Raw genomic sequence first — 72,089 nt, 5'->3', positions numbered from 1 at the left:
TAGTATGTCCACTAGACATACCACCTGCTTCCCTGGCAGGGTGGCTCCAACGGGGTGAGCAAATTAAATGTACATTTCTCTAGATGGCAAGCTCCTTGTGGGCAGGGAACATAATAATAATTATTATTAAGGTACTTTTTAAGCACTTACTATGTGCCAAGCACTGTTCTAAGTGCCAGGGTAGATACAAGTTAATCAGGTTGGACACGGTCCCTGTTCCACATGGGGCTCACACTCTAAGTAGGAGGGAGGTTAGGTTAGGTGTTCGTTCATTCATTCAATGGTATTTATTGAGCACTTACTGTGTGCAGAGCACTGTACTAAGGGTTTGGAAAGTACAATTCGGCAACAAATAGAGACAATCCCTACCCAATAATGGGCTCACAGTCTAGAAGCGGGAGACAGACAACAAAACAAAACAAGTAGACGGATGTCAATACCATCAAAATAAATAGAATAATAATAATAATGGTATTTGTTAAGTGCTTACTATGTGCCAAGCACTGTTCTAAGCGCTGGGGTAGATGCAAGGTAATCAGGCTGTCCCACGTGGGGCTCACAGTCTTAATCCCCGTTATACAGATGAGGTAACCGACGCCCAGAGAAGTTAAGTGACTTGCCCAAAGTCACACAGCAAACAAGTGGCGGAGCCAGAATTAGAACCCCCTACTTCTGACTCCCAAGCCTGGGCTCTTTCCACTAGGCCACGCTGCTTCTCTAACGTTACTGAATCCCCATTTTACAGATGAAGAAACTAAGGCACAGAGCAGTGAAGCAACTTGATGAAGGTCACAAAGCCGATAAATGGCAGAGCTGGAATTAAACCACTGGCCATGTGACTCTGGGATCTTTCCACTAGATCCACTAGATATCTATTGTATTTATTTTATTTTGTTAATGTTTTGTTTTGTTGTCTGTCTCCCCTTTCTAGACTGTGAGCCCACTGTTAGGTAGGGACTGTCTCTATATGTTGCCAACTTGTACTTCCCGAGTGCTTAGTACAGTGCTCTGCACACAGTAAGAGCTCAATAAATATGATTGATTGATTGATAGATCAGGCAGTGAGATGAGGAGAACCTTGTGGTATAAATTTCTCAGCTCCTCAGACTATTTGGCTAGCAAGGTTGTAAGCCTCAGGGCCAAAGAGTGAAGGAATAAAATCAGATGGGTTGCCCCAAGCCGCAGAGCTATATCAATTAATTGTATTTATTTAGCACTTGCTCTTTAAATTCTTACCATTTTCAGTGCAATATAACAGAGTTGGTAGACATGTTCCAACATGTTCTGAGAAGCAGCATGACCTAATGGATACAGCATGAGCCTGGGAATCAGAAGGACCTGGGTTCTAATTTTGTTTCCGGCACACGTCTGTGTGACCTTGGGCAAGTCACTTCCCTCCGCTGTGCCTCAGTTACCTCATCTGTAAAACGGGGATTAAAATTGGGAGCCCTACATGGGACAAGGATTGGGTCCAACCTGATTAGCTTGTACCCGGCACTTAGTACAGTGCCTGGAACATAGTAAGTGCTTATTAAATACCATTTAAAAAATCCCTCCATCCAGCGGGTGTAATTTACACTACTTAGGATACATTTGAGCCCTTCCTATCAAGGTAAAAATGAGGATGGTAAAGATAGGATGTTTGTAGCCTTCCTGTAGACCTGTATATCAAGTCTCCCTTGGTGTTGTTTTTTTTATGGCATTTATTAAGCGCTTACTATGTGCAAAGCACTGTTCTAAGCGCTGGTGAGGTTACAAGGTGATCAGGTTGTCCCCCATGGGGCTCACAGTCAATCCCCATTTTACAGATGAGGTAACTGAGGCACAGAGAAGTTAAGTGACTTGCCCAAGGTCACACAGCTGACAATTAGTGGAGGCGGGATTCGAACCCAGGACCTTGGACTCCAAAGCCCGGGCCCATTCCACTGAGCCACGCCGTTGTTGTGTTCTCTCCCAAGTGATTAGTACAATGCTCCACTCACTGCAGGTGCCCGCTATTTGACTGAGCATGAGGAGTCTTCGAAGGGACATGTTGAGCATCTTGGGCAGACTAGTGAGGTGGTCTGTTCATTAGATTAATAATAATAATAATAATAATGGCATTTGTTAAGCACTTACTATGTGCGAAGCACTGTTCTAAACGCTGGGGGATACAAGGTGATCAGGGTGTCCTGCGTGGGGCTCACAGTCTTAATCCCCATTTTTACAGATGAGGTAACTGAGGCCCAGGGAAGTTAAATGACTTGCCCAAAGTCACACAGCTGACAAGCGGCAAGAGCCAGGATTAGATTAGATTTTTAGACTGTGAGCCCACTGTTGGGTAGGGACTGTCTCTATATGTTGCCGTCTTGTACTTCCCAAGTGCTTAGTACAGTGCTCTGCACATAGTAAGCGCTCAATAAATACGATTGATTGATTGATTGATTAGATTAGATTAGATTAGCCGACAATCTTCCCTTTAACATTCTTCCTTTTTACAAGTCCAAATCTGAACTCATCTTCTCTCTCAAACCTTCTCCTGCCCTCAACTTTCCCATCACTTTGGGCAACACCATCATCTCCCCTGTCTCCCAGGCCAACAGCTTTGGCATTCTCCTTGTCTCATCTGTCTCCTGAGTTCTAATCCCAATTTTGCCACTTACCTGCTGTGTGACCTGGGGAAATCATTTAACTTCTCTGTGCCTCATTCCCCTCATCTTCAAAATGGGGCTTTAATGCCTGTTCTCCCTCCTACTTAGACTGTGAGCCCCATGGGCAACCTAATAATAATAATAATAATTATGGTACCTGTTAATTGCTTACTATGTGCCAAGCACTATTCTAAGCCCTGGGGAAGATACAAGTTAATTAGGTTGGATACAGTCCCCATCCCATGTGAGGCTCACAAGCTTAATCCCCATTTTACAAATGAGTTAACTGAGGCACAGAGAAGTTAAGTGACTTGCCCAAGGTCACACAGCAGACAAGTGGCAGAGCTGGAATTAGAATTTATATCCTTCTCTCAGGCCTGAGCTGTATCCACTAAGCCACACTGATCTGATAATTGGGTATCTATCCCAGCGTTTAGTACAGTGCTTGACACATAGTAAAGACATAAAAAAAAACCACAATTATTATGTATCTTCAGCTCGCCACACTGTTAGCTTGTTGTGGGCAGGGAATGTATCCATCAACTCTGTTGTACTCTTCCAAGTGCTTAGTACAGTGCTCTGCGCACAATAAGCATCATTGATTGATTGATTCAAAGGCTTTCCAAAATAATTTCTCTTCCAAAAAGCCTTCCTTGATGAGTATCTCATCTCCTCACCCTATTTTCCTTCCCAACTACATCACCTATGCACCTGAGTCTCTACTCACTAAGCCCTTAGGTAGTCAATTCACCCCAATCACACCTATATATATTCCCTCCTACTCAGTTGCTTTCCCTAACTGTAATTTCTTTTAATGTCTGTCTCCTTTGATGGATTATAAGCTCCTAGGCAAGGATCTGTCTATTATGCTCTCCCAAGTACTTTGTACATCTCTGTGCAATCAGCAATCAATAAGTGCTCAATAAATATCACTGATTGATTCCTTCATCCCCTTAACAGTAATTTAAAAGACTGGTAATAATGATAATGGTATTTGTTAGGTGCTTACTATGTGCCAGGCACTGTTCTAAGTACTGGGATAGATACAGGTAATCGGGTTGTCCCATGTGGGGCTCACATTTTTTATCCTCATTTTGCAGATGAGGTAACTGAGGCACAAAGAAGTTAAGTGTCTTGCCCAAGGTCACACAGCAGACAAGTGGCTGAGTTGGGATTAGAACCCAAGTCCTCTGACTCCCAAGCCAGTGCTCTTTCCACTAAGCCATGCTGCTTCTCTATCACTAGGTTTCCAGGGGCTGTATACCCCCACTTGCGCCCTTTCAAGTAGATCAATTTGTTGAGCACTTACTATGTGCAGAACACTGTACTGAGCACTTGAGAGAGAACACTACAACAGAGGTACTAGTTACTGAGAAGCAGCGTGGCTCAGTGGAAAGAGCACGGGCTTGGGAGCCAGAGGTCATGGGCTCTAATCCCGGCTCCGCCACTTGTCAGCTGGGTGACTTTGGGCAAGTCACTTAACTTTTCTGGGCCTCAGTTACCTCATCTGGAAAATGGGGATTAAAACTGTGAGCCCCACGTGGGAAAACCTGATCACCTTGTATAACCCCACCAGCGCTTAGAACAGTTCTTTGCACATAGTAAGCACTTAACAAATGCCATCATTATTATTAGTTAGCAAACCTTTCCTTGTCCACAGTGAACTTACTGTTTGGGGAGATAGACATTAACATAAATAAGCAATTTTAAAATATATAGTTTAAAGATATGTACATAAGTGTTGGATGGGGTGAATATTAAATGCCAAAGGTTACAGATCCAAGTGCATAAACGATGCAGAAGGGAGAGGGAGCCGGGGAAAAGAGGGCTTAAAGAGGGAAGGCCTCCTTGGAGGAGATGTGACCTTAATAATGCTTTGAAAGTGGGGAGAGTGGTGATCTGGTATATAAGGAAGGGGAGGGAGTTCCAGGCTAAGAGTAGGATGTAAGAAAACGGTCATCAGCAAGAAAGATGGGATCGGGGTACAGTGATTAAGTTGGCACTAGAGAATTGTGAAGATTGGGCTTTAGTTGATCAGTATAGTGAGGTAGGAGGGGGTGAGCTAATTGAGTGCTTTAGGGATGATGGTAAGGAGTTTCCGTGTTTGATGTGGAAGAGGATGGGCAGCCATTGGAGGTTCTTGAGGAGTGGGGAAAACATGGACTGAATATTTTTTTAGAAAAATGATCCAAGCAACAGAGTATGAAGTATGGACTGAAGTGGGGAAAGACAAGAGGCAGAGAGGTCACCAAGGAGGCAGATTACATTCATTTAATCAATCAGTCAATCAATCGTATTTATTGAGCGCTTACTGTGTGCAGAGTACTGTACTAAGCGCTTGGGAAGTACAAGTTGGCAACATATAGGGACAGTCCCTACCCAACAGTGGGCTCACAGTCTAAAAGGGGGTGGGGGGGGGTAGTCAGAGTTCAATTAATGATTGAGGTCCTATATTCCACTGAAACCCACTCCACATAGTCCTTCTTTGGTCTAACAGGTGTCTGTAAAAATGTTAGTTCTAATGATACAGCCATCATTGCCAAGCAAGTCATGCCTCTTAAAGTTAACTCAACTCTTAAAGTTACTAACTAATCTGCACCTCCCATTTCCCCAGCATGAGCTGAATGAATAAGAGGCCTGGAAACCATACCCGGAACTATAAATGGCACTCAACATTTGTCTAAATGATCCGAGGACTGTTCCAATATATTAATTTCTAGCCAATACCTGCTAATTTGCCCTGCTGTCGGCCAAACTCCTGCCACTATATTCTCATCCTTCCTAGGGTCTGGATAAGATTTATGGTTTTATCATTTGACTCCTCTCAATCAATCATTGATACTTAAAGAGCATGAGCTAGTGGAAAGTGCACAGGATTGGGAGTCAGGACACCTGGTTCTAATCCCGGCTCCATCTTTCGTCTGCTGGGGGGACCTTGAAGCAGCATGGGCAGAAAGTCATAGGTCTTAACCTCCGCTGTGCCACAAATCTGCTGCCTGACCTTGGGCAAGTCACTTTATTTCTCTGGGCCTCAGTTACCTCATCTGTAAAATGGGGATTAAGAGTGTGAGCCCTGTGTGGGACAGGGACTATGTCCAAATCTAACTCGAATCTACTTCAGAGCTTAGAACAATGCTTGGCACATTGTAAGCACTTAACAGGTACCATAATTACTATTATTATTATTAAAGGCACTTAACTTCTCCATGCCTCAGTAAGTCAATAGTATTTATTGAGTGCTTACTGTGTGCAAAGCGCTGGGGAGAATGCAACGACATAAAGGACACATTCAGTTCCCTCATCTGTAAATGGGGATTTAATCCCTGCTCTCCCTCCCTCTTATATTGTGAGGCCCATGTGGATGGGAGCTTGTGTCTGATCTGATTGTACTGACTCCATCCCAGAACTTTATACAGTGCTTGACACATATTAAGAACTTAATTAAGAACTTAAGAACTTTTAGACTGTGAGCCCACTGTTGGGTAGGGACTGTCTCTATATGTTGCCAACTTGTACTTCCCAAGCGCTTAGTACAGTGCTCTGCACACAGTAAGCGCTCAATAAATACGATTGATTGATTAATCGTAAGCTCCTTGTGGGCAGGGATCAGATCTACCAACTCTGTCTTAGTGTACTTTCCCAAGCACTTAGCACACAATTTTGAGTGCTCAATAAATCCCACTGATTGACTAACAAACGCCACAATTATTATCAGAGCACAGTATACAAAGCACCTGGGAGAAAACAATAAAGTAGACATTATTCCCGCCTTCAAGTCTCTTACAAACTGTGGAGGAGATAGACATTAAAATAAGTCACTGGTAGAAGTGATGGAGTATAAGAGCATGTCCATACGCACCGTGGGGGTGGGTTGGATATCCAAGTGCTTAGAGGTTTCAGACTCAAATATGAAGGTGACACAGCAGGGAGGGAAAATGGGGTGGGGAAGATAAGCAGTTAGTCATGGAAGCTTTCCTAGAGGAGATATGATTTTAATAGGGCTTTGAAGGTGGGGACAGTAGTGGTCTGTCAGATACGGGCGTGTGTGAGCGCGTGGGGAAGGGGGGCCTCCTGGCATGAGGGAAGGCATGAACAAGGAGTTGGTGACAGAGATGAGGCAAAATGGGTAGGTTGGTATTAGTAGAAAAGGCAAGGTTGAAGAGAGAGAGTAGCAAGAATAGCTAGGGAGGAGATAGCTCTTCATTTCTCATTCAGTTAGAAAATGTAGGTAAGAAATTCCTAACATTTCATTTAAAGACCTTAATAAAATTGAGTATCCACTGAGAGTTATACAATCACAGGAATTTTATTTTTTTTCTAGTCTGTGAGCTAGACTGTGAGTAGGGAATGTTTCTGTTATACTGTACTTTTCAAGGTACTTAGAACTGGGCTCTGCATACAGTAAGCATTCAAGTAATACAATTGATCGAATGATCAATTAGAAGAAGCAATTCTTCTAATACAATTCTTAGAAGAAGCAGCGTGGCTCAGTGGAAGGAGCCCGGGCTTTGGAGTCAGAGGTCATGTGTTCAAATCCCGGCTCTGCCAATTGTCAGCTGTGTGACTTTGGGCAAGTCACTTTACTTCTCTTTTCAAGGCCCTACTGAGAGCTCACCTACTCCAGCAGGCCTTCCCAGACTGAGCCCCTTCCTTCCTCTCCCTCTCATCCCCCTCTCCACCCCCCCGCCTTACCTCCTTCCCTTCCCCACAGCACCCGTATATATGTATATATGTTTGTACATATTTGTTACTCTATTTATTTATTTTACTTGTACATATCTATTCTATTCATTTTATTTTGTTAGTATGTTTGGTTTTGTTCTCTGTCTCCCCCTTTTAGACTGTGAGCCCACTGTTGGGTAGGGACTGTCTCTATATGTTGCCAACTTGTACTTCCCAAGCGCTTAGTACAGTGCTCTGCACACAGTAAGCGTTCAATAAATACGATTGATGATGAATGACATTTCTTTGTTATTGCATTTGTGAAGCACCGACAATGTCCCAGGCACTGTACTAAGCCCTGGAGTAGACACAAGCTAATCACGTTAGACACAGTCCCTTTCCCACATAGGGTTCAGTCTTAATCCTCATTTTACAGATGAAGTAACTGAGGCACAGAGAAGTTAAGTGACTTGTCCAAGGTCACACAGCAGTCAAGTGACAGAGCTGGAATTCATTCATTCATTCAATCATATTTATTGAGCGCTTACTGTGTGCAGAGCACTGTGGCTCAGTGGCAAGAGCACGGGCTTTGAAGTCAGAGGTCATGGGTTTGAATCCCGACTCCGCCACATGTCTGCTGTGTGACCTTGGGCAAGTCACTTAACTTCTCTGAGCTTCAGTTACCTCATCTGTAAAATTGGGATTAAGACTGTGAACCCCACATGGGACAATCTGATCACTTTGTATCCCCCCCAGCGCTTCGAACAGTGCTTTGCACATAGTAAGTGCTTAACAAATGCCAACATTATTATTATTACTAAGCACTTGGGAAGTACAAGTTGGCAACATATAGAGACGGTCCCTACCCAACAGCGGGCTCACAGTCTAGAAGGGGGAGGCAGACAACAAAACAAAACATATTAACAAAATAAAATAGAATAAATATGTGCAAATAAAATAGAGTAATAAATATGTACAAACATATATACGTATATACGGGACATATATACATATATACAGGCCCCTATACATAATTAGAACCCAGGTCCTCTAACTGACAGATCCAAGCCCTTTCCACTAGGCCATGCTGCTTCTATGTTTTTCAACTGTTTTACTTGTACAATTACGTACTACCCAATGAATACAATTGCGAGACACAAAGAGAGCTATTCCTCAACTACTTACTGTCAGCTCATAATGGGCAGGGAACGTGTCCACTAATTCAATTGTACTGTACTTTTCTAAGCACTTAGTACAGTGCTTTGTACATATAAAGCACTCAATAAATACCATTAATAGATTGATTACTTACATTTGAAAAAACATGCAAACAAAAAACTATTTGAAAAACTTTTAGGCCTTGACTATTAACTAATAGATGATATCTCTGACCTGTTAGGCTTCTTGAAATTCTCCAAATTTTGGACACCATTTAAAAAGGTCAAGGAAGAGAAGAACATTTTCCATTTATAGGTTTTTATTGATTTAGAGATGCAGCATGGCCTAGTGGAAACAGCACAGGCCCAGGAGTCGGAGCAAGTACATTCTGATCCCTGCTCTGACACTAGCCTGCTGGGTGACCTTAATCAAATCCCTTAAATTGTCTGTTCTTAAGTTTCCTTACTTGTAAAATGGGGACAAAATACCTATTTTCTTTCCCCCATACTGTGCAACCCACATGCTTAAGTATCACAACTATTATTATTTTGATAGCATTCCTATGTCCATATGAACAGAGATATGCTGCAGAGAAGCAGCATGGTTTAGTGGCTAGGGCACGGGTTTGGGAGTCAAAAGGACCTGGGTTCTAATCATCATCATCATCATCATCAATCGTATTTATTGAGCGCTTACTATGTGCAGAGCACTGTACTAAGCGCTTGGGAAGTACAAATTGGCAACATATAGAGACAGTTCCTACCCAACAGTGGGATCACAGTCTAAAAGGGGGAGACAGAGAACAAAACCAAACATACTAACAAAATAAAATAGACTAGATATGTACAAGTAAAATAAATAAATAAATAAATAGAGTAATAAATATGTACAAACATATATACATATATACAGGTGCTGTGGGGAAGGGAAGGAGGTAAGATGGGGGGGATGGGACGGGGACGAGGGGGAGAGGAAGGAAGGGGCTCAGTCTGGGAAGGCCTCCTGGAGGAGGTGAGCTCTCAGCAGGGCCTTGAAGGGAGGAAGAGAGCTAGCTTGGCGGATGGGCAGAGGGAGGGCATTTCAGGGCCGGGGGATGACGTGGGCTGGGGGTCGATGGCAGGACAGGCGAGAACGAGGTACGGTGAGGTACGGTTCTAATCCCAGCTCTGCTGCCTATCTAATAATAATAATAATGGCATTTATTAAGCACTTACTATGTGCAAAGCACTGTTCTAAGTACTGGGGAGGTTACAAGATGATCAGGTTGTCCTGGGAGGGCTCACAGTCTTCATCCCCATTTTACAGATGAGGGAGCTGAGGCCCAGAGAAGTGAAGTGACTTGCCCAAAGTCACACAGCTGACAAGTGGCGGAGCCGGCATTTGAACCCATGACCTCTGACTCCAAAGCCCAGGCTCTTTCCACTGAGCCATGCATGCTATCTGTTATGTGACCCTGTGCAAGTCACTTCACTTCTCTGGGACTCAGTTTCCTCATCTGGAAAATAGGGATTAAGACTGTGAGCAGCATGTGGGACAGGGACTGTGTCCAACCCAATTACCTTGTATACACCCCAGTGCTTAAAACGGCACATAGTATAAGAGCTTAACAAATACCCACAATTATCATCATTATTATAAGTTGTAACCACAGGTAGTAGATGTAGAATCAGCTGGATGTATCTGTGAAGAGTCCAGGAGCATTGCTTCCCAGAAGGCTGAACAGCAGTCCAGCACTAGGGAACTTTAGCTTGGGTCTGGAGCCTAAACTCTGTCTTCAAAAGGCTGTACTTATTTTTCCTTTGGAGATTATCTATTTCCTTGCATGTCACTGAAACACTGATTAGTGTCCCGCCTACGCAACAAAATCAGGTGATAGGATTTTGCTTTGTGTTGCCACTTGGTTCTAGCCACAGAGTTTAAAGATTCACTTCAATGTATTTTAGTGTCTTCTGTGCTAGACTCAAAGCTCCTTGAGGGTAGGGATCAAGTCTACTAACTCTATCATACCTTCCCAAGCATTTAGCACAGTGCTATAAACATAGTAAGCACTTAATAAATGCCGCTGATAGGCTGATCACTTGCTCAGCATCTAATTCTAAAACTGGAATCTCAGCAATACTGGAAGGTACATGGGCTATTGTAACACTAGAGACAGAGGGAAGCCAAATTTCTTAGCACATAATGAAACACAGAATCCTTTGTAAAACTGGAAACCTAAATAAAATATTTTAAGACAGAGTTAGGATGACAGCGACAGTAGGATGCCTTGGAAGCTCAGAGGGGCTCAAAAACTGTTGAACTTTTTTGTCGTGTGACAGTATATGAGTCTTGTTTGGACAGTGAGTTTGCCAGTGTGAAGTGCTACAACAGGAAGCATGAGAGCAGCCTAAGCAGAAGAAAGTAGCCTCAGAGACACTCATCATCATTATACTGAGTACTAGATACTAGCACACTTAAGGAACAAACAGGAGAAGCAGACATGAACCTGAACAAAAAAGAAAACTAAAATTAAATTGGAGAATAAGTCACATTTAGAGAGAGAAAATTGTTAGCAGATGGTGAATTGGTCATAACAAAAGAGAGTTGCTTCTAAACACTCCAATTCCAAAATGCAAGGGTGAATTACAAAATGTATTATGCATGTACTTATACTCTGTATCTGTAGATCATTTCGTAGACAGGGAATTTTACCTATGGGTAAAATACGATGAAGAGATTAATGTGGAAATGATAGCCTTAGCGGCACAATATACACCCAAATATTGTCACTTGATATGCTGTCATGTTACATTCGAATGTTCAACTTGACTGGAAGTTTCATTACCAACACCGTTCAAAAAATAAGATTTAAAATCTTTATTTCACAAAGGTACAATAGTGCTGGCAGGAATAGCATCAGAGTTTGACAAGTTAAAATCAGTGATTAAAAGAGCATTACCACTAAAGTCCTTGGATTCTAATAGATAAACCAAAATCTCATTAGAGGCTTCAAAACAAAGCCTCAGGGGACTAGTCATGCAGAAATAGGCACTACATCTAGGCGAAAGATGATGAAAAGGGTTTATGTTTAAATTGCCTTTGAATGCAAAAATTTGAGATTATGTGACACACCCTTTTCAGAAACTGACTGCAAAACGAACATAGACTGGCGAACAACTTAGGGACTGTTATCACCTTCAAGAACTAAGCAGCATCTCATTTATTTTCAACATTCTTTTGCATTTATGATATGCTGATAGAGTCTAAAGCCAGGCAAGTTCTATGGGCAGGAATTATTGGCTGAATTACTTTTACTACGAAATTATATTTCTGTCTTGGTTAAATAAATTAGTCATTTATTCATCATCATAGGAAGGTGCAAAACAATTTTAATATATTTTATTCAAATTGGCAAGGAGCTGCAAATAAAAGAGCTAAAAAAAAGCCACATATAGGGTTTTTTTCTTATTTGTTGTGTGAGTCAGGAAGTAATAACTGAGTATATATTTTAGAGAGTTGCTTAGGTTACATTTTGAAATAAAATGTGCTATACAAAACGTCCAGGAACACTTCCTACCGGCTTAGTCTCTTTTCCATGGATCGTTGCAGAACAGAATTTTGATTCTAGAGTCCCATCCAATACCACAAGAGTATAGTCTCTAGACTGCAAGCTCACTGTGGGCAGGGAATGTGTCTACCAACTCCACTGGATTGTCTCCCAAGTGCTTAGTACAATGCTCTGAACACAGTAATCACTCAATAATTACCATTGACGATGATGCTAACACTACACACTATGAAGCAGCACGGCTCAGTGGAAAGAGCCCGGGCTTGGGAGTCAGAGGTCATGGGTTCGAATCCCGGCTCTGCCACATGTCTGCTGTGTGACCTTGGGCAACTCACTTAAGTTCTCTGAGCCTCAGTTATCTCATCTGTAAAATGGGGATTATGATTGTGAGCCCCACGTGGGGCAACCTGATCACCTTGTATTCCCCCAGCGCTTAGAACAGTGCTTTGCACATAGCAAGTGCTTAACAAACGCCATCATTATTATTATTATTATTATTACACACAAGAGATGAGAGACAGGGTGGAGTCTTCAGGTTAGTGCTATTTGGGGGGCCATGAGGAACTCTCTAAGAGTGAACAGCAACTTCATTTTCTGTCTCCATACTGTAGACAAAATACAAAGGAGAGTGCTTTGTACATTATCAGTGATTAATATTACAACTGATTATTGATGTAATTTGCTCTTTACAATACTGTTCAATATACCCTGCCCTATATCTCTAGGCTTGGGACAAAAAGCTATCAGAATAGTCTCTATTCCTCTCACCTAAATGGTCCTAATGAAAGTTTTAGTAAGTTATCTTGGTGTGATAGAGTTTGGAGTAAATATAGATATATGTACCTACATACAAATGTAATGCATATATTCATTCATATTTTTTGAGCGCTACTGTGTGCAAAGCACTGTACCAAGTGCTTGGAAAGTACAATTCAGCAACAAATAGAGACAATCCCTGCCCAACAATGGGCTCACAGTCTAGAAGGGGGGAGACAGACAACAAAACGAGTGAACAGGCAGGCGTGTGTGTGTGTGTGAGAGAGAGATATATATTCTATACCATTGTCCATTGAGCTTGAAGAAGATGCCACTGATGGTGAAATTGTGTGTGTGTGTGTGTGTGAGAGAGAGAGAGAGAGAAACAGAGAGAGAGAGAGAGAGAGAGGCAAGATCCACAGTCACAACTACACTGTCATTATGTTGCCAACTTGTACTTCCCAAGCGCTTAGTACAGTGCTCTGCACACAGTAAGTGCTCAATAAATACGATTGATTGATTGATTGATTTGTTGTGCTGGTGTGGAAGTTGTTGACAGCATGCAACCCCTTATATGTGTTTTTGCTTCCTTGACTCATGACACTTTCCAAGGTTATGCTCAAAAATTATTGCTCTTTTATTGACTGCAGTGCACCAGGCTGATCTATCTATAACTACTCCCAGTTTTCAGATGAGATGAGCATTATTTGAGGTTTTGTTTTAATGTGTCCTTATATCTCTTCCTCCTTTCTTCTGGTTTTCAATTTTGCAACTTCAACTTACCGTGAAGCAACTGCTTTGGCACCCTTTAATCAGCCAGTCTCCTTATGTAGCCCACCCAACAGTCATGAAGAAGTGAGCAAAGCTCTGATGTGAGGAGACTAACTTCATTCCAGGACTTCGTTGTTTGTGATTCTGTCTTGCTATTTGATGTTGACTAGTTTGTAAGTTAGGCAGGTGGAACTGCCCCATGCTGCCCAAGGATTGAAGCAGTGAGACCTAATGGAAGGAACACTTCCTTATGTTGCCTTATGTTGCCAGCTTGTACTTCCCAAGCGCTTAATACAGTGCTTTGCACACAGTAAGTGCTCAATAAATACGATTGATTGATTGATTGATTGATTGATTGAACACAGGCCCGAGAGTCAGAGAACCTGGGTTCTAATCCTGGTTTTGCCACTTGTCTGCTGTGTGACCTTGGTCAAGTCCCTTAAATTCTCTGTGCCTCAATTCCCTCATCTGTAAATTGGGGATTAAGATTGTGAGCCTAATGTGGGACAGGGACTGTGTCCTAAACGATTATTTTGTATATTCCCCGGTGCTTACTACAGTGCCTAGCACATAGTAAGTGCTTAACAAATACCATAAAAAGCAAAGGAGTCAGATATGGTGTTACAGGTTCTGTTCCGGGTCCGGGCCTCACACTGAAGAGAGGCTTGTTAGCACTATAGGTCTATTCATTCATTCAATCGTATTTATTGAGAGCTTACTATGTGCAGAGCACTGTACTAAGCCCTTGGGAATCAATCAATCGTATTTATTGAGCGCTTACTGTGTGCAGAGCACTGTACTAATCAATCGATCAATCAATCATATTTATTGAGCGCTTACTGTGTGCAGAGCACTGTACTAAGCACTTGGGAAGTACAAGTTGGCCACATATAGAGACGGTCCCTACCCAACAGTGGGCTCACAGTCTAGAAGGGGGAGACAGAGAACAAAACCAAACATACTAACAAAATAAAATAAATATAATAGATATGTACAAGTAAGATAAATAGAGTAATAAATATGTACAAACATATACACAGGTGCTGTGGGGAAGGGAAGGAGGTAAGGCAGGGGAATGGAGAGAGGGAGGAGGGGGAGAGGAAGGAGGGGGCTCAGTCTGGGAAGGCCTCCTGGAGGAGATGAGCTCTCAGTAGGGCCGTACAAGTAAAAGTTGGCAACATAGAGAGACTGTCCCTACCCAACAACGGGCTCACAGTCTAGAAGGGGGAGACAGACAACAAAACAAAACATGTGGTCAGGTGTCAAGTCATCAGAATAAATAGAAATAAAGCTAGATGCACATCACTGACAAAATAAATAGAATAGTAAATATGTACAAGTAAAATAAATATAGAGTAATAAATCTGTACAAACATATATGCAGGTGCTGTGGGGAGGGGAAGGAGGTAGGGCAGCGGGGAAGGGGAGAGGAAAAATGGGGGCTCAGTCTGGGGACATGAGGTCTGATCTGGAGTCATGTTGCTGACTTGTACTTCCCAAACGCTTAGTACAGTGCTCTGCACACAGTAAGCATTCAATAAATACAATTGAATGAATGAATGAATTAATTAATTAATTAATGAACAGAGATTATGTGATCCTAAGAACTGATGCTGAATAATATTTTAGTAGCTGATCTAGGACAACTCTGAGTAGATTGTAAGTTCTTTGAAGGCAGGGATCATGTCTATCACCTTAATTAGAGTGAAATCGCCCAGTCAATCAATGGGATATATTGAGCACTTACTTGTTTAAAGTGTTGTAGAAGCAGCGTGGCTCAGTGGACAGAGCATGGGCTTTGGAGTAAGAGGTCATGGGTTCAAATCCCAGCTCTGCCAATTGTCAGCTGTGTGACCTTGGGCACTTAACTTCTCTGTGCCTCAGTTAACTCATCTGTAAAATGGGGATTAAGACTCTGAGCCCCACGTGGGACAACCCGATCACCTTGTTACCTCCCCAGTGCTTAGAACAGTGCTTTGCACATAGTAAGCTCTTAATAAATGCCATCATTATTATTATTATTACTGTATTAAGTCCCTGGAACAGGACAATACAATCAAGTTGGTAGACATAATCCCTATCCACAAGGAGTTTATGACCTAGAAGGGGAGACAGACATTAAAATGTTACAGATAGTGGAAATGGGAGAGCACAGGGATACGCTCCTAAATTCCGTAGAGCTGGTGTGCATAAGGGATACAGATCTAAGTGAATAAAATACCACTTATGGGTGGATTGATTTGCTAAGATCTTGCGAACAATAGAGAGTACCCACATGCCTTGGTTGTTGCCATGCTTTTATCTTTCACCTTTCTTCTTGAAGATGGCCGTGCTGGTGGCATCACCTGACTGATTCGTAAATTGAGGAACAGCTTGTGTAATTGTCATGGGTTCAAATCCTGGCTCTGCCAATTAATAATAATAATGATGGCATTTGTTAAGTGCTTACTATGTGCAAAGCACTGTTCTAAGCGCTGTGTGACTTTGGGCAGGTCAAAACTTCTCTGTGCCTCAGTTCTCTCATCTGTAAAATGGGGATTAAGACTGAACCCCATGTGGGACAACCTAATTACCTTGTATCCCCTCCAGCACTTAGAACAGTGCTTTGCACATAGTAGGTGCTTAACAAATGTTATTATTGTTATTATTATTATTATTATTATTATTAAAGCACGGTGTCACTTTCTTGCCTGTAGAGCTCAGTGGGTAGCTTCTCTGATCCTGGTCCTTTCTCCAACTGCCAGGTGACTTCTTTAACAATGGGGATAAGATAAGAGACAAATTTGGGTTTTGAAGAGCCTCTCTTGAGGGTTCCCTCCTTGTCTGTAATGAGGCTGAAATGGTCTTCACTCTTAAGAGATGCTGTGATAAAGCAGACCAGTCTATACAACTTTCCTACTGATGTGTGGAAATCCTTGGTTTGGTGGCAGTTCATTAATTTATTCAATCGTATTTATTGAGCGCTTAGTGTGTGCACAGCACTGTACAAAGCAATTAATTTAGCCTTAGTTATCTTTCTCGTTTGCCGTCCACCACCTGCTTCATGTATTCATAACTTCTTTTGCATTTTCAGCCTACGTTTCCATAAGCCCCAATTTCATTTGAATCATGTGATATTGCATGATGCTCTTAGGTTTTTAATGGCATTTTTAAGTGCTTATTATGTGGCCAGGCACTGTACTAAGCACTGGGGTAGATACAAACAAGCTAATAAGGTTGGACGTAGTCCATGTCTCACATGGGGCTCACAACCTTAATTTTCCATTTTACAGATGAGGTACCTGAGGCACAGAAAAGTGAAATGACCTGCACAAAGTCACACAGCAGACAAGTGACAGAGCTGGGGTTAAAACCTAGGTTCTTCTGGCTTTCAGTTCTGCGTGGCTCAGTGGAAAGAGCCTGGGCTTTGGAGTCAAAGGTCATGGTTTCAAATCCCGGCTCCGCCAATTGCCAGCTGGGTGACTTTGGGCAAGTCACTTAACTTCTCTGGGCCTCAGTTACCTGTAAAATGGGGATTAAGACTGTGAGCCCCCGTGGGACAACCTGATCACCGTGTAACCTCCCCAGTGCTTAGTACAGTGCTTTGCACATAGTAAGTGCTTAATAAATGCTATCATTATTATTATTACTATTATTATTACTCTATCCATTAGGCCACACTGCATCTCAAGTGCAGTAAACCTGTGAACCCTTTGTTGGGTAGGGACCATCTGTATATGTTGCCAACTTGTACTTCCCAAGCGATTAGTACAGTGCTCTGCACACAGTAAGCGCTCAATAAATGCCATTGAATGAATGATTGAATGTTTGTACATATTTATTACTCTATTTATTTATTTTACTTGTACATATCTATTCTATTTATTTTGTTTTGTTAATATGTTTTGTTTTGTTCTCTATCTCCCCCTTCAAGACTGTGAGCCCACTGTTGGGTGGGGACCGTCTCTATATGTTGCCAATTTGTACTCCCCAAGCGCTTAGTACAGTGCTCTGCACACAGTAAGCGCTCAATAAATATGATTGATTAATTGATTGATTGATTAAAGGCATTACCCATGATACAACTGGGTTACATCCTTTGAAAACACGGTTATATTATGAATGGGCGCATTACGGGATCATTTTTCTCCTCGCCTTACAGAGCTAGAGTTAGGCTGCATCCCAGAATCAGTCCCAAATGATGGCCAAGTACTACAAGTCGAAATAGTATTTATTAAGCACTTGCAATGTGCCGACCAAGCAATCAATCACTGGGAAAAAATATACAGATGGGAATTAAATGAGTTCCCGATCCCTCGGGGATCTCCTCATTTAAGAAGCAAACATAACACTATGTCTCCTCCCTGATCTCTCTTTCCCTCACCTATTACTTCTCTGCACTCCGGTGTCCGTGGCGGAGATAGTCGCAGAAAGTTGGATGAGGACCACTCTTCACTTCTGGTCTGGTTAGTCCCTGATCCCATCCCTGAAGTGGCCATGAAGTAACATGGCACAGTGGATAGAGAACAGGCCTGGGGGCCAGAAGGCTCTAATCCCAGCTCTGCCACTTGTCTGCTCTGTGACTTTGGGCAAGTCACTTCACTTCTCTGTGCCTCAGTTACCTCATCTGTACAATGGGGATCGAGACAGGGAGCCCCATATGGAACAGGGACTGTGTCCAACCCGGTTTGCTTGTATTCACCCCAGTGTACAGTACAGTGCCCGGCACACGGTAAGCGCTTAATGCCGCAATTATTATTATTATTACTGCTATTACCCCTGCGGCTTTGGCCAGGGTGGGGAAACAGAACTGCAGCCAACAGACAGGAAGATGAGGAAAGCGGTGGCAATAGGGAAGAGAAGCAACTTGGCCTAGTAGAAAGAGCACTGGACTGAGAGTCATATGCCCTGGCTCTAATCCCACCTCCACCACCTGAGTGTTGTGTGACCTTAGGCAAGTCACTAACTTCTCCACGTCTCAGTTTTCTCATCTGTAAAATGAGGATTCGATATCTGTTCTCCCTCTCCCTTAAAATGTAAGCCCCATGTGGGACAGAGACTGCTTCTGATCTGCTTATCTTGTGTTTTTTGTTGTTGTTGTTGTTGTTTTGATGGTATTTATTAAGCGCTTACTATGTGCAAAGCACCGTTCTAAGCACTATGGAGGTTACAAGGTGATCAGGTTGTCCCACGGGGGGCTCACAGTCTTAATCCCCATTTTACAGATGAGGTAACTGAGGCCCAGAAAAGTGAAGTGACTTGCCCAAAGTCACACAGCTGACAATTGGCAGAGCTGGGATTTGAACACATGACCTCTGACTCCAAAGCCCGTGCTCGTTTCCACTGAGCCACGCTGCTTCTCCAGCATGTTCTTCTTCTTCTTGTGTTCAGTGCTTAGTGTTTGGTACATTATAAATTCTTAACAAATACCACAATTATTATTATAATAGTGATCTCTACAGCAGCTGTCACTATTGCACATTAAAACAAAGGAAAATAATACTGAAGGGCAGAGTGGAGGGTGAGTTTGGGGTGAGAGGATGGGAAAGAGGCAGAGAGGCCAATTGATGTGCCTGGAGCAACTGGAGGTAATGACAACAAATAAAAAATTAGCAAATGGTGCAGGTTGTACCCCCACCATATTCTGAGGATGTTAAGGTTCAGATATGCTTGAAAAGCCAGTGGGGTCGTATAAGGACTATGGGACTTCTGAGATCTTTGTGCCTCTGGCTTCAAGTGATGGAAGGTGTCCAGAAGATCGATCTGGCGAGCGCATAACAAGCTGCCTTGTTAGTGTCTGTTTGTGATCCCACGAACAACAAGCAGGAAGAGACTGGCGAAGGCATGGGTGGGCTCTACCTGAGACAGGTGACTACCGGCCTTTGGGGGCGAAGGATGGAGGGAGGTGGGGCTTTCTCTCCCTGTTCTACCCAGTAATGGGCCTGGATCAATCAGTGATTGTTATGTAGAGCCACAGCTGTGACACCTAAGGCAGATAAAATGTGCTCATTTTGAATCACGAGGAGGTACGCAAAAAAGCACATAAGAATCACACACAGAGGCACGCAGGAGGCATATAGAGGGAAGCAACTGGAGAAGAAACACGCAGGGAAAGCAGCACTGATGCAGAAGCAGTATAGCAGCAGAAGTCAACAGCACTTGGAAGCAGAAAGAAGCAGCACTGGCAGAATGGGTTCCCTTGACCAGTAGACTGGTATTGGACCCTTGGTCGAGTGGAGTGGAGTGAGTGGGTGAGTGAGTGTGTGCGTGTGATCACTCCCTTGCATGTTGGTAAAACTAAGTAAAAAAAAAAACTTTAACAGTAACCTTGGTTATCAGAGGTGTGATTTGACTTTAATATATGTTACCATGGTTCCCCATTCCAGGAAGGTCCTGGTTGGTACAAACTGGGGGTGGGAGGTTGTTGGGGGGTGGGGGGCTCGTGACAATCAAAGTACTACAACAGATCTGAATATGTCTTGTAACGCATTTAAGCAGCTCAGGACAATCTTGCCTCAAACCTATTTCCGTCTTGCCTAATCGTCAATAGATGGGTACCGAAGCTCTTCCATTTTAGATTGTGGTTTGCGGTGATTTTCTACAAATTAAATTGAATTGCAGCGTAGTTACTCAAAAAAATCCTGGAGCTGATAAGAGTCTCCTGGGTAAACTGAACCAATTAGGCAGAAATTTCTAATTATTCATTGCCCATTTGAAAACATGCTTCACTTTTAGAAAACCGCCAATCCAAGGATATGCATGTTTTAATTATGTACTCAAAAAAGTATAATTAGTGTGCATCTTAATCAACTAGTAAGCTTTCAGTTTCATTCTTTTATATTTTAATTAAGACTGATCTCTTCTCAATTGTTATCCACCAAATCTGACCTCTTCCACGATTTAAAACCTTATTAATGGCAAACCTCATTAAACACTGTCCCCAAACCTAATGGCTCCAGGTGGGAGTGTTTAGTCATATGATTAAATACTATAATAACATCTGGGAGTCTGTGTCCAGACCATCATAAGGAACCTGAACATCCTCATCTGAATATCACAGAAATGCAATTGTTTTTACCAACCCACTCAGGGTACTGCTAAAGCTTGCTAAGGAACCCTGACAGAGAGTTTTAATACCACGGTATTTCTTCATCAATCATTCCTTGAGAACAAAACTATAGTCTCCAGTGTTGGCACGTTTTCCAAATTGCATTAAGTATTTTAAAATAAACAATCACTACTTACATATCCTCAACCAAAATGAAATGGTTTGATGTCCACCGCTTAGCCAACTTCAAGCAAAGTTCCATAACAGCCCCTTGGAGAATGTTAAAATGTCTGATCATTATTAAGAATCATGACAAAAAATAGAGACCCTGGCTCAAGTACTTTGAAAATTATATGTCTACAATTGAGATTTATTAAGCCTTACTCGATAACTAGGTCTCTTGATGGATGTAATATGAGGTAAGCAGATTTTAGTGGTCATAAAAAATTGCAGAGAAACAAATTAAAGTAAGACAATATTTGATGATTTTTGCACTTTTACCCTAAAAATCAATACATTCAGACACTGTGGTACCAAAGGAGAAATGAGTTGAGAAGACGAGGGCTTTAGAGGATGAAGGAAGTGTGTTTTTAGGATAAAGTTCCAGGGTAAAGATGGTTAATGAGTGCACTGATCATCTCTCTTCTGTGACCTCTCATTGCAGTTGAAAAATTCCAAATACTGAAGAAAAGCTTAACTTCTGTTCAATTATTCAGGGAAAAAAATGTGTTTAATTAAAACCATCAGCTAAAATTGAAACCCAGAGCATAACCCCTAAGACATTGCTATCAATCAATCAATCATATTTATTGAGCGCTTACTGTGTGCAGAGCACTGTACTAAACACTTGGGAAGTACAAGTTGGCAACATATAGAGACAGTCCCTACCCAACAGTGGGCTCACAGTCTAAAAATCCAATAAGCAAGATCCAATAAGCACCATAGTAAGTGCTTAAATAATAGGGTGTGACTTTCTTCCTGCCTTCTAGATATCTCTACTTGGATGTCCCACTGACTCACTCAATCAGTCGTATTTATTGAGTACTTTTTGTACATACAGTAATGTACTAAATACTTGTGAGCCCACTGTTGGGTAGGGACCGTCTCTATATGTTGCCAACTTGTACTTCCCAAGCGCTTAGTACAGTGCTCTGCACGCAGTAAGTGCTCAATAAATACAATTGACTGACTGATTGATTGATTGATTGATTGGGACAATACAATATAACAGATTTGGTAGATAAGTTCCCTGACCACCAGAAGTTTACAGTCTACACCTCACTGTAAGTCTACAGCTTACAACTGACACCTCAAACTTAATATGTTCAAAACACAATTCCTCATATTGCCACCCAAACCCTGTCCTCACCCTTTCTCATCACTATAGACAGCACCACCATCCTTCCTGTCTAACAAGCCTATAACCTCGTCAATAACCTCGACTCCTCTTTCTTATCCAACCCACATATTTAATCCCTCACCAAATCCTGTCAATTCTACCTTCACAACACAGCTAAAATCTGGCCTTTACTCTCCATCAAAACTACCACTATGTTGATCCAAGCACTTACCTTATCCCACCTTTATTACTGCATCATTCTCCTTGCTGACCTCCCTGCCTGCTCCCTCTCATTGACTCAATCACATTTATTGAGTGCTTACTGTGTGCAGAGCACTGTACTAAGCGCTTGGAAAGTACAATTCAGCAACAGAGACAATCCCTACTCAACAATGGGCTCACAGTCTAGAACGGGGGAGACAGAAAACAAAACAAGTACAAGTAAACGGGCATCAATAGCATCAATATAAATATAATTATATATACCCATCATTAATAAAATAAATAGAATAATAAATATGTACATATATACACAAGTGCTGTGGGGCAGGGATGGGGGTAGAGAAGATGGAGAGAGTCAGGGCGATGGGGTGGGGAGAAGGAACAGAGGAAAAGGGGGGTTTAGTCTCCATTCCAATCCATACTTCAATCTACAGCACAGACCATTTTTCTAAAAATCCATTCAGTGCATACATACTACTTCCTTCTTTGACCACTATTCAGGTAGCCAGGATGGGTGCTTCACCTTCTTCACCAAAGGGGCTGGAGAAGATTTGGATCAGACTCCAAGAGATGAGGTTCTCTAATCAAGGGTTTGTCCCCCACCAAGTGCTGCCTGGAAACCCTTCCTGACCTCCCAGGAATGGGCCCTTGAGCCAAAATCCTCTCCATCTTCTCTCTGCAGTCTTTTTATCCCAAGTGTTCATTTCCCATTGAAATTTCCCACCTACCTCCTTTCCCTTGATGCCCAAATCAACTCCAACTGCACCCTCTCCACCACACTCAACTTTTCACCATCTACTTTGCCAAAACAATCAGGCACAAGCTTCCCAAAGTCTCCCACTCATCTTACCTCACCACACCCACATCCATTCTCTCAACCTTCTTTGTTATCGCTGAAGAGACGATCTCCCTCCTGCTTTCAAAATCTACTCCCTCTCCCTGTCCTTTTGACCCCAACCCTTCCCACCTTATAAAAACCTTTGTCCCCACTCTTATTCCCTCCCTAACCACCGTCACCAACCACTCACTCTTGGATGACTCCTTCACCTCTGGCTTCAAGAATATCCACATCTCCTCTATACTGTCAATCAATGGCATTTAATGAGTGTGTGCTGTGTGCATAGCGCTGTACTAAGCACTTACTTAAAAATACATTACTTAAATCCCACTACACCATCCAGTTACTGTCCCATCTCCCTCCTTGCACTCCTGTCCAAACTCCTTGAATAGACTACCTCCATTTCCCCTCCTCCAACTCCTTTCTTAACACTCTACAATTTGGTTTCCACCTCTTTCTTTCTACTGAGCTCACTCATCAACAACCACCTTTTCGCCAAATCTTTTTGGACTCCCTACTGTGTCTTAAGAACCCTCAATCTTATGGCTGCCTTCAACCCTGAGAGATTCTCCCATCTAGGAATACCATCCTACCCTTGATTTTACTATTTCCATGAAACAATAACATCTTTATGGTCGGTGATCCTGTCACTTGGCAACCTCCTCCAAGATAATCCCCTCACGTGCCGCATTTTCTTAGCGGCCCTGCCCTTCTCCGAGTCATAATAATAATAATGATCATATTTGTTAAGCGCTTACTATGTGCAAAGCACTGTTCTAAGCGCTGGGGTAGATACAAGGTTATCAGGTTGTCCCACGTGGGGCTCACAGTCAGTCCCCATTTTACAGATGAGGTAACTGAGGCACAGAGAAGTTAAGTGACTTGCTGACAAGTGGCAGAGCCAGGATTCAAACCCATGACCCCTGATTCCGAAGCCTGGGCTCTTTCCACTAAGCCACGCTGCTTCTCGAGTCATCGTTGAGCAGATTTGTCTGCGTAATCTATGTAGTTGTCTACGTTGTCAAGCAGGGTTGTCTATGAGCAGTTAGTCAGCTGTATTTATTGGGCATTCACTGTGTGCAGAACACTGTACTAAATGCTTGAGAGAGTGCAATACAAAAATATAACAGACATATTCCCTGCCCAGAATAAGCCTACAGTCTAGAGGGGAAGACTGATATTAATATAAATTACAGATATAATAATAATAATAATAATGTTGGCATTTGTTAAGCACTTACGATGTGCAAAGCACTGTTCTAAGCGCTGGGGGGGATACAAAGTGATCAGGTTGTCCCATGTGGGGTTCACAGTCTTAATCCCCATTATACAGATGAGGTAACTGAGGCTCAGAGAAGTTAAGTGACTTGCCCAAGGTCACACAGCAGACATGTGGCGGAGTCTGGATTCGAACCCATGAACTCTGACTCCAAAGCCCGTGCTCTTTCCACTGAGCCAGATAAGTGCTATGGGGTTGGGGGGCGGGATGGGGATTTCGTAACCGAGGGGACCGTGGGCTGGGCTCTTTTAACTTCTTTTATGTGGATTTTAATAAAATCCAACCAACTTAAACTGTAGAGCACTGACTAAAAATACCACCGTCCCCACCCCCAACACCAAGTGTGGCGGTGATGGTCGGTGGGGCAACAACCAGCTACGATTTTCTCCAGCCTGCCTACTTTCCCCACCACAAAATTCTTCCCCCACCTCGCCCGTGACTTTCCACTTTCTGAGCAACAGGGCCTGCCTCTCTGTCAGCCCTTGGATCCAGCGAGTAAGTGGCTAGCTCTCCAGCTGGAGCAAGACTGAGCCCCACCCCAGTGTGCCAACTTGTACTTCCCAAGCGCTTAGTACAGTGCTCTGCACACAGGAAGCGCTCAATAAATACGATTGATGATGATGATGATTTCCACATGAGAACCATTAGGGAGGGGGCAGTCCGGAGTGCAGAGGGGAAAAGTCCAGAGGCCCTTGGTGGCCAGCTATTGTTGGGACCAAAGTGGCCCTCCCTTGGGACCAATCAAAACCTCAGGCCAACCCTTCTGGAACTCCGGCTTGGCCTCCTGAGGAAAATCTGAATCCATGAGGGACTGACTTCCGCATTTATTCATTCATTCAATCCTATTTTATAATAATAATGGCATTTATTAAGCGCTTACTATGTGCAAAGCACCGTTCTAAGCGCTGGGGAGGTTACAAGGTGATCAGGTTGTCCCACGGGGGGCTCACAGTCTTCATCCCCATTTTACGGATGAGGGAACTGAGGCCCGGGGAAGTGAAGTGACTGGCCCCAAGGTCACACAGCTGACAATTGGCGGAGCTGGGATTTGAACCCATGACCTCTGGCTCCAAAGCCCGTGCTCTTTCCACTGAGCCATGCTTATTGAGCGCTTACTGTGTGCACAGCACTGCACTAAGCGCTTGGGAAGTACAGGTCGGCAACATATAGAGACGGTCCCTGCCCAACAATGGGCTCACAGTCTGGAAGGGGGAGACAGACGACAAAACAAAACATTCTGCAGATATCCCCAGCTGTGACCCCACTACACACACACACACACACACACACACACACACACACACACACACACACACACATATATATCACCATTCCCTTTCCTCCACCAATTAGATCCTGGAGGCACCAGAGAAGGTTTCAACAGGAAGATTGGCAGATGTGTCCACTAATTAGATCCTAACGGTGGGAACCAGAGGATGCGGCCGATGAGCATCCCTTTAAGCAATCCATTCGACTGGTGGAATACGATCCAAGACAGACTCCCAGGGACCAATAATTTGTTTGGTCCTTTGGACTTTAGCAGGTGGAGATTTCTTGTGTATCCATTTTATCACCATTAGTCTTTCCTGTCCTCCTCTTACCTCTGTGACCGCTCCTTTTCAGGCTTTTTTTTTTGCCAACTCCTCTTCTATCTCTCACCTGTGGTCTAGTGAAAAGAGCACGGGTTTGGGAGTCAGGGGACCTGGGTTTCAATCCCAGCTCTGCCAACCGCTTGCTGTATGACCTTGGACAAGTCACTTAACTTTTCTGTACCTCAGTTCTCCTGGTCTCCCTTCTACTTAGATTGTGAGCCCCATGCAAGGCAGGAACTGTGTCCAACCTATTCATTCAATCAATCGTATTTACTGAATGCTCACTGTGTGCACAGCACTGTACTAAGCGCTTGGGAGAATACAATATAACGATACATTCTCTCTCCCCGAGCTTACAGTCTAGAATAATTAACTTGTAATTACCCCAGCTCTTAGAACACTGTTTGATACATAATCAATCAATCGTATTTATTGAGCACTTACTCTGTGCAGAGCACTGCACTAAGCGCTTGGGAAGTACAAGTTGGCAACATATAGAGACAGTCCCTACCCAACAGTGGGCTCACAGTCTAAAAGGGGAGACAGAGAACAAAACCAAACATACTAACAAAATAAAATAAATAGAATAGATATGTACAAGTAAAATAAATAGAGTAATAAATATGTACAGACATATATACATATATACAGGTGCTGTGGGGAAGGGAAGGATTGTATTATTATTATTACAATACAACAATAGACACATTCCCTGCCTACAGTGAGAATCTTCCAGCTGCAGGAGCCAATTACCTCACAGGGGCTCCACTGACCCCCCCCCCCCCCACGACTGTGAGCTCGTGGTGGGCATGGAATGTGTCTGTTCTTTGTTGTACTGTCCTCTCCCACACGCTTAGCACACAGTAAGCACTCAATAAAGACGGTTGAATGAATGAATGGTAGGAACGGAACCCACCGGGGGACATAAGGAAACAATGTGGCTCAGTGGAAAGACCACGGGCTTGGGAGTCAGAGGTCGTGGGTTCAAATCCCGGCTCGGCCAATTGTCAGCTGTGTGACTTTGGGCAAGTCACTATCCTTGATCTCGTCTATCTTACTGCTGAGTTTTCACCCATGCCCTGCCTCTGGTCTGGGATGTCCTTGCTTCACAAATCCGATAGACAATTACTCTCTCCCGCTTCAAAGCCTTACTGAAGGCACATCTCACCCAAGAGGCCTTCCCTGACTAAGTCTTCCTTTCCTCTTCTCTCACTCCCTTCTGCGTCTCCCTGAAATGCTCCCTTTATTCTTCCGCACTCCCAGCCCCACAGCACTTACGTACATATCTGTCCCTTATTTATTTGTATTAGTGTCTCTCTCCCCCTCTAGACTGCAAGCTCACTGTGGGCAGGGATCGTGTCTGCTTATTGTTATATTATACTCTCCCAGCGCTGAGTACAGTGCTCGGCACACAGTAAGAGCTCAATAAAGACGATCGTCTTACTAATTTAGTAGCGGAGCTGGCAGGGACTGTCTCTATATGTTGCCAATTTGTACTTCCCAAGCGCTTAGTACAGTGCTCTGCACATAGGAAGCGCTCAATAAATACGATTGATGATGATGATGATGATTAGAACCCAGATCCTCGGACTCCCAAGCGTATGTGCTTTTCACTGGGCCACACTACTTCTACATAGTTGACTCTCCAATCTACCTAGCTATCCTCACCCATCTCCTCCTTTGCAATTTCAAATTCCCTCCTACATCCAGCACAATTCAATTTGGATGTCCTGCTGGGCCCTCAATCTCATTATACCCAGAAACAGAATTTCTCATCTTCCTGGCCTAGTCCTCTCCCCTGCCTAATTTTCCCATCATAGTTGACAACACTACCATTCTTCCCACCTCTCCAGTCTGCAGCTTTGCTATTATCCCTGCCTTGTCTCTTTCAATGACCATTTACAGTCTCTTGCTAAATCCTGTTAGTTTTTTCCCTACAACATTTCTAGAATCTGGATCTTCCTTTCAATCACCGTGGCCACCAGGCTGTCCGGGCACTTGTCACATCACAGTTGAACAATCGAATTAGTGTGGGTGTGAAACTGAGGCGAGGTGAGAGGGAAGGGCAAGGTGATTCAGGGCTGGAAAACTTTCACCAGGTGTTTGATATTGGCACAGGTGGTGTGACTTTAAAAACCTCTTTTACCTTCATTTGTCTGTTCCCCGCTTTAATGTGACAATTTATCATCCAGCAAGAGGCAATCTGGGTTTCATTTCAATTTGGCAGTGAAAAACCCAAGTGGGGAGATGCCTTCTGCAGGGTTTTGGTAAAATGAAGGCTATTCTTTTACGATTTTCTCAGAAGTTCTCATGGAAAATTCCTGACAATAAACTTCACTTAAAAAGAAAAAACCACTTGTAAAGACACAGGTTCTTTCCTCCTCCTGTTTAATTTGCATTGCCCAGAGACCACAGAGAACAAATTGCCCTTCTCCAGACAACATATTGTTTAGGACTTGTTAATTTTCCTGCTGTTGGCATTTCTGATATATATTATACTTTTCCAAAAAACAGAGGAAGAAAACTCAGTTACTTGCAGTTACCAGTTAAAAAAAAAATTCCCTGAATTTTGGGGGTAGGTAGGAAGACAGAAGGTGGTAAACCACATCACTCACTCCCTTCAAGGCCATCCAATAAAACCTTTTCCACCAGCAAATCTCTTTGGTCGTGTCATCCCATCATCCCACTTACACAATAACAATAATAATAATTATTATTATAATGGTATTTGTTTTTGCTCCTACTATGTGCGAGGCACTGTACTAAGAGCTTGGTTAGATACAAGCAAATTGGGTTGGACACAGTCCCTGTCCGACGTGGGGCTCTCAGTCTCAATCCTTGTTTAACAGACGAGGTAACTGAGGCAGAGAGAAGTGAAGTGACTTGCCCAAGGTCACACAGCAGAGCCAGTATTAGAACCGATGACCTTCTGACTTCCAGTCCTGTGCTCTGTCCATTGCACCATGCTGCTTTTCTATATCTCTGTTCATTTATTCTATTAATATATTCAATTTTTGCTCACTTTAAAGTATCAGTTAGCTCAATGTGGGACAACCAACTCTGTTACACTGTGCTCTCCCAAGTGTTTGGTACAGTACTCTGCACACAGTATGCACACAATAAATATGATTAATTTTAATATAATTAATCATAATTATAATTTAATTAGTCCTAATATGATTGTTCACTCTTCATTCAGTGTTTACCATCTGCCCATCTCCCTCATTAGACTCTAAGCTGGTCTAGGGCTGTAGCTGTGTCTTCTACTTTTATTGTATTTCATTCATTTATTCAATCATATTAAGTTTTTACTGTGTGCAGAGCACTGTATTAAGCATTTGGGAAGGAACAGTACAACAATAAACAGTGACAATCCCTGCCCACAGCAAGCTCACACTCCCAAGTGTACAACATCTGCACAAAACACAGACAATAAATAAGGATGATGACATGGAAGATAACTGGGAGGATGTTCATTTGCAATAACATAATGTTTTGAAGTTACTGGCATAGACAGTATCAGCAAGGAGAAAAAGAGTAAGGGTGAAGGTAGCATTCATTCATTCTTTCAGTCGCATTTATTGAGCGCTTACTGTGTGCAGAGCACTGTACTAAGCACTTGGAGAGTACAATATAACAATAAGCAGACACATTTCCTGCCCATAATGAGCTCACGGTCTACAGCGGGAGACAGACACCAATTCATTCATTCAATCGTACTCATTGAGAGTGCTTACTATGTGTAGTACTGTGTATTAAATAATACAGTGCTAAATAATAAATGCCATCATTATTATTATTACTAAGCAAAAATTGAGATTTAAGATTATCAAGTTTATAGGGTAGGAGAGTTTCCTGCCCTATACTAGATTTTTGAAAAAAAAAAAAAAGAATTAGAATCTGCTCAATGAAAGCAAATCCTGCTCCTCCCAAATCAGGAAAGTGGTTTCTGGGTGAAGCCACATTTAAATCATCAGCTATAAGGATGTTTTGTTTGTCTTTATTGGGCGCAGTTTCTTTTTCCTACCATTCCTTCATATCTTTGGCTGATTTCTGTTTATACTGTAATATGAAGTACGTGTTACAGAAAATTACCCAAATAAAATATCATTGAAATAAAAATAATGCAGGAAATGGCACACAAACCTCTTGAGCTCTGAGTGTCATGGCAATATGTTGGCAACACATAAAAACAGATTTCAAAGGGTACTTCCCTAAAAAAAAGAACTTCAAAGCTTGAGTAACTTTGACCAAACATTATACTCGAATTGAAACTTTTCTGTGGCTGTTGCCCTAATATTGGATGGTCAGATTGCAGAAATGGAATTCTATCAAACCAGTCCATAAATAGAAGGGTAAAATATTATGTTTTTCATCTTCAAGAAGGATGACATCAGAAGCAAATCATATCTAGTCTACTATATTATTAGAAATCAATTCTCTATTGTAAGGCAATGAATAAACTTCTTCTGGGAATAAATAATGATGAACAAGCTCCCTCTCCACCATTACTGGTCGTTGTCACTCTACAATGCCCTGGCTTCTCTAGGCGACAGGCCTTTCATTCATTCATTCATTCAATCGTATTTATTGAGCGCTTACTGTGTGCAGAGCACTGTACTAAGTGCTTGGGAAGTCCAAGTTGGCAACATATAGAGACGGTCCCTACCCAGCAGTGGGTTCACAGTCTAGAAGGGGGAGACGGAGAACAAAACAAAACATATTAACCAAATAAAATAAATAGAATATGTACAAGTAAAATAAACATATATACATATATACATTCATTCATTCATTCAATCGTATTTATTGAGCGCTTACTGTGTGCAGAGCACTGTACTAAGCACTGGGGAAGTACAAGTTGGCATCTAGAGACGGTCCCTACCCAACAGCGGGCTCACAGCCTAGAAGGGGGAGACAGACAACAAAACAAAACATATTAACCAAATAAAATAAATAGAATATGTACAAGTAAAACAGAGTAATAAATACGTACAAACATATATACATTCATTCATTCAATTGTATTTATTGAGCACTTACTGTGTGCAGAGCACTGTACTAAGCGCTTGAAAAGTCCAAGTTGGCAACATAGAGAGACGGTCCCTATCCAACAGTGGGCTCACAGTCTAGAAGGGGGAGACAGACGACAAAACAAAACATATAAACCAAATAAAATAAATAGAATATGTACAAGTAAAATAGAGTAATAAATACGTACAAACATATATACATTCATTCATTCATTCAATCATATTTATTGAGCGCTTACTGTGTGTAGAGCATGGTACTAAGCGCTTGGGAAGTCCAAGTCGGCAACATATAGAGACGGTCCCTACCCAACAGTGGGCTCACAGTCTAGAAGGGGAGACAGAGAACAAAACAAAACATATTAACCAAATAAAATGAATAGAATATGTACAAGTAAAATAAACATATATTCATATATACATTCATTCAATCGTATTTATTGAGCGCTTACTGTGTGCAGAGCACTGTTCTAAGTGCTTGGGAAGCACAAGTTGGCAACATAAAGAGACGGTCCCTACCCAACAGCAGACTCTCAGTCTAGAAGGGGGAGACAGACAACAAAAGCCTTCTTAGCTTATTTTCATTGAACACTGGAGACCACATCCATGAACCCCACTGAATCTGGTGGGGGGACAATGGGATCGCTAGAAGTTCCAAGGTTCCTCAGGCAGTTGACAAGTGGTGGGGTCCAAATCATATTGGAGTACTAATGGCATTTATAGAGAGCCTATTGAATGCAATGCTCTTGAGAAGTATAACAGAAACACAAATGAATAAATAAAATGGAATGTTCAATTGAATACATATATATACACAAGTGCTAAGGATGGGTATACAAAAAAAATCCATGTGAAAAACGTGGATGAAAGATTACAAGGATTTGAGGTACTGAGGGTTAGTCATGGAAGTTTTCCTGGGGGAGGTATGATTTCCACAGTGTTTTAGCTCATGGGCCCCTCAACTAAACCATTATTAAGGTACACTGAAAATTAGATTCCCTAGTCCAGGGATTCTTATAGGAAATTGTTAGGGTCTTAACGTCTCTTTCCCTTCTGTCCCCTCCTCCCCAAGATGGATGTAGAGGAGGGGTGTCCCTTGAGCGTCCAGACCTAGACCAGAGTCATTTAGAAAGTAAAATGGCCTAAATTCAGGCAACCCTAGCCCTCCCTTCACCCCACTGCCCAGGGAATCCTGTTCCAGAAATGATCCCATCCCTGACCAAACCTGTCATAATCCTTGCTATTTAAGAAATTGTCCAGAAGGCAACCTTCACCCTCAGCAATGAGACTTACTCGGGAGTCCCAAGTCATTAAGCCAGAGGGAGAGCACCGGGGGAGAATCACAGCGAGGCACGTGCAGGTAAGGGCGGATCCCCCCTCATCTTACCTCCTTCCCTTCCCCACAGCACCTGCATATATGTATAAATGTTTGTACATATTTATTACTCTATTTATTTATTTATTTTACTTGTACATATCTATTCTATTTATTTTATTTTGTTAGTACGTTTGGTTTTGTTCTCTGTCTCCCCCTTTTAGACTGTGAGCCCACTGTTGGGTAGGGACTGTCTCTATATGTTGCCAATTTGTACTTCCCAAGCGCTTAGTACAGTGCTCTGCACACAGTAAGCGCTCAATAAATACAATTGATGATGATGATTTCAAGCAGTAACGCAGCTTCCCCTGACGGAACTGTTTCCAACAACTGCCTGATGATAGGATCAGAGCCAAGGGCCAGCAAAATTTCCTGCATGCTACAAAGTGTACCTTGGGTAGGACTCAATCAATGAATCATATTTATTGAGAGCTTACTATTTGCATAGCACCAAATTAAGTACTTAGGAGTGTTCCATATAACATAACTGGTAGACATGTTCCCTGACCACAGGGAGCTTACAGATACGCACGTAAGTGCCCTGGAGGCTGAGGATGGGGTGAACATCAAGTGCTTAATGGGTACAGAACACTAGTGTATGAAGTACAAGATGGGGAACAAAATTCTTCCTTTTTATTGAAATCCAATGGAGCACATTCTGTGTGGATTTCCAATACTCCATTAATAATAATAATACTAATAATGGCATTTATTAAGCGCTTACTACGTGCAAAGCACTGTACTAAGCTCTGGGGAGATTACAAGGGGATCAGGCTGTCCCACGGGGGGCTCACAGTCTTAATCCCCATTTTACAGATGAGGGAACTGAGGCCCAGAGAAGTGAATCGACTTGCCCGAAGTCACACAGCTGACAATTGGCAGAGCATTCTCCACCCTTCATCATCGACATGCAGAGAAAAATAATTAAGGCCCCCAAAAGTACTGTTTATTCAACCGGAAATTCAAAATCTACTGCCAATATTTATCTTGAAAGTCTCCTTTCTAGTATTAAAAATTGTATTCAAAATTCCTACAATCTCACTCTACAACAAAGAATTATCATTGATCGTTTGAAGCTATACGTAACCTGACTTGAAACTATTCTTAATGACTTCTGCTTTTCCTAACCTGCTTGCCCATTTTCCACCCAATAAAATGTACATGGATTAAATTACATAACTGTTTCGAGTAAACTTCCAAAATACCTCTGCCAATCCAGTTTGTTGGCAGAGTACAGGAAGAAACCATAGTAAGTTTCCACTGAAATCCCAGAAGAACAAAGAAACCATTAATAAACAGGTTCTGAAATGCCTTTACAGAGAGCTTTGGAAGTTTACCAAAAAATGATCTGAAGCTTCTGAATACTTTTTTGTTGAAGAAGCTCACATTTGTTAAGAACAGAACTTCTTCAACTTTACCTACAACCATCTGAATGATCCTTTGTGGATTCTATTTGGTAAGATCCAAAATTTGAACACCCCACATCATTTATATAAATAACCTTATGTTCCACTGATTTCCCCATCTCTAATTTATTTTAATGTCCATCTTCCCTTGTAGCCTGTAACCTATGGGCAGGAACTGTGTCAACCAACTCTGTTGTATTCTACTTTTCCAAGCACTTAACACATCATTCTGCACAGAGTAAGCACTCAAATACCACTGATTGATTTATTGCCTATTAAATTAAATATTTTGTGCTTTTTCATATTCCTATCCTTTATTCATTATAGATAGCAAACAACTTAATTTTTAAAAATTTTAAAGGATACAAAACATCTCAGGCTTTGGGAGTCATTTCAAATCTTCTATAGACATGAAAGCAGTTATTAAATCTTACACAGCAATCACTGTGGTTTTATGATGAACTGAGAGAATAGATTTTGAGAAGCAGCATGGCTCAGTGGAAAGAGCCCGGGCTTTGGAGTCAGAGGTCATGGGTTCAAATCCCATTTTTGCCAATTGTTAGCTGTTTAACTTTGGGCAAGTCACTTCACTTCTCTGGGCCTCAGTTACCTCATCTGTCAAATGGGGATTAAGACTATGAGCCCCCCGTGGGACAACCTGATCTCCTTGTAATCTCCCCAGAGCTTAGAACAGTGCTTTGCACACAGTAAGCGCTTAATAAATGCCATTATTATTATTATTATTATTATTTTGGTAGAGTTGCTAATTCCTTTGTGTAGCCTTCCGATTGAATCCCAAAGCAAACTTAATAGCATGGCCTATGGAAAGATCACAGGCCTGGGTTTCAGAGGATTTGGGTTCTAATTCCAGCCCCATCATTTGACAGCTGTGTGGTCTTGGGCAAGTAACTTAAATTCTCCCTGACTCAGTTATCTCATCTGTAAAATGGGGATCAAATACCTGTTCTCCTTCTCTTGACTGTGAATCTCATTTGTAACAGGGACTGCATTCAAGCTACCCCAAGCATTTAGTACAGCGCTTGCCACATAGTAAGCATTTAACAAAAACTACAATTATTTGTCATTATCACACTGAGAGCAACTGAATCTCCATTACAATAATAATAATAATAATGATGGCATTTGCTAAACGCTTACTATGTGCCAATTTCTCATCTCCTGGAGAAGTGTAGCTATGGTGATGAGGCAGGCTTCTGGAGAGCAGGGAGGAAATAACTGGGAACACATATTTGCATCACTTTCCTTCACTAAAGGGAAGGAAAATAGAACTAGGAATGCCATCCTGCTACTTCAAAACTCAGCCTCTGAAAATGGTGAATAGCTAGACTGTCCCCCATCAAAACCAGGGATACAAAAATCTTGCTATAATAATAATAATTAACAATAATGATAATAATGGTATTTGTTAAGCACTTACTATGTGCCAGGCACTGTACAAAGCACTGGGGTGGATACAAGCAAATTGGGTTGGACATAGTCCCTGTCCCACATGGGGCCCATAGTCTCACACCCCATTTTACAGATGAGGTAACCGAGGACCAGAGAAGTGCTGTGACTTGCCCAAGATCACTCAGCAGACAAGTGGCGGGGCCAGAATTAGAACCCATGACCTTCTGACTCCAGGGCCCTTGCTCTATCCACTATGCCTTCTACTCCCAGTATAAGGGTGAAAATGATTCTCCCCTCCATAGATGAGTGAGAAGGAAAGACTCAGTGGTTTTATGACATTTCGTAGGGAAGAGAATACAGAGAACAGTGGAACTGAAAAATAAACAAAGCCTGCAAGTCAAAGATAACTTTAAAGTATTCAGTACTGGGCCAGTATTATGAGACGATTGAGAAAAGACACAGGAAAATCAGAAAGATCATCAAATTGAAATCCCACTTACATCATTCCAATAACACTGACCCCATTTTTCAGGCCTACAAGGGGGGGCAATTCCATAAGATTTTTTAGTAATGTTCCATTTCACCAAAGCAAGAGTTGCATCAAGATCTGCTCTCTGAGCAGAAGGTTGCTGTGCACAAAATAAATGCTCAATAAATACCACTGATTGACTGATAAACAACATTTTTGCCTACCAGATGAAAGTGAAGCAAGGTATGCTGAGAAAATTGTATATTTGTTAAATTCTTACTATGTACAAGCACCGTACTAAGTGCTGGCGTAGTGATAATATAGGTCAGACACATTCTCTGTCCCACCTGAGGCTCACGTCTATGAGGGAATAACAGGTATTTTATCCCCACTTTGCAAGTAAGGAAACCGAGGCCCACAGAATTTAAGCAACTTGCCCAAGGTCACGCAACAGTCAAGCGGCAGAGTCAGAATTAGAACCCAGTCCTCTGATTTCCAGGTCTGCGCTCTTTCCCCTAGGCCAAGTTGATCCCTCTTCCTGCAGAGGTGCTGTGGCTACTATGCCCTGTCTGGAAAATGAGCAAAAAGTGAACAAGTGCAGCTATTGACCACTGAGCAAATCAATCGATCAATTGCATTCATTGAGTGCTTACTGAGTACACAGTATAGTACTGCGCTTACTGTGTCCAGAGTATACTAGTCATTCATTCAATCGTATTTATTGAGCACTTACTGTGTGCAGAGCACTGTATTAAGTGCTTGGAAAGTACAATTCAGCAATAAAAGAGAGAATTCCTGCCCACACTGGGCTTACAGTCTAGAAGGGGGGAGATAGTTAAAGTAAGTAAGCAGGCCTCAATATGAATAGAATTATATATATACATATCAAAACAAGTAAACATGCATCAATATAAATAGAATTATAGATATAGACATATACAAATAAGTACTGTGGGGCAGCAGGGAACAGCAAAGGGAGCGAGTCAAGGTGATGTGGAAGGGAGAGGGAGTTGAGGAAAGGGCGGGGGGTTGGTCTGGGAAGGCCTCTTGGAAGAGGTGAGCCTTCAATAGGGTTTTGAAGGGAGTCGGAGAATGTTTGGCAGAGTTGAGGAGGGAGGGTGTTCCAAGCCAGAGGTAGGACATGGGCCAGGGGTTGACGGCAGGACAGGCGAGATCGAGGCACAGCGAGAAGGTTAGCACCAGAGGAGCGGAGTGTGTGGGCTGGGATATAGAAGGAGAGAAGGGAGGTAAGGTAAGAGGGGGCGAAGTGATGGAAAGCTTTGAAGCCAATAGTGAGGAGTTTTTCTTTGATACAGGGGTTGATAGGCAACCACTGGAGATTTTTGAGGAGGGGGGTGACATGCCCTAAACGTTTCTGTAGAAAGATAATCCGGGCAGCAGGGTGAAGTATGGACCGAGGTGCGGAGGGGCAGAAGGTTGGGAGGTCAGAAAGGAGGATGAGTGATTGTACTAACGTGGTTGGGGTTTGGATGGAGAGAAAAGGACAGATTTGGCGATGTTGAGAAAGTGAGACTGGCAGGATTTGGTGATGGATTGGATATATGGGGTGAACGAGAGAGCAGAGCCAAGGATGACACCAAGGTTGCGGACCTGTGAGACGGGAAGGATGGTTGTGCCGTCCGTGGTGACAGGAAAGTCGGGGAGAGGACAGGATTTGGGAGGGAAGATAAGGAGCCCAGTTTGGGACATGTTGAGTTTTAGGTGGTGGGAGGACATCCAGGTGGAGTTGTCCTGAAGGCAGGAAGAGATGCAAGCCTGGAGGGAGGGAGAGAGAACAGGAGAGGAGATATAGATTTGGGTGTCATCCTCTTAGTGATGATAGTTGAAGCCATGGGAGTGAATAGCTCCTCCAAGGGAGTGAGTACAGATGGAGAACAGAAGGGGATCAAGAACTAACTGTAGGGGACCCTCAAGGGTCAGGGGATGGAAGGGGGAAGAGGAGCCCGCGAAGGAGACTGACAATGAATGACCAGAGAGATAAGAGGGGAACCAGGAGAGGATGGAGTCAGTGAAACCAAGGTTGGATAACATATTTGAGGAGAAGGGGATGGTCCACCGTGTCAAAGGCAGCTGAGAGGTCGAGGAGGATTAGGATGGAGTAGGAGCCATTGAATTTGGCAAGAAGGAGGTCATTGGTGACCTTTGAGAAGGCAGTTTCGAGGGAATGGAGGGGACAGAGGCCAGATTGGAGGGGGTCCAGGAGAGAGTTGGAGGAGAGGAATTCAAGGCAGCGAGTGTAAATGCTCCAGGAGTTTGGAAAGAAAGGGTAGGAGGGAGATGGGACGATAACTGGAGTGTGGGGTCAAGGGAGATTAGGACTGTGAGCCCCACGTGGGACAATCTGATTACCTTGTATCTACCCCAGGGTTTAGAACAGTGCTTGGCACATAGTAAGCGTTTAACAAATATCATTATTATTACCTACCCTCAATGCTTAGAACTGTGCTCAACACATAGCACTTAGCAAATACCATAAAATAAATTATATTGATTAAATGCCATTGCCTGACATGTCCTACGGCTCTCTGCTCTGGGGCCAATCGAATTGGCTGCACTAGAAAATCTCTGTCAAATGGCTAAAAAGCAAGCATTCTAGTCAGGGTGACTTTTATAAACTTATTTCCTAAGTAGCTGCTGTGCTACTGAAAGAGAGGCAGCACTAAAGAGCTTCTTCTTCCAATATCTTCTGTTCTGGTGCTATTGCTGCATAGCTACTACTGCTGCTCTGGCCTCACTCCAGCCAAAAGCAGAGCCTAAATAGATCCTCCTGAGGCTTCAGGGTAACAGGATCCAACACTTATGATCATTCCTGAAAGAAAGTTGTCTAGTCACATTAGTGTAGCTTCCAAATTCATTCATTCAATCGTATTTATTGAGCGCTTACTGTTTGCAGAGCACTGTACTGCGTGCTTGGGAAGTACAAGTTGGCAACATACAGACGGTCCCTACCCAAAACGTGCTCACAGTCTAGAAGGGGGAGACAGACAACAAAATAAAACATGTAGACAGGTGTCAAAATCGTCAGAATAAACAGAATTATAGCTGTATGGACATCATTAACAAAATAAAGTAGCAAATGTGTACAAGTAAAATAAATAGAGAAATAAATCTGTACAAACATATATACAGGTGCTGTGGGGAGGGAAAGGAAGTAGGGCGGGGGGATGGGGAGGAGTAGAGGAAAAAGGGGGCTCAGTCTGGGAAGGCCTCCTGGAGGAGGTGAGCTCTCAGTAGGGCTTTGAAGGGAGGAAGAGAGCTAGCTTGGCGGATGTGTGCAGGGAGGGCATTCCAGGCCAGGGGAAGGACGTGGGCCCAGGGTCGACAGTGGGACAGGCGAGAACGAGGCACAGTGAGGAGGTTAGCGGCAGAGGAGAGGAGTGTGCGGGCTGGGCTGTAGAAGGAGGGAAGGGAGGTGAGGTAGGAAGGGGTGAGGTGATGGACAGCCTTGAAGCCGAGTGTGAGGAGTTTTTGCTTGGTGTGTAGTTGACAGGCAACCACTGGAGATTTTTGAGGAGGGGATGACATGTCCAGAGCGTTTCTGTAATAATAATAAGAATGATGGCATTTATTAAGCACTTACTATGTGCAAAGCACTGTTCTAAGCGCTGGGGAGTTCACAAGGTGATGAGGTTGTCCCATGGGGGGCTCACAGTCTTCACCCCCATCTTCCAGACGAGGGAACTGAGGCCCAGAGAAGCGAAGTGACCCACCCAAAGTCACCCAGCCGACAAGTGGCAGAGCCAGGATTCGAACCCGTGACCTCGGACTCCAAAGCCCGGGCTCTTTCCACTGAGCCACGCTGCTTCTCTAGGCCTTTCTAGGCCTTCCTCCCCCAGACTCTTCCCCTTTTCCTCCTCTTCCTCCCCTTGCCCCCTCCTCCCATTTCTCCTGAAGCTCCTTCTCTGGCACCCAGGCTGGGGTTCATAATCGCCATGGGCTATTGTATTTTATGGTTGAAATGATCTTTGTTAAGCACTTACTATGTGCCAGACACTATTCTAAGAGCTAGGGGACATCTAGACTGTGAGCTGGGGACCGTTGGGTGGGTTGTTGGGTGGGGACCGTCTCTATCTGTTGCCGACTTAATCAATCAATCGATCGTATTTATCGAGCGCCCACTGTGTGCAGAGCACTGGACTAAGCACTTGGGAAGTACAAGTTGGCAACATATAGAGACACACAAGCGCTTAGTCCAGTGCTCTGCACACAGCAAGCACTCGATAAATACAATTTAATGAATGAATGATCAGTCAATCAATCGTATTTATTGATGATGATGATGATGATGATGATGATGATGGTTATTTGTTAAGCGCTTACTATGTGCCACGCACTGTTCTAAGCGCTGGGGGAGACACAAGGAAATCAGGTTGTCCCACGTGGGGTTAACAGTCTTAAATCGCCATTTTACAGATGAGGGAACCGAGGCTCAGAGAAGGCAAGTGACTTGCCCACAGTCACCCAGCTGATGAGCGGCGGAGCCGGGGTCGGAACCCACGACCTCTAACTCCCAAGCCTGGGCTCTTTCCATTAAGAAATGGAAAAGCAGTGTGGTTCTGTGGAAAGATAATCCAGGCAGCAGAGGGAAGTATAGACTGAAGCGGGGAGAGACGGGAGGATGGGAGATCAGAGAGGAGGCTGGTGCAGTAAATCCAGTCGGGAGAGGATGAGAGATTGAACCAGCAGGGTAGCGGTTTGGATGGAGAGGAAAGGGTTGAGTTTTCAAGTCATAGTGGAGAATTCATCAGAGGTCAAGTGAGCGAGGGTGTCATGCAGTCACTCAAATTCAGAGGCACGTCTACAAGGCCTATCATTATTATTTGGTGTTTTTTTTTGGCGTGGCCTAGTAGAAAATCCATGGGTCTGAGAGTCAAAGGACCTGGGTTCTAATCCTACCTCCACCACTTATCTTCTGTTTGACCTTGGGCAAGTCACCTAACTCCTGTGTCTCAGTTACCTTATCTGTAAAGTCGGGATTAAATCCTACTCTCTCCTATTTAGACAGTGAGCCCTATGTGGGACAGGACTGTGACAAACCTGATTATCTTGCACCTATTCCAATATTTAGAGCAGTGCTTGGCAAACAGTTAGCGCTTAACAAGTACCATTAAAACAAAATTTAAGAAACTCTACAAGACTATACGTTAAAACAAAATAGATCAAAACATATTAGCCATTAAATTGTCCAAATTAAAATATGAAACTGTATCCAAGTAAAATATTAAAAAGTTATTAATTTTCATAGTAAATTTAACAGAGTTAATTTTAAGCAAAAACCTTTTTATTGTTGAAAATGTCCTAAAGATTCAACATTAAGACAGAAACAATACTACAATACTAAGTAGTTTCCTAAGGACTTAGTGCAGTATTCTGCACTAAAAAGCACTCAATAAATACCACTAATTGATTAATTGAGGAAGGAATTGTCAATCTAAAGATAATAAACACGCATAGGACTACTTGAATAACAGTTTAAGCAGTGTTGATAGAAAAGGAATAGCACGGCCTAGTGGAACGAGCAAGGGTTTGGGAGTCAGAGGACCTGAGTTCTGATCCTGGCCCCACTACTTGTCTGCTGGGTGACTTTGGACAAGTTGCTTAACTTCTCTGTACCTCAGTTATCTCATCTGTAAAATGGGGATTAAGCACGTGAGCCCCGTGTGGGACAGGGACTGTGTCCAACCTGATTATCTTCTATTTACCCAGTGCTTAGCGCACTGCCTAGCCCACAGTAAGCACTTAACAAATACAATTTTTAAAAAGACCCATAAATAGCTCAGTACCAATGAGAAATAACTCAATTAAAAATGCCTAAAATCAGAATCACAGTGAGAGTGTTTACAGTACCAGAAGTAGCACCTTATCTCAATCTCCCTTAACTAGGGTAGCTGGGGCACTATGGTTACAATTGTGAACTGACCATTCTGCTGATATTTTATTTCCTGGGAACTTCAAATCGAAAAGCTTAATTTGACTCTCCCTAAAACACCTCAGCATTGAAATTACTTTTTCTTATGGTATTTATACCTGACACATAGCAATAATACCATCTGTTTACACTGTTTTGTCAATTACAAAGGCACATTAGCACATATGTGTGTGTGTGTGCATAATTACGGTATTTGTTAAGTGCTTACTCTGTGCCAAGTGCTAATCTAAGCACTGGGGCAACTAAATGGTAATCAGGTTGTCCCATGTGGGGCTCACAGTCTTAATCCCCATTTTACAGATTAGGTAACTGAGGCACAGAGAAGTTAAGTGACTTGCCCAAGGTTGCCCAGCAGACAAGTGGTGGAGCCGAAATTAGAACCCAGATCCTCTGACTGCCAAGCCTGTGCTCTATCCAGTAGGCCATGCTGCTTCTCCATGTATATATACACACACATATATAATATATATATGTATATATACAAATTGTCAACTCTATGGTGCTTCCAGTGACAATGTATGGATCTGAAAGCTGGACAGTGAAAACACAGGATAGAACGAACATTGATTCTTTTGAAATGTGGTGTTGGAGAAGGCTTGTGCAAATACCATGGACTGCCCAAAACACAAATAAATGGATTTTGGAGCCAATTAAACCAAAGTGGTCTTTGGAAAGCCAAATGACTCAACTTAGATTAGCATACTTTGCACACACAATCAGGAGTACTGATTCTCTGGAGATGACACTACTGTGAGGAAAAGTCCAGGAAAAATGTGGAAGAGGCAGACCAGCAGCTAGATGGATAGACTGTGAGCCCACTGTTGGGTAGGGACCGTCTCTATATGTTGCCAACTTGTACTTCCCAAGCGCTTAGTACAGTGCTCTGCACACAGTAAGTGCTCAATAAATACGATTGATTGATAGAGACCACAAAATGATAACGGAAGAACTATTAGAAAGTTTGTGGACTATGGCAGAGGAGAGAACGTCCTGGACAAAAGTATAGCCATGGAGTCTCTATGAATCAGAAGCGACTCAACGACATTTAATAATAATAATAATATGTAAAGTCTGGATTTATAAATATATAATATTATATATAATGAGATATATGAGATATCTGTAAAATGGGGATTGACTGTGAGCCCCCCGTGGGACAACCTGATCACCTTGTAACCTCCCCAGCGCTTAGAACAGTGCTTTGCACATAGTAAGCGCTTACTAAATGCCATTATTATTATATAATTTGACCGAAAGCAGAATGAAAAGGGCACTGGCAAGTGGAAGTGATGCTTTGAGCAAGAAGAGAAAGGTGAGGGGAAAAACAACTCCTTTCACAGTAGAAAATGCATTTGAGATACAATTAAGAAAAAGCAGCTAAAAAATTGAGAAAGGTTAGAAATAGGGGGAGGGGGAGAGAGACAGAGACACACAGAGAGAGAAGAGAGATAGAAGAGAAAGAGAGGAAAGAGAGAGAAAAGAGAGATAAAAGGGAGAGAGGAGAGCAGAGAAGAGAGAGATAGAGAGTAGAGGGAGAGAGAGTGAAAAGAGAGGAGAGAAGAGAGAAGAGAAAGAGAGGAGAGGAAAGAGGAGAGAGAAGAGGGAGAGAGGAAAGAGAGAGGAGAGAGAAGAGCAGAGAAAAGAGAGAGAAGGGAGAGGAGAGTGTGTGTAGAGGAAGAGAGAAAGAGAAGAAAAACAGAGGAAAGATGAGAGAAGAGAAAAAGGGAGAGAGAGAAAAGAGAGAGAAGAGGGAAAAGGGAGAGAAATGGGAGAGAGAAAAGAGAGAGGAGAGAGGAAAGATAGTGAGCAGAGGGAGAGTGAAGAGAGAGAAGAGAAAGAGAGGAGAGAGGAAAGAGGAGAGAAGAGAAAAAAGGGAGAGAGAGAAAAGAGAGAAAAGGGAGAGAGAAAAGAGAGAAAAGGGAGAGAGAAAAGAGAAAGGGGAGAATGGGGAGAGAGCAAAGGGAGAAAGGGGAGAGAGAAAGGGGAGAGAGAGAAAAAGGAGAGAGAAAAGGGAGAAAGGGGAGAGAGAAAAGGAAAAGAGAGAGAAGAGGAAAAGGAGAGAGAAGACAAAGAGAAGAGAAAGGGGGAGAGAGGAGAGAGAAAGGGAGAGGGGAGAAAAGGGAGAAGAGAGGGAGAAGAGAGGAAAGAGAAAAGGGAGAGAGAGAAGAGAGAAAGGGGGAGAGAGAAAGGAGAGAAGAGAGGAGAAAAGAGAAGAGAGAAAAGGAGAGGAGAAAAGGAGAAGAGAGGAGAGACGAGAGAAGAGAGAAAAGGGGGAGAGAAGAGAGAGAAAAGAGAAAGAGAAAAGGGAGAGAGAAGAGAAGAAAGAAAAGAGGAGAAAGAGAAAAGAGAGAAAAGGGAGAGAGAAAAGAGAAAAGGGAGAATGGGGAGAGAGAAAAGGGAGAAAGGGGAGAGAGAAAGGGGAGAGAGAGAAAAAGGAGAGAGAAAATGGAGAAAGGGGAGAGAGAAAAGGAAAAGAGAGAGAAGAGGAAAAGGAGAGAGAAGACAAAGAGAAGAGAAAGGGGGAGAGAGAAAGGGAGAGAGAAAAGAGAGAAAAGGGAGAAAAGAGGGAGAAGAGAGGAAAAAGAAAAGGCAGAGAAGAGAGAGAAGGGGAGAGAGAAAGGAGAGAAGAAAGAGGAGAAAAGAGAAGAGAGAAAAGGAGAGGAGAAAAGGAGAAGAGAGGAGAGACGAGAGAAGAGAGAAGGGGGGAGAGAGAAGAGAGAAAGAGGAGAGAGAAGAGAGAAAAGGGGGAAAGAGAGAAAGGAGAAAGAGAAAAGGGAGAGGGAAGAGAAGAAAGAAAAGAGAAGAACGAAAAGAGAATAGAGGAGAAAGGGAAAGAGAGAAAAGAAGAAAGAAGAAAACGAGGAGAGGAGAGAGAGAGGGACAGACAGACGAGAGACAGAGGGCCAGACAGACGGACAGACGGACAGACGGACAGACAGACAGACAGGAGAGAGGGGGAGGCGCGCGGAAGGCGGGAGGGAGAAGTGGGGGCGGGGGGGTCGAGGGGGGGCGGGCGGCTGAGGGGATTTGGCGCCAAAAGGCTTCGCTGCGCGGGGGCGTCCGCCCACAGTCCGGGCCGGGAGACAGGGCGAGAGAGAGGGAGGGCGGGCGGCTGGGCGGCCCCTGAGGCGGCTGGGGCTGGAAAGCCTACGGCTCATGGAGGAAACTGAGGCCCGGGCCCGGGCCCGGGCCCCGCCTGGGAAGCCCGGGAGCTTGGACGGCGGCCAGGGGCCACGGCGGGAGGCCGAGGCCGGGGGAACCCCCCAAGCATGGCCGGCCCTCGGCCGCACCGGCCTCACACAACCCCGGGGCCCGGCGGGCGGACACGGCCCCGCCCGGGACCCCAGGCAAAACAGCCGCCGAGGCCCACCTCCTTTAAACCGCGACGCGGAATTAAACCCTCCAGGGGAGACCCCCGACAGAGGGATATCGGGCAGGGGCCATATCGGCATGACGGCAGATCCCAGTCAGGCCAGAGAAAGGGAAGATTTCAGTCAGGGGGAGAAGCTCGGGCCAAAGGGCCATGGGCAGGAAGAGCCCAAAGTACAGTGGTCGGGCGGCATTCAACGTGCCCTTCCCGAAACCGAGAAGGGCTATGCGAAACATGTCGTTCAAGACAACTGCGATAGTTCCTCGACTACATCCCGATCACTAAAGCCCACTGAAAAAACCCTCGCCGTGGACATTTCTGAGGCAAAATATTCCAGCCGTAGTACGGTTGGCACGCCCAGGCCTACAGACAATGTGCAGGGTGAAAGGGCTTCTCTTTATTTAGAGGAAATGAATAAAGATGAGACAGACGTTGTGGATTCTGACGACGTTTACTGTTCCCCAAATACACCTGATGCTAAGAAACCAAAGTTGCAAAACGATAAAAGCGTGTGTGCAAAAAATACGCGCTCGGAATGGAGTGAAAGGGCCTGTCGATCCGTCGGCAACCGGGGTACTCTAGCTCTGGAAAAGGGAAACAAATCCCCGATCGATTTCCACAACTATAACCAGAGTAGCGTCAAAATTAATAGCACGTTGTTTCAAAAACAAATTAAAACAACCGCGCCGCCATACACGGTTGATGACGAAGATTCAGAAGCCAGGGGTCACACACGTAGTTTGAATGAATGTCAAAGCAGTGAAAGTAGGAACATTAACAGTACTGGGAAAAGAAGTTGGGGAAAACGTTGGAACTATAATGACTGCAAGACAGAATATGTAAACGTAAAGGAAACTACAGAACAATCTGCTTTTTCACTGATATTGGAAATGCCGAATGGAGATCATTCGAATTCCTCTACCATAACGATGCTATCTTGTGACAAAACGAAGCAGTCTGTATTTGAGATATTCGATGCCCAAAAAGACTTGCTTAAAAGAGTTGTGCTGAACAGCGACTGCCTTTACATAACTGTGCAAAGCCGCCCAGATGTAGAAGAGAGTGACAATATGCCACAGCTGGTAGAACTTGGTGCGGTGAAGAATTTGCCTTCTAACAACTGTCTTGAAAGTCTAAATTCAGGAATCGGTCGCTTACGTAAAAATGTACGAAGGCATCAGAAAATTAGTAATATTCTACTCTGGTTTGGTGGTTTGCTGTTGCAGTCCAAAAGGAAGTACAGAATTCGAAATCTACTCACCAGAAGTGATAATGTAAATAAACATTTACAAGCTAGAATTGCTGAACATTCAAAAACTAATAAAATGGAATCAACTCTGTCTCAGATGTTCTATGACTCATTCCTCTTCCAGGAAGCTGAAAATAAATATCTATTGCAAGAGGAAAGGCTGGTTTCTAAATGGATAGCCGCCGTTAAATTTCACTTCTATATTAATAGCGTATTAGAAAACTTCAGTGTAAGGAGAGGAACCAATACATTATCAGAAAGCACATCTTTAAAACTGCTATGCAGACATGGAAACAATTGTTTTACCAATATAGCAAATGAAGAAATTGACACCCGTTTTTTCGATTCTTATCTGGTCCTACCCCAAGAACTATTAGAAAGCAGAAATGAAAACCAAGATTCCCTGCTCTGCCAAAGCAATATGGCAAGAAAAAGGAATCTGACTTCTAAACACCGGTATATAGAGAATCGACTATTAGATTCTTTTAAGTTAAACTGGCTAACAAAGAATCTTAAGAGCTATTTCCAGAATAAAATTGAGGCTGGTACAAATGAAAAAGAACAGACTATAGATCAATTTATTTTTGAATTTTTGCACTATTTGGATATTTCAAAATTGGAACTTGGAAAAGTAATAGACATTAGTGGTCCAATTTCTTTAGAGTGGGAAATTCCGACAAGATCCATAATAAAAAAGAGAAGAGTGAAAAAATTATATGGAAATTATTTTTTTCCCAGAAAGTTTATTGTAACTAAAGATAAGAAGATTGGGAGCAGATTCAGAAGCAGAGTGAATCATAAAGAAAAATACCCAGGATATCCAAAGATGTATCTCACTGGACTTACTCAAGAAGCATGGGCAGACTATAGAAAAATGCATAGAAACATCTGTATCATTATTCCTAAAAACACATTCCTTTCTGGTTTTGACATTTATGGAAAAAATCCTTTCATTCATTTTGAAAACATTGACCAGGTATCTTTAAATAGTATGCCTACTTACAACTATAACGAATGGTCAGGAAAAACTACAGTCAGTAGTGAAGAAAATTATGCTCACTTTAATCTTAATGCGGTTAAATCAAATAAGATGTATGTTCCCTCTGGATTTCCAGTTCCACATATAGGAGAGACTATCCCTAAATATCCACAAGATAGCCACAGATGTGTGATCGAACTTCCCCTCAAAATAAATACAAACCAATACTCAGAAAGAGAAGGGAAACAAGATATAAATATGAACCAATATTCCTTTAAAGAAAGGAAGCAAGAAGTAAATACAAACCAATACTATGAAAGAGAAAGGAAACAAGAAGTATATACAAACCAATACTCAGAGAAAGAAAGGAAACAAAAAATAAATACCAACCAATATTCAGAAAGAGAAAGGAAACAAGAGCTCCAAACATTTAGTTTTTACTACAAAAACACACGGAAGAGTTTCTTAATTGAACCGCATGTCATGGCAATATACTATGATGACTGTCATTCAGAAACTGTTTATATAAAACAGAACAAAAGCATATCTGTAATTCATGAGGAACAAATATGGAATTTCCTAAGAGAAGTCAAAGAAAGAAAATATGACCTTATGATTTACAATGAAATAAGAGATCCAGAAAATAAGTTAATGGTAACAAATAGTTATCAAAATTTTAAAAATATTATTCAGACCCTGAGAAAACAGAAAGGAGCTCCAATTTCTAATAAAGATAACCTACTTCGCCTGTTGGCATCAGATTCATTACTGAACAAGACAATAAATTTTACAAATGAGGAGACAGAAGAATCTGTTAATCAAAATAATATTTGTGATAGAAATCCATTCCAGAATAATTTTCAAGAAAGAATATTGACTAATTTAAACTTACATCTTCCCCAAAATGAATCTATAAAGTGTGGTGCTACCAACCACAAATTAACAGATTTTATAACCCAGAAAAATGAATATTTACAGGACAGAAGAGACCAATGCTTATCAACAAAAGCTATAGCAAAAACAAGTGATTTTGAAATGAAGAATAAATTCGATTTAGTTCTTGAAGAACTTCGGATGTTTCATAAAATTAGTAAGGAAAATGTAATTTTGTGCAATGAAGAAGCAAACACTGACCAGAAGAACTACCTAGATAAAAGCTGTGATTTAAAAAATGTTTCACTGAACAAAACAAATGCATTTTCTTTACACGGCGGCGCTGCGAGTGCAAACATATCAAAATCTCGCCAAAGTTCATTTAAATGGAAAACAATACAAAAGAATGCAGAACAGGATCATCTTCATAAACATAGTTCATCAGTTGCCTCAGATAAAGAATTACCCCACAAGCCTTCTGAGAGAGGTAAGACAATGGATGTTTTTATTTCACTTGTAACATCAGAAATAAAAATTGAGAATGCAGATCTCAATTCTCCTACTTCAGCAGTAGTGGAATCCTTTTAGGCCATAAATTCATATACTCTATCATGTATGGTGCTCTATAAATTGGAAATATTTAGCTTATATTGCTGGACATATTGTTACACTTTCTCAGAAACTGAATTAATTTAAAAAAAACCTGCTTATTAAACTGGAGCAATATCTTGCCCCACTATACTCTAAATAAGGGGATGAAAAAATGGTGATGTAAAAGGGAGAATCTGGGTATTGTGGAAGAAGCTACCAACTATGAACAGGATGTCGGTTTGTACCTTCCCAAATTGTTTGCCATTCCTAAGCACAAGATAAGTGCTCATTTTAATATTTTCCCATACACATACTTATAATTTTAGCTATCGCTTTGTGTTAGGAAATATATTTTTATATGGATAAATAATTTGTCTTTTACTCTTTATTTGAAGATCAGAGAGAAAGCACACAAAGTTTTTATCCCCGTAAATGGATGGAAGAAAGAGCTGACAGCATACAGAAAGAAGGTAAGGGATCTTGGCATTTTTAAATTCTTAAAAACTTGAAAGAAATAAGACCGAAAATTGGAAAACTATCCACGGTTTATTTTGAAGAGCACAATATGAATTTAAATCTCCCATATGTGCTCAGCTATTTTTGTGGGTTTATTTATATAACTGTAGAAATAGGAAATAGCTGGAGGAACATTTCTTATGGACTACATAAAGGATGATATCATGGGCAGACAAGATGATCCAAAAACTGAAATATGATTCCCCCTACACCATCTGTAATTTACTGTAATGTCCGTCTCCCCCACTCTATAGTAGGCTCCTTGAGGGCAGAGAACGTTTTACTAACTTTATTGCAATGTATTCTCCCAAGCACTTAATGGAGTGTTCCGCACACAGTAAGCACTCAATAAATACCACTGGCAAATTCACTCAATAAGAAGATGGCTCTTTCCTTATTAAAGCTTATTATTGCATTGTAAAGGAGTTTCCTAGATTATAGTCACTCCACAAGTCATTTGTGGACATACCCCAACATCCATAAGCACCAACAAGTTGTCTTATTACCATAAGTCAATTCTCTCTCAGCCCTCTTTCCTCTAACCCAGCTCCTTCTCATTATCCCTTGTTGAGAAGAATTTTCCAACACCCAAATCAGTCTTTTTTTTCTCCAAGCACTATGCTACTCTCTGGGGTAAATACACGATAATCATATCAGGTACAGTCCCTGCCCCTTGCCCAAGGTCACCCAGCAATGGCAGAATAATAATAATGATGGCATTTATTAAGCGCTTACTATGTGCAAAGCACTGTCAGAATTGGAACCCAGGTCACCTGAATCTTAATCATGTGCTCTTCCCACTGTCTTACTGCTTTTACCAGGCTAGGCTGCTTCCACCTTGTTCTGTGTCCCCAGGTCCCCACAACATAATCAGCTACATGCTGGAGGATCATAACCAACCTATATCATGGGGCACGCCTGTAATGAGTATACGGCAATCTGAATTCTAATTTAGTAATTATAAATACAGTGTGGCCATTTCATTTTAAGCAATTGCAGTTCATTCATTTTTGAATTTAATGTCATTACTTAGGGCACGATTAATAATGACCATAAAAGTTAATCACTTAACCTTGCAGAGAAAGGAAAGGGGAATGATTTTTCAGCAAAAGCACAAACAACCTCAAAAATCTACCATTCTACATATCTTGTCCAAAGTTGTTTTAGCCATGGGAGTCAGAGGACCTGGGTTCTAATCCCAACTCCTGTCTGCTAATCCCACTACTTGTCTGCTGTGTGACCTTCGGCAAGTCACTTATCTGTACCTCAATTATATCATCTGTAAATTGGGGATTAAAACTGCGAGGTCCATGTGGGACATGGACTTTGTCCAACCTGACTGTCTTGTATCTACCCCTTGGCACATAGTAAGTACTTAACAAATATTATTTAAAAAAAAATAGCTATAAACCCAAACATTCACAGGCCCAAACATTTCAACCCCAGTCCGCCTCCTCTTTTTCCCCAGTTCTCCCTCCTCAAGTCTACGCTTAGAAACTCAAAAATTGGTATCATCCAATACAGCTGTCATCACCTAGGGGGCAGAGAACTGGAAGATTAGAGAAAAGAGAAATTACATAGATGGGAAGGAAGAATTTTATGGGTAGTGAGGGGGTGAAAAGCATGAAATCCCTAGCATCCCAACCCCAAGCCATAGCACTGCCTATAAATGAAGCACTAGTACTTTCTGAGCCCTTGCAGCATAGTGTTAAACACTTTAGAAAGTACAATGAGGTTAGTAGCATGATCCCTGCCCTCAAGAAGATTACAAAAAATGTAGTCAAATTCTTCATACAGTCAAATGCACCTACCTTCTTCATGCACCTGTCTTCCTGGCAGCTCAATTACCATGCCTACCTTCTTCTAGTACTAGAACAGTGGTAAAGTCTAGCTTGGGGAATTTTCCAGAGGAGGCAATATTGTGCAGCTTGGTAGCAGGGCCACTCTGAAGTTCAAATAACACCAGGCCCCACCCAGGTTCAAACTATTAATTCTACTGTGTGATTTAAACTCACTCAAAATATTAAACGTACAACCATAATTCAGTAAGGGGAATATTTTGAACCGTGGCAATCAAATATACTCTTGGAAATCTTTCTCTTTTTAATATAAACATTCACAGTAATATCCTTTCATTAAATTAAGAGAAAAATGTAGTTTTCTAGTAAATTGGTTTTTCTATTGATTTTGAATTCACACGATTAGCAGCTTTTATATTTCTAATAATTAAGAATCCTATCAAATGATGTAGATCAATGAAATGAGGTGAAAGCCATGGCATAGGCTAAGAGAGCCGCAACCTAAAGAAACTTGGGAGAGGAGATGCAGAAGGGGTATCCTGTTTCTTCCAGGAGCCTTCCTTAATCAAGCCTCTGGCCTCTCTCTAATAAGCATTGATTGGCCAGGAACTCCTAATGCATGGAGGATTTTCTGACAATAAACCAATGGATGCCCTGATTCTTTACTATAGATGAAAGATTATTCTAGAACGTTTTCCTCTGTGAATGTTGATCTGTTAGGATGCTTACTTCTGAGAACAAGACGCTTATCTACCAATTTTATTGAAATAGCTTTCCACTAAACTCACTTTCCTCCATCATTAGCATGTTTTTCATTCTATATTTGGACCATGATTTGCTCAAAAAATAAATGTGATTTAAGATATAGGAGTTACTGTAACTCATCAGTAAGGGCAGGGGATTGCAGAAACTTATGTGGTTGAAGGAAAGGTCCCCTTCCTAAGTTCAGATTTATTTTTTAAGGATGGCCTTGTCTTTATCTCCAAAGTTCAATCTAATCAAGTAATGAAGTTATTGAGCACTTACTATGTGCAGAGCACTGGACAGTAGAATTGGCACACACCATTGTCAGCATGGCCCCTTTTCTCAAAAGTTGGAGATGGCAGCAACAATGATGTCGGTGGTAGTGATATTATCTTGTTTGTATTCCCAGCAATTCCTGCCACTGCTAATTTGTTTCTTCTGGGCTTCTTTGTTGCTCCCATCTCTGCAAGAAACAAAGCATCAGTGACAGAAGAATGAAAGCACCAGTTAGTGGTTCCATCACTACCCAAGCAGCAAGGTCTTCTGTCACAACCTGTTCACCATATTTGATTTACAACCAGGATCAATCCATTAATCATATGTCTTGAGTGCTTACTGTGTGCAGAGCACTGTACTGAGCACTTGGGAGAGTATAACAGAGCTGGTACTCACGTTCCATGGTTTCATTTGTAGATACATGGTTTCATATATACATACTATATATGTGTGTGTGTGTGTGTGTGTGTGTACATATATATGTATATATATCTCATATATATCATATATATATATATATATGATGTGGATATATGTACATAGAGGAACATACATATAGCTGTAGATGTAAAATATATGAGAATTAGGATGGGCCACTGAATACCAGGTAACCACTATGTCTACTAGCCCCATGCCCACATAAGTACCCAATGAGGGACAAACCACCTGACAACTAGGCAAATGACCAGCCTAAGGATAATAGGAACGTTTGTTAAATTATATACAAGTTAAACTGTCTGGGTTTTCTTTCTTTAATTTTTAGGTAGCCTTCTGTCAAATGGAATTGTAAGATTATATCCTCTAAAGACTTGCAGTGGACCAATCAGGATTGGACTGTCAAGAAGAGCTAAAGCTAAACAGCTTCATCCATATCTTAAATAATTATGTAATAAGGAGAAGTTTGTAACGCTATACTTTAATGTTTAAATTATCTAAAAATAGTAGTTTCTTTTCCTGGAAAGCAAAGTTCACAATTTCTGGGTTTTGCCATTTTACTAAAGTGAAAAATATGTTTATTAGGGATGGCCTTAACACAACTTCACAACATTTTCTGCTATATTTATAAGTGTTATTTGAATGTTACTACTTTAATAAAAATATTAAAGCATTTTCTTAAATTTATATAAAGCTGGTATTTTCATTTTTCTCCATAAATCAAAGTATAAACATTGGCTGTAATTATAGACATCGATTTGAGACAAGTACATTTTTGAAAGGATTTTTCCGATGGAAATATCTATTTCTGATGATAATGTGCAAATGTAACATTAGCAGGAACTGTAACATGCAGATAAAGCCATAGCCTGAGGTCAGCTCTTCTGCTAGATTGACAAACTGTCAGGTTTTTCCACACATCCCCAGCCTTGTTCTCTTCCCTCACTGCTCTGAAAATTTAAAGTTCTTTCCAATTTGATTTTCTGAACCTTCAAGATTCCAGGGCAAGCTACTTATTTGAAATTAAACATATCATGATCAAGAGTGTGCTGCTACTTACCTAATAACAAAGCGGTAGAAGAATTACTAGTCTTGGGAAGACAGCATGCAGAATAACAACTAATTTCACTCGTTGGTTGTTTCCACAAATAAGGAACATCAAATAAGGTAAAATGATCACACGGCATTGTATCAGAAATCAGATCGGATAAAAACCTGCTAGTGCTCTATGAGCAGCAAACTCAAGCTGGATGTTTCCGGGAACAATTGTGAATCACACCTTTGGACACAATTTTAGAACACGGACTTAACACCTCAATTGAATGTAATCCAGCTAGTGCTCAAGGCTTACATAGCAAATAACAAAATTATGACTCTTCCTCTGTTTAAGACTAAGGGGGAAGGGGGAAAGGTAGCAGACACACAAGGAAAGATTGTCTCCCCCTTCTAGACTGTGAGCCCACTGTTGGGTAGGGACTGTCTCTACATGTTGCCCACTTGTACTTCCCAAGCGCTTAGTACAGTGCTCTGCACACAGTAAGCACTCAATAAATACGATTGATTGATTGATTGATTAAAAGGATAAGTGGAACAGAGACCAATTAAGAAACGAGAACAATAAGAGCACAGTATATTATGGCCTAAGGAACTGTTCTCAGATTTCCCTCTTCTCCAGCCAGGTGGCCCATGATCCAAAAGTCATCATCTTCCAAAAGTTTAAAGATCTGGAGACATTCTGCCGCTCCACCATCCTCATGGAGCAGAGGATGAAGGCATCCTCTTTTCTTGGAAACCTGCACTTAGTATGATACTTCAATATCAATCAATCAATCAGTCGTATTTATTGAGCGCTTACTGTGTGCAGAGCACTGTACTAAGCGCTTGGGAAGTACAATATACAATACAATACGGTACAATATAAATTCACATTTTGGATTTTAAGAGGTTCTCAGCAATGATGGAAAGCGGTGGGATGAGAGGTGGGGAAGAAACCTTAGCAAGATTAAGTGGCAGCCTCAGAAGGAGAGGTGGCTAGAAAGAGTGAGTTTGGAGAAGGCAGACTGGTAGACAAGCCTATGGTCTCTCCTCAATCCTCTGCCAGTCACCCTGAAAGCTCTCCTGGGCTGTCTTTTCTCACAGCCCTTCTGCTTCTCCTCTGGAATGGCAACAGAATGGATACTGATTGATCAGACACTTTGCAAAAGATTCTGATAACCCAACAACAGCACTGCTGTAATAATAATAATAATAATGATGGCATTTGTTAAGTGCTTACTATGTGCAAAGCACTGTTCTAAGCGCTGGGGAGGATACAAGGTGATCAGGTTGTCCCACTTGGGGCTCACAGTCTTAATCCCCATTTCCCAGATGAGGTAAATGAGGCCCAGAGAAGTTAAGTGACTTGCCCAAAGGTCACACAGCTGACAATTGGCAGAGCTGGGATTTGAACCCATGACCTCTGACTCCAAAGCCCGTGCTCTTTCCAATGAGCCACGCTGCTTCGGTGAGCCTCTGTGGTTAGTGGCCCTGGGTGACATTCTCAATGTATCTATCCTCTTTATTCATTCATTCAATCATTTATTGAGCGCTTACTGTGGGCAAAGCACTGTAAAAAGCACTTGGGAGAGTATAATATAACAAACCGACACATTCCCTGCCCACAACAAACTCTCAGTCTGGGCAGGGGGGAACAGATTATTAATATACACAAATAAATAAATAAATACAGTACAGATATATACATAGATGCCGTGGGGATGGGAGGGAGCCCCTTCTTTCCTTTCCCCCTCGTCCCCCTCTCCATCCCCCCGCCTTAACTCCTTCCCTTCCCCACAGCACCTGTATGTATGTATATATGGTTGTAGATATTTATTACTCTATTTATTTATTTATTTATTTATTTATTTTACTTGTACATTTCTATCCTACTTATTTTATTTTGTTGGTATGTTTGGTTCTGTTCTCTGTCTCCCCCTTTTAGACTGTGAGCCCACTGTTGGGTAGGGACTGTCTCTATGTGATGCCAATTTGTACTTCCCAAGCGCTTAGTACAGTGCTCTGCACATAGTAAGCGCTCAATAAATACGATTGATTGATTGATTGAATGAAGGGAGCAAGTCAGAGCAATGCAGAAGGGTGTGGGAGAAGAGGAGAGGAGGGTTTAGTCAGGGAAGCCTTCTTGGAGGGATTGGAAAGGCTTCTCTAGTGGGGTTGGGTAGAAGAACACTGACAAAATGCACCCTTACCCTTACCCTTCTTATAAATGAAATCCAGCCATTGCATTTGGGATATGACCAACTTTTCCATGTTTGCCAAGAGACTGAGGATCCATTATATTACTAACAATTATAATGTACATATCTTGTACATATTTACTATTCTATTTATTTTATTTTGTTAATATATTTTGTTTTTTTGTCTGTCTCCCCCTTCTAGACTGTGAGCCCACTGTTGGGTAGGGACCATCTCTACATGTTGCCAACTTGTACTTCCCAAGCGCTTAATACAGTGCTCTGCACACAGTAAGCACGCAATAAATACAACTGAATGATGAATGAATGAATAATTATTACTATATTAAGGGAATCAGAGTGGCCTAGTGGAAAGACCACAGGCTTGGGAGTTACAGGACCTGGGTTATAATGCCACCTCCACCACTTGTCTGCTGTGTGACCTTGGGCAAGTCACTTAATTTACCAGGGCCTTATCTGTAAAATGGGGATTAAACCCCCTTCTCTCTGACTTTGACTGTGAGCCCCATGTGGGACAGGGATTGTGTGGGACTGTGTCCAACCTGATTATCTTGTATCTGCCCCAGTGATTAGTGCCTAGCGCATAGTAAGTGCTTAATAAATACCATAAAAGCAAAAAAAAAAATCTAGGGTAATCTGAAGAAAATGTGGTAATCCTAATTTTGACAGGAGAGATTCACCCAAATGTTCCATGGAGATCTAGGTAAGCTAAGAAATTTAAATTTGTCACTAATAAATCAGTTTGTAGGGATGGTTCCTTTGTCATGCAAATTATGAAGGGAAGCAAAAACCAACTATTTCACCTTGTTCTCCAACCTAAGACTAAACATTCCAGAACTGCAAGTTTCTAAAACAGATGATCTTTTATGGCAGCCTCAGGACTAAAACATTGCAGAGATCTTTGAAATTCAAGTAGGCAGGAAGGTATCAATCAATTAGTGGTATTTATTGAGCACTTACAATGTGCTGAGCTCTGTTCTAAGCTCTTGGGAGAGTTCAACAGAGTTTGTAAACATGTTCCCTTTTCAATGCACACTTATAGTCTGGAGTGGGGAGACAGACATTAATATAAATAGTGAACCATGGATATGTACACAAGTGCTATATGGAGCTGAAAGTGGAGTGACTACCAAGTACTTAAGAGGTATAGATCCAAGCGCAAAGACGATGCAGAAGGGAGAGGGAGTCAGGGAAGAGAGGACTTAATCGGGTATAACATAGATGGGGCCCTGTCTAGAGATTAGGACAGCAGATTGCAGCCAAAGCAGAAAAAGAAGGTCATTTTACCCACGTATTCTCTCATCGGTTTGTGTCACTCACGTGACATCCTATGTAAGGCTAAAACAGTTGTCATTTGGAGAGCAATAGTCCATACTCCAGCGATCCCACAAGGTGGTAAACTTGAGAAAAACCTGCAGTTTGAAACCTGACCAAATTAAATTCACCCAGTCGGTTTCTTTAGTGGGCCTTTCCCCAGGATACGGCAGATCAATGGGGATAAATTAAGTTTAAAGGTAGCAACCAACTGTGGTAGAAAACATCACCCTTAATTCCCTCAAGTTTACCTCCAACCCAGATGGAGAATGCTACCTCCCATAACTGATTTGTCAACCATCCACCTTTGTTCTAATTTTGTTCAGCCCCCGCACCATTAGAAAACACATGGAAACTAGTCATTACTTTAAGACAACTGTTGTTCCATTTCGTGTGATGGTACTTGATTTGAAAATCCATCACGATGTATTTGTTCCTAGGTGCCAGTTACGTCTTGGTGCATGGAATAGTCAATTTGCTTTCTATGAGCAATCATTTTATTTCACAAGAAATCAGTCTATATGGTTCACTAAATGACTGGACTTACTGTAAACTAAACAGCCAATTCTCCCTTAAACCAGAAGAAAAGTCAATGTATATCCATAACAGTCCATGTTTTTTAAAACTTTTTTTTAAAAGTTGGGCTGTGTTAGATCAGAAAGTGAAGGAAATTCTAGGAATGAGACCTCTCTGTGAAATATTGCCTCCACTTAATCCTTTGGAGGAAAGCCCTGTGTAACTTCAATGTAAAGTAGCTATCATAATTTTTTGGATTCTGAACAATGATCATGAGAAAAGAAGCAGAGACATACACTAAATCAAATTGGAAGAGTTATGAAAATAACCAGTACCATACCAATGCAAACCTCTGAGTTAGTTACTTATTTAGCCACGTAAAGCTGAGAAAGAACATACCCAGTGGAGTTGGGATTTAGATATTTCCAACTGTAGCATAAAAAAGGCCAGATATCGTTAAACAATTACTTTGTACAACATAATCGTGAGCTGGAGAAATAGCTGTTGGAAAACTTAAGACTCCAGGGTTCTCATTAAAAACTCTGTTTCAAGATACTAACTTTTCTCTTAGCAGCGAGAATACAAAATCATCTCACTTTATCCCCTCAATGCAGCATTACCCTTTTCCCCTGCAAGAGCTACTAGGCTCCACAAAGCTCTGCAAATGCTCAGTCACCTAGGCAGAGCTCATTTTCCCAGGCCCTCCTCTTTCTCTAATTGTTTTAGTGGAAAGAGCACGGGGTTAGGAGTCCGAGGTCGTGGGTTCTAATCCCGGCTCCACCACTGGTCAGCTGGGTGACTCTGGGCAAGTACTTAACTTCTCTGTTCCTCAGTTACCTCATCTGCAAAATGGGGATTAAGACTGGGAGCCCCACGTGGAACAACCTGATTTACCCAGAGCTTAGAATAGTGCTTGGCACATAGTAAGTGCTTAACAAATAACAAAAATACCAGCCTTATCATTCTCTTTTTTGCCATTTTGACTCTCTCACTACCCTAATGGAGTTTCTTTTAATCAGTGTGATTGGGAGGCAAAAATCCTTGTCCTCTCTCCGGTTGCACCACCATCTTCCCTGTTACCTTGGCACTACCCTTGATTCCGCGCTTTCATTCAACCCATGTATTCAATGTCAAGAAATTCTGTTGGTTCTACCTTCACAATGTTGCTAAAATTCACCTTTTCCTCATCATCCAAACTGCTACTATACCGATCCAAGTATTTACCTGATCACCTTGTAATCCCCCAGCGCTTAGAACAGTGCTTTGCACATAGTAAGCGCTTAATAAATGCCATCATTATTTATCAGATCCCAATTTGACTGCTGCATCAGTCTCCTCACTGACCTCCCTACCTTCTCACCACTTAACTCTGCTGCCCAGATCACTATTCTGAAAAATTAAGTCCATACCTACTCTCTCCTCAAAAACCTCGATTGCCTATCCACCTCTACATCAAACAGAAACTCCTTACCATCATCTTTAAAGCACTCAATCAGCTCTCCCTGCCGTACCTTACCTAATTTCCGACCACAGCTACCACATATTTTGCTCCTCTAATTCCAACCTACTCACTGTACCTCAATCTTGTCTAGTTCACTGGTGACACCTTGCGCACATGCTGCTTCTGGTCTGGACCTCCATCCCACTTCATATCTGTCAGGCCACCACTATCCCCATCATCAAAGCCTTATTAAAATCAACTTCCTCCAAAAGGTCTTCCCTAAGTCCTTATTTCCCTCACTCACTCTCCTTTCCGCACACAGATCTGTACTCCTTGAACACTTAATATCCACCCCCAAAACCCCACACATTTATGTATGTAGCTTTATACTCTCTCATTTTCCCTTTCTGTAATTTAATGCCTGTTCTCTCCTCTAAACTATGAGCTCCTTGTGGGCAGGGATCATGTCTACTGACTCTATTGTACTGTATTTTCTCAAGCACCTATTAGTAAAACTCTCTTCACACAATAAGCACTCAATGAATACCACTGACCGATGGATACGATGTTCCGTAGAGAGCTCAGAAGAATCCATAAGGAAATAATTGAAGAGGTTGAAAGTAGAAAGTAGGGTGGATGGAGTGGAGGGAAGGAGGAGGAAAGGTGGAACTGAGAAATTAGAAGCAGTAAAGAAAGCGAAAGGCAGATGTGGGTGAAGGGAAGGGAAAGAATACCAGGTTGGGAAAATGGTGGTGATATATTTCTTGTTTTAGGAATTGAAACTTATGAAGATGAGAAAATGAAGGTACAAACAAGGCAACAAAATAGGGACGGAGGTGAGAATTTTTCTGGAGCACTATGTGACTGTGATAAAGTACACAGGAGACAAAAACAATGTTCCCTGCAGCAAGCATACGGTGGGCACAAGTGTTGGAAGCCAGAAAGGGCTGAAACTTGGCTCCGGTAAAGACCTGAAACTCCTGTTCTGGTTTTAAAATGTGGTTTCCCTGCAGCAGCCCTTTCTGCTGTGAGAGCTGGAAATGGAACTTGTGCTTACTTCTCCCTTTGCAACATCCTTTCACCACTGAGTTTCCTGGAAACCGATTCCATGTGGGGTGGGGATCAGCATCATACTGGCTACAGATCTCCCACCTTGGAGACTGGCAATCAATCCATCAATGGTATTTATTGAGAGCCTACTATGTGCAGAGCACTGTACTAAGCACCTAGCACTGTACTAAGCATAGAGAGTGAGCTTCCCTGGATGTAGTGGCCTGCAGCACCATAATTTGGAGTGTCGGGCCCCCTCGTGCAGCATCTCTCCAGCATGGCCCTGTTCAGCCAGCCCTCCAACCCCCAACCTGCCATCCACCCGGGGTCCACGTTGCTTTCCCTGAGAAGCAGCGTGGCTCAGTGGAAAAGAGCCTGGGCTTTGGAGTCAGAGGTCATGGGTTCAAATCCCGGCTCCGCCAATTGTCAGCTGTGTGACTTTGGGCAAGTCACTTCACTGAGCCTCAGTTACCTCATCTGTAAAATGGGGATAAAGACTGTGAGCCCCCCATGGGACAACCTGATCACCTTGTAACCTCCCCAGCACTTAGAACAGTGCTTGGCACTTAGTAAGTGCTTAATAAATGCCATTATTATTATTATTATTATTATTATTTCCCCCATCTTCGGACCCAAGCCAGGATTCCCGGGCTACGGCAGTGACACCAGCCTGCTCGCTCTTCCCTCCTCCTGATGTGGCCATCGGTGCCGGGGACCAAAGCCAGGGGATGCTTCAGGGAGGAGTAGGGAGATGTCACATCCAAGAGGAAGGGTCCAGCCCAGCCCTATAGCTCTCCCGCGAACCCCACCTGTTGGGCCTGCTCCCACTGGGCTGTGGAAAGGACTGCTCTGGGTGTGTGGTGAAAAGGAGGTTTCTGTCCTTTGTCCAACAGCTATAGGCTGGAGGTGGTGCTGACAGGAGGCAGTTAGGCAGGGGCAACAGTCCATAAAGTCACTTCATACGATTGAATGAATAATAATAATAATAATAATAATAATGGCATTTATTAAGCACTTACTATGTGCAAAGCACTGTTCTAAGCACTGGGGAGGTCACAAGGTGATCAGGTTGTCCCACGGGGGGCTCACAGTCTTAATCCCCATTTTTTAGATGAGGTAACTGAGGCCCAGAGAAGTTAAGTGACTTGCCCAAAATCGCACAGCTGACAATTGGCGGAGCCAGGATTTGAACCCATGACCTCGGACTCCAAAGCCCGTGCTCTTTCCACTGAGCCACGCTGCTTCTCATGAACTTCATGCTCCTTGCCCAGCATAACGTGATGTCATAGACCTTCCTGCTATTAACTTATTTTTTCTAGTTTTGTCTGGTGCACACACTTTAAAACAACTTCACTTACAAGCTAATATAAACATTGTGCTGATGGTGGGAATGCATCTGCAAACTCTGTCGTATTGTACTCTCCCAAGCACTTAGTACAGTGCTCTGCCCAGGGTAAGCACTCAAATACCACTAATGATAATGATGTTGAAATAATTCAACCTCAGGCTGAGGTTCATTCATTCATATCGTACTTATTGAGCACTTACTGTGTGCAGAGCACTGTACTAAGCGCTTGGAAAGTACAAGTTGGCAATATATAGAGGTCCCTACCCAACAACAGGCTGGCTCACAGTCTAGAAGGGGGAGACAGACAACAAAACAAAACATGTGGACAGGTGATCGGACTTGGATGTGGACTTGTCGAAGATCACACAGCAGACAGGTGGAGGAGGAGAGATTAGAACCCATGACCTTCTGATTCCCAGGCCTATGTCCTATCCCCTACACCATGCCCCAGAAACTGCACAGTGGAGCTGCCACCAAACCACTAAGAACAAGCCCTACCGGTACCCAGATCGCCCAGCGCCCACCCCATCACAGGGGGACTGAACGCAGAGGTGCAGACACACTTCCTAATCAATCAATCGATGATATTTATCGAGTTCTTACTATGTGCAGTACACAAGCCTTCCCTAATAATAATGATGGCATTTATTAAGCACTTACATGTGCAAAGCACTGTTCTAAGCGCTGGGGAGGTTACAAGGTGATCAGGTTGTCCCGGGGGGCTGGCTCACAGTCTTCATCCCCATTTTACAGATGAGGTAACCGAGGCACAGAGAAGTTAAATGACTTTCCCAAAGTCACACAGCTGACAAGTGGCGGAGCTGGGATTTGAACCCATGACCTCTCACTCCAAAGCCCGTGCTCTTTCCACTGAGCCACATTGCTTCGCTATTTATTTATTTATTTTCTATTTATTTATTTATTTATTTATTTTACTTGTACATATCTATTCTATTTTATTTTGTTAGTATGTTTGGTTTTGTTCTCTGTCTCCCCCTTTTAGACTGTGAGCCCACTGTTGGGTCGGGACTGTCTCTATATTTTGCCAACTTGTACTTCCCAAGCGCTTAGTACAGTGCTCTGCACACATCATCATCATCATCATCAATCGTATTTATTGAGAGCTTGCTATGTGCAGAGCACTGTACTAAGCGCTTGAGAAGTACAAATTGGCAACATATAGAGACAGTCCCTACCCAACAGGGGGCTCACAGTAAGCGCTCAATAAATACGATTGATTGATTGATTGATTCTCTAATAATGATGGTATTTATTAAGCGCTTACCACTGTTCCAAGCACTGGGGGGGACACAAGGTAATCAGATTGTCCCACGTGGGGCTCACAGTCTCAATCCCACTATACAGATGAGCGAACTGAGGCTCAGAGAAGCTAAATGACTTGCCCAAAGTCACACAACTGACAAGTGGTGAAGCTGGGATTAGAACCCCCGACTTCCTACTCTCAAGCCTGTGCTCTTTCCATTGATCCACGCTGCTTTGCTAAACCCTTTCCCCTTTCTCCTACTCCCTTCTGCATTGTCCTGACTTGCTCCCTTTAATCACCCCCTCCCAGCACTTATGCACTCATTTGTAATTTCATTTATTTCCCTACGTGTCCCCCTCTAAGCTCGTTGAGGGGTGGGGAATGTGTCTATTTGTTAGATTTTACTGTGTGTTCTGTAAACCATAAGTGTCCAGTAAATACGACTGTCTGACTGAGCACTGTACTAAGCCCTTGGGAGAGTCCAATTGAACCGAATGAGCAGACACGTTCCCTGCCCATGCTCGCTCCCACCTTCCCAAGAAGCACCCTAGTCCTGTCCCAGCGTGGCATTGCAGGAAAGCAAGGGTCACCCCTGAGCAGTTGACTGGACCTTTACTAAATACCTTTTTGTATTCTCCTTCAAGTGACTAGGAAGAGAAAATTCACCCAGTGAGAGACCCTGCCTGGGTGGTGATTGTCTAAGCGTTTGCTGTTTGCTGCAGAAAGGAAACCTCTAGACTGTAAGCTCATTGTGGGCAGGGAACATGGTTTATCGCTTTACTGTACTCTCCCCAGCGCTTAGTACACTGCACTGTCCACAGTAAGCGCTCAATAAATATAACATATTTATTACTCTATTTATTTATTTATCTTACTTGTACATTTCTATCCTATTTATTTTATTTTGTTGGTATGTTTGGTTCTGTTCTCTGTCTCCCCCTTTTAGACTGTGAGCCCACTGTTGGGTAGGGACTGTCTCTATGTGTTGCCAATTTGTACTTCCCAAGCGCTTAGTACAGTGCTCTGCACATAGTAAGCGCTCAATAAATACGATTGATTGATTGATTGATTGATATGTTCTCCTGAAAATTTGAAGACCACAGCAGAGACTGTTCTGGCCAGAAAGTTGTTGAAAAGAGGAAGCCCAGAGGCTGATTCTGCCTGTGTTTTCCATCCGTTAAATGCAGTGATTCACATCTCTTCATCATTTCCTGTACATATGTATATATGTTTGTACATATTTATTACTCTATTTATTTATTTATTTATTTATTTTATTTGTACATATCTATTCTATTTATTTTATTTTGTTAGTATGTTTGGTTTTGTTCTCTGTCTCCCCCTTTTAGACTGTGAGCCCACTGTTGGGTAGGGACTGTCTCTATATGTTGCCAATTTGTACTTCCCAAGCGCTTAGTACAGTGCTCTGCACATAGTAAGCGCTCAATAAATACGATTGATGATGATGATGATGCTGATGACTGACTGAAGGGAGAATCCCACACCAGTGGAGAAGCACAGCCTCCTCCCTCGGCCACAGAGTTGTCCCAGTAGCCTTTGCCAGTAGAAGCAGTGTGGCCTAGTAGATACACTATGGGCCCGGAAGTTAGAAGGACTCACATTTTAATCCCGGCTCCACCACTTAATAATAATAATAATGATGATGGCATTTATTAAGCGCTTACTACGTGCAAAGCACTGTTCTAAGCGCTGGGGAGGTTACAAGGTGATCAGGTTGTCCCACATGGGGCTCACAGTCTTCATCCCCATTTTACAGCTGAGGGAACTGAGGCACAGAGAAGTTAAGTGATTTGCCCAAAGTCACACAGCTGACAAGTGGTGGAGCTGGGACTTGAACCCGTGACCTCTGACTCCAAAGCCCGGGCTCTTTCCGTTGAGCCACGCTGCTTCTCTATGACACTTGTCATCTGTATGACCTTGGGCAAGTCGCTTTGCTTCTCAGTGCCTTTGTTCCCTCATAAACAAAACGGGGATTATGACTGTGAGCCCCATGTGGGACACAGATCGTGTCCAACCTGATTAGCTTTTATCTACCCAAAAGGCTTACTACAGTGCCTGGCACATAGTAAGCACTTAACATATACCATTAGAAAGAAAATGCTCACAAGGAGGAAACATCAGCTGGTCTTCAGAAACTACAGTCTGGCTTTGGAGTCGGAGGTCATGGGTTCGAATCCCAGCTCCGCCATGTGTCTGCTGTGTGACCTTGGGCAAGTCACTTGACTTCTCTGGGCCTCAGTTACCTCAGCTGTAAAATGGGGATAAAGACTGTGAGCCCCATGTGGGACAACTTGATCACCTTGTATTCCCCCCCCAGCGCTTAGAACAGTGCTCTGCACATAATAAGCGCTTAATAAATGCCATAATTATTATCATTATTATTATTACAGTCACTTTAGTAGAGGAATTTAGCTTTTATCAGCATAATACCAAAGAGAGAGGGTGGTATATAATTATAATAATAATATAATTATAATAATAATTGTAGTATTTGTTAAGCACTTACTAGAGAAGCAGCGTGGCTCAGTGGAAAGAACCCGGGCTTGATAGTCAGAGGTCTTGGGTTCTAATCCCAGCTCTGCCACTAGTCAGCTGTGTGACTTTGGGCAAGTCACTTCACTTCTCTGTGCCTCAGTTATCTCGTCTGTAAAACGGGCATTAAGACTGTGAGCCCCACGTGGGACAATCTGATGACCTTGTATCCCCCCAGCGCTTAGAACAGTGCTTTGCACATAGTAAGTGCTTAAGAAATAAGAAGCTCCATACAATGCTCTGTGAAAAACGAGTAGGAAGAAAATAGGGTAGGCTTCTTTGGAACTGTACAAGGGGCTGGGTCGCGGACTGCAAAATGGCATTCTAGCCTTCCAAATGGCTAAATATTAAGATCCTGGAGGATAAAGAAATCTGTAGGATGCCTGAACACTGATGCACTACTGTGTAGCTGACTACAAGTAGTGATATGAACAGCAAATGGGCACATTGCTGAGATGCTGTCTCAGACAACCTTCAAAACTATGAGTATGGCAAAGAGACACCATCAAGGCCGGTGGGGTGAAGAGGTCTTCTTAAAAACAAGACTTCCTGTACACTTGGCAACTCCCATAAGCAAAACGCAGCGACATTTATGCAACCTGGGGGGCCAGATAGGGGATGACATGCTACCACTATTTGGCAAATTGGACAAGAGCAAAGTACAACAATTGGGACGGGAACCTTGGGCCAGTAAAGAAGGAAAGTTGTCACTTTTTGAGCCACCTGGTTACATTGTGTGATGAAATGCAGAGGTGGCATACCTACAAATCTAATACATATCTAACAGGGAATTCGAATAGAAAGAACCTCAAAGAAGGGACTTTTTCCTTTAAGGTATTTATTAAATAGAACATTAGAATTACCCTTTGGCCCTAGAGATCCTCTCTGATTGTCCTTTGAGAAGCAGATTTCTATGGGAAGATGACTTCAGCCTCAGGCATGTGGAAGCACAGCACTACTTTTGTTCCACTGGGAAAAAGACTATTATTAAAGTTTATAAGAAATTGCGGGTGTTATCCATAGAGACATGGCAACTTTCCAGTAAAGGTTCCTATGCATATGTGGGAAGCAGCGTGGCTCAGTGGAAAGAGGAAAGGCTTGGGAGTCAGAGATCATGGGTTCTAATCCTGACTCCATTATATGTTTGCTGTGTGACCTTAGGCAAGTCACTTAACTTCTCTGAGCCTCAGTTACCTCATCTGTAAAATGGGGTTTAAGACTGTGAGCCCCACGTGGGACAACCTGATCACCTTGTATTCCCCTCAGCGCTTAGAACAGTACTCTGCACATAGTTAAGTGCTTAACAAATGCCATTATTATTATATTTGCTCTAGACAGAGCTGCCCTGCCAACACTGACAAAAACTCCTCTATGAAAAAAAGAAGTTTTAAAGAACTATTAAATCTCTGACATAAGTGACTCCAGAGGAATCTTTATCTTATACTCTGTTAATAATGCCTGTATTTAGAAGCCAAAATATGTCACGGACAAAACAGCCAGCACCTAAATGGAACTGTAAAAGTCTATCAGGCTTTTAAAAGATGCTACTGAATGGAGCCAGAAAGCAATTAACTCCGAAAGAATGTTCTGACACAACACTGGCTCATGTTGGGAGGTCTCTGTCATAATAAATTTCATCATAAATGGAGAATTCTGAATATCCTGCAACTCTTTGCTTCATGTTTGTTATCAATGAATAGGATACTCTTCTCCAGTCATCTCTACGTTGTGTTTCTGCCTGCTATTCATTCTTCCATTATTGAACAGGTTATTACAATGGGTATGACTGGAGAAATAAAAGACAATTAGGAAATTAGAAACCCAGGTTTTCATTAGTCAGAACATTTTACAGGTAATTTGTTATTTTGGAAAACATCAGATCCTCATCGTTTTCTTCTAACTTACCATATAACCACAGTCCTTTATTCACCATTAACCTTCAGTCTCTTTTAATCTATTTCTTTTCAGTGTTAAGGATCTCAGGACTTTTCTCTTCTAAACCCTCAAAAGACTTTTTTCTTTCTTTTCACTCTTCAATTCAAAGGATTTCTGAAAGATCTTTTCTTTCTTCCTCAGTCCACCTTGCCCTTTTCCCTACTCTCTCTCTGCTTCCTCTACTATTCCTTAGTTCCCTTTTTCACTCCCCGTACCTCACTTGGAGATTTCAAGTTGAAAATTGTCCAACTGTGCAATAACAACAACTTTGGTGTTTAAGGGATTGCTGGGTGCCAAGTACTATACTAAGCACCGGAACAGAAACAATAAAATCATATTGGACATCATCCATGTCCTACATAAGGGGGTGGCGGTGGGGTCACACGCTAAATGAGACGAACAACAGGTATTTAATTCCCATTTTACAGATGAGGAAACTGAGGCACAAAGAAGTTAAGTGACTTGTCCAAGGTCACCCAGCAGGCAAATGTTAGTGCTGAGATTAGAACCCAGGTCCCCAACTCTCAAGCCCATGCCCTTTCCTTTTGGCCAACATAAAAATTGATGTAATGCTTTAAAATTGAAGAAACTTGTTTATGGACCAATAGATATTCACATTGTTGAAATAACCATGCATGCACCTCCATCAGGAATTACTTTATTATAACAGCATTAGAAGTGAGAAAATACAAAGGTCTTTTGGAAAGTTTAGGTTTCTTGAAATGCCTTCAAATAATCCTAGGTTCCTTTTTATGAGAGAGAATTCTCACATGAAGACAACTTGCTGCTATTTTCAGCTTTACAGAATAGTATCTGGTTATTCCTCTCAAACTTGGAGATCATAAAAATTTAATGAAGTTACAATGTTACTGCATTCATTATGTCCATGTATTGCTGTTATTGGGTAAGAGCTAGTCTGCCTTTTGGGTGCTTGAAGAACTAGGATTATTATAGTTCAGTATTGTAATTGGTAGCAATTGAGAGCTTTCATATTGTTTTATATTTGTTCTTGCCACTGATATTTACAAATATAGTTATTCTTAATGATGCTTTCATCTTATGCTTAATATTCAGTCACAGTTTCTAATGTTTTTTTAATTATCAGAATTAGTGCATCTCTAAAAATCATTGGAAACTGTGAATTAAAGAATATTAAACATAAGATGAAAGCATCATGAAATGAGATGAGATGTAAAAGATTGGACAAGCTTAATTCGATGTAGATCAAATATTTAAGGAAAGTCTTTTATCCATTTAGAAACTGCAAAGTTTAGTCCAGTTCTATGCTTAAGTTGTCTTTTAATTTATTTAATTAAAATTTCAGTTTGAAATACTTTCCCAAGTTTCTGATATTCTTGTTTTATATATACATATATTGTGTGATCTACATATACACACATCAACAATAATATCACTATTATTAACTTGACAATTATATATTGCACATTAACGTGCAATTTATAATTGTAAAGTTAGTAACTGCCCTTTATTCTACGGGATTATACAATTTGGGTTGGTTTGACAAAAGTAACTCTGAACAAAGACATGTACCTGGCAAACCCACATAATATTCAGAAGTAAATGAATATTGAAAGAAAACATAAAAGAGTGTTTCATCCTTCAAGCCTAGCCTCAAATCCATTTAATCATATTTATTAAGCACTTACTGTGTGCAAATCACTGTACTAAGAGCTTGGGAAGGTATAATACAACAATAAACAATTCCCTGCCCACAACGAGCTCACATCTAGAGGCAGGGAGACAGACATCAATGCAAATAATGCACTGAATTCATCACGTTCACAAGAAACTTACAGTCTAGAGGGGAAGACATACAATAATATAAATATAGATATTTACATAAGTACTGTGGGACTGAGAATGGGGCAAGTAAAGGGTGCAAATCCAAGTGCACACTTGTAATCTCCCCCTCTAGACTATAAGCTTGTTGTGGGCAGGGAATGTGACTGTTTATTGTTGTACTGTACTCTCTCAAGCACTTCGTACAGTGCTCTGCACACAGTAAGTGTTCAATAAATGACTGAATGAATCAATCCACAACCTCAAATTGAGGTACCACCTCTATCCATAGACTTTCAAATTTTGCAAAATATTTCAAATTTTGAATGAGGAGTTTCTTCTGGACTCTGAAACAAGCAAAGTAGGTTCCCACTTTGAGAAGTTAATAAAATTATTTTTCCCAGTCCCACCTATTCCCTGCTGATAAAGTGCTCACTATTGCTCTAAAATGCTGTCAGGCCTGGTGACTTGTATCCTCTCCAGCACTCAGAACAGTGTTTTTCACATAGTAATGCTCAATGAATGCCATAATTATTCATTGTAGTACAGTTTCTTAATGAATATTACACAATCATAATTCAAATCAGCACAGATAGGAAGATCGTAGACACCAGTGTGGGTGGGAATGCTTTGCACTCTGTAATGAATATTAGTAGTGATGAATAAATAAAAGAAAAAAGGGTAATATCATTAAGGCTCCTTTCAACCTTAGGATACTAGGGTTTAGCCTATACTCTACAAATTATCCAATAATCCAAGCCAAAAGAAGTATTTCATCTCAATTATTCTGCTACTTTAGACAAAAGTAACTGGAAATAACTGGCTTGGTGTAATTGTTCAATTCCCTGCTTTACTTGCTATCTTAGTCAAAGCCTCTAAAATGGTAGCTGGTTCTGGTTTCCTTCTATATTTCCTACACCTTAATCAATCAATCATATTTATTGAGCACTTCTTGTGGGTAAGGCACTGTAATAAACACTTGTGAGAGTAAAATATAACGGAGTTGGTAGACATATTCCCTGCCTACAACAAGCTTACAGTCTCCGAAGGATTTCAAATACAGGCAAGGCTCAGGAAACTGACTAGCCCGTACTTTCAGGGTAGATTAAAACTTCTCAGCTAAACTTACTCATCATCAGAACTGGTGATAGAGTAAGAGGCTTTTGTATAAATCTATGAATGCAGTATGGAGATCTTGGTACTGTTCCCTGGTATATTCGTGTATCAGTTGTGCCAGAAATATCATGACTGATGGGATGTAGTTTTTAAATCTAAAATTCTTAACCATATGCTCCCTTTCAAGGAAATATGGTTTAAGATTCACTGCAGCACAGCAGACTCGATACTTGCACATGGATTAGTGAAACGTTGTTGCCATCTTTTCAAGATTGTCTTCGACGAAGATGGAGATCTATGAAATCTTCATGGACGCTACAGTGGCACATACTCCACAGCTTCCTTAGGCATGAATAAAAGTCATTAGTAGCTGTAACCACAGACCTGGAACTAGTCAGATTTGTAGTGCCATCACTGGCCTTTCATGAGAAATCCAAGATTATGTGCGAGTCTGCACAGAAAAATTCATAAAAATTTCCAGAGATTTTCTTCTGCCACAGAATTTAAATGGCATTATCGTCCATTACTTAGAGTTAGGAGAATTGGGTGTAGTAGAATCCACTGCATTTGGCAAGGAGAGAAGCAGCGTGGCTCAATGGAAAGAGCACGGGCTTTGGAGTCAGAGGTCATGGGTTCAAATTCTGGCTCTGCCAATTGTCAGCTGTGTGACATTGGGCAAGTCACTTAACTACTCTGTGCCTCAGTTACCTCATCTGTAAAATGGGGATTAAGACTGTGAGCCCCCCGTGGGACAACCTGATCACCTTGTTACCTCCCCAGTGCTTAGAACAGTGCTTTGCACATAGTAAGTGCTTAATAAATGTCAATATTATTGTTATTTTTATTATTAGTGACTTGGGAAAGAGAAGTTTCTATGAAGTGGAGGGTGTGGATGTCAGATGGCAGGGGGTCAGTAGGGTAGTTGGAAGGGCAGTAGAGGCAATGGGAGTAAACTACTTGTTCAAGGAGTTTGGCAGGAATGGTAGGAAGGAGATGGGATGAGATCTGAAATGGGCAGTGAAGTACAGCAGGGGTTTCCTTAGGATAGAGATAAGTGGATGTGTTCAAAAGTGGAGGGGAAGGAGGACTTTAGGTGGAGTGGCTTAAAAACAGCAGTGAGCAAGGGAAGAAGAGTGGGCCCAAGGGTTTTAATAAGGTGCAAAGGGATGAGGTTGGAGGTGCAGGGGAAAGGGTAGATTTTGAAAGGAGTTGGGAGACCTTGAGAGATCACTGGGAAGGAGGAGAGAGTGGATGTGGGAGTTGGAGGGGTCAGAGTTTGGGGATGTAAGTGGGAAATTAGGTTTCAATTTAACTGATGAAATAGATGGCAAGATCATCAAGGGTAAGAAATGGGGAGGTGGGGGTACTGGAGATTCGAGGAGGGAGTTGAAAGTTAGAAATAATTGGCCCAGACAATAGGCATGAGGGTCAGTAAGAGAGGAGAAGTAATATTGCTGGGAGGAAGAAAAGGCAGAATTAGAGCAATTTAGCATGAATTTGGGGTGGACAAGTTCAGTCTGATGCCTGGATCATCCACCAGCAGAGCTGAGCAGTACAAGCAGATGAGTGGAAGAAGCACACCGAGGAGCTCCTCCAAGTCTGTAGGCTGGTGGTCCTAAATCAACAAGGACACAAGGTAGTGGAATTCAGTGGACAGAACAGCACTGTGGGCATGGATTTGCATAGCAAGACGGGTGAGGATAGGTATGGGAACCTATCCTAGACTGTGAGCCCACTGTGGGCAGGGATTGTCTCTATTTGTTGCTGAGTTGTACTTCCCAAGCACTTAGAACAGTGCTCTGCACATGGTAAGTGCTCAATAAATGCAACTGAATGAAGTATGGGAAGCAGAATGGCCTAGTGGATAGAAAATGGGCCTGAGAGTCTGAAGGACCTAGATTCTAATCCCAGATCTGCCACTTGTCTGCTGTGTGACCTTGGGCAAGTCATATAACTTCTCTGGGCCTGTTACCTCATCTGTTAAATGGGGATTAAGACTGTGAGCCCATGTGGGACAGGGACTGTGTCCAACTTGATTAGCTTGTATCTACCCAAGTGCTTAGAAAGTGTCTGGACATAGTCAGCGCTTAACAAATACCTTAAAAAAAAAGAGAGAGAGAGAGACCAAATGGTCCAAGATGGCCTCAAATAGGTGAAGGACATCAAGGGATTGGAGATCTTTGTGGGGGATTGACTACTGCATCTGCC

The 72,089-nt window shown here is 42.2% G+C and overlaps 1 protein-coding gene across 1 annotated transcript; it reads left to right on the top strand.

Moving 5' to 3' along the window:
* Positions 1-19,169: 19,169 nt before the first annotated feature.
* On the top strand, positions 19,170-70,182 carry RAD51AP2 (RAD51 associated protein 2). Its single transcript, XM_038745726.1, has 8 exons — positions 19,170-19,292; positions 27,771-27,939; positions 44,532-48,419; positions 48,919-48,993; positions 57,299-57,452; positions 59,723-59,778; positions 61,185-61,249; positions 70,069-70,182. Exons 1-8 carry the CDS (start codon positions 19,170-19,172, stop codon positions 70,180-70,182), a joined length of 4,644 nt encoding a protein of 1,547 aa, XP_038601654.1.
* The last annotated feature ends 1,907 nt before the right edge of the window (positions 70,183-72,089 follow it).

This window comes from Tachyglossus aculeatus, chromosome 1 (genome assembly GCF_015852505.1).
Source record: "Tachyglossus aculeatus isolate mTacAcu1 chromosome 1, mTacAcu1.pri, whole genome shotgun sequence".
NCBI classification, from domain to species: Eukaryota; Metazoa; Chordata; class Mammalia; order Monotremata; family Tachyglossidae; genus Tachyglossus; species Tachyglossus aculeatus.
Note: the sequence above shows the minus strand (reverse complement) of the source record. Positions and strands in the feature narration are given on the sequence as shown.

What these genes read in the sequence shown, in the direction of transcription:
- RAD51AP2 (XM_038745726.1), top strand. Translation starts at nt 19,170, where the DNA reads ATGCTTGAAAAGCCAGTGGGGTCGTATAAGGACTATGGGACTTCTGAG. An exon ending in CCACAAGCCTTCTGAGAGAG is followed by an intron (nt 48,420 to 48,918) that starts GTAAGACAATGG and finishes CTTTATTTGAAG; the next exon opens with ATCAGAGAGAAAGCACACAA. An exon ending in TGACAGCATACAGAAAGAAG is followed by an intron (nt 48,994 to 57,298) that starts GTAAGGGATCTT and finishes ATTTGTTCCTAG; the next exon opens with GTGCCAGTTACGTCTTGGTG.